Below are 63085 nucleotides of genomic sequence, written 5' to 3'. Positions count from 1 at the left end.
GGGACTGAATTCTTTAGAAATCTCAGATGTAGTATGACAATGCAATGAGTTTGTGTGGAATGTGTTTATTTTCTCCTGTAGGGTACTAAAAAAATCACAGAATGAAGGCAGTGTCACATACCCTACAACCGTTAGGACTATGTACTGGTAGTCTCCTGCCACTGTAAGTCATGGTTTGAAAATGTGACTCTTTAACCTTTAAACTTTTTTGCATTACTTAATGTTGGTCATTTCATGTTTATCTTTCCAAGTTCAGAAAACATTAATGAACTAATTTGAGGAATGACTTGAGCCCCAAGTCAGAAAACATACTACTGTATCCTAATAACCTGAATGAAAAAGTGAACAGCAAGTCAGAAAACATACTACTGTATCCTAATAACCTGAATGAAAAAGTGAACAGCAAGTCAGAAAACATACTACTGTATCCTAATAACCTGAATGAAAAAGTGAACAGCAAGTCAGAAAACATACTACTGTATCCTAATAACCTGAATGAAAAAGTGAACAGCAAGTCAGAAAACATACTACTGTATCCTAATAACCTGAATGAAAAAGTGAACAGCAAGTCAGAAAACATACTACTGTATCCTAATAACCTGAATGAAAAAGTGAACAGCAAGTCAGAAAACATACTACTGTATCCTAATAACCTGAATGAAAAAGTGAACAGCAAGTCAGAAAACATACTACTGTATCCTAATAACCTGAATGAAAAAGTGAACAGCAAGCTAAATAAAAATACATTTGACGGTGGATCGTCAAGATATTCTCTTTGCAACTGTGCATCTAAAATACTGTAAGTGATTTATTGATTAATAGAGTGGCAAATCATTGGGTATTGATTGACTTTCCTGCTAATAAATTATTTTGTGATCATGTGACTGCATGAATGAGCATTAGAGTGAGAGTTTCTAAGTAGAGCTTTCCTCTCACAACATTCAGACTTGCGTTTTTCTTTGTTTTCAGTACATATCAGAGGAACATACGTTGACAAATGAAGAAAATAACTTAACCGTCTTAAAGGGGAATCTGCAATTGCTACATCCATTTTTGGACTTATAAAGAAATGATGTATACCCATTGATTCTTGAAGACTATAATTTATAAATGCCTCGTGAGCTTAGTTTTGTCAGATCCCACCAGGACTGGAAAATATAAGCTTGTTTTACTTCAATATTTGTAAACATTAGCCTCAAAACATGGATACAATTATAATATTCCCATAATGTACACTATATATACAAAAGTATGTGGACACCCCTACAAATGAGTGGATTTGTCTTTTTCAGCCCAACCGTTGTTGACAGGTGTATGAAATCGAGCATACCGCCATGCGATTTCCATAGACAAACATTGACAGTAGAATGGCGTTACGGAAGAGGTCAATGACATTCAACGTGGCACCGTCATAGGATGCCACCTTTCCAACAAGTAATTTTGTCAACTTTCTGCCATGCTAGAACTGCCACGGTCAACTGTGAAGTGGAAACTCTAGGAGCAACAATGGCTCAGCCACGAAGTGGTAGGCCACACAAGCTCACAGAAAGGGACCGCTAAAGCGTGTAGCACGTAAAAATCTTCTGTCCTCGGTTGCAACACTCACTACCGAGTTCCAAACTGCCTCTGGAAGCAACATCAGCACAAAAACTGTTAATCAGAAATGGGTTTCCATGACTGAACAGCTGCACACAAGCCTAAGATCACCATGCACAATGCCGAGCGTCGCTGGAATGGTGTAAAGCTCGCCGTCATTGGACTCTGGGGCAGTTGAAACGCATTCTCTGGAGTGATGAATCATGCTTCACTATCTTGCAGTCCGACGGACTAATCTGGGTTTGGTGGATGCCAGGAGAACACTACCTGCCCCAATGCATAGTGCCAACCGTAAAGTTTGGTGGAGGAGGCATAATGATCTGGGGCTGTTTTTCATGGTTCGGGCTAGGCCCCTTAGTTCCAGTGAAGGGAAATCTTAAAGCTACAGCATACAATGACATTCTAAACAATTGTGCTTCCAACTTTGTGGCAATAGTTTGGGGAAGGCCCTTTCCAGTTTCAGCATGACAGTGCCCCCGTGCACAAAGCGAGGGCCATACAGAAATAGTTTGTCGAGATCGGTATAGAACTTGGCTGGCCGGCACAAAGCCCTGACCTCAACTCCATCAAACACCTTTGGGATGAATTGGAATGCCGACTGCGAGCCAGGCCTAATCGCCCAACATTAGTGCCCGACCTCACTAATGCTTTTGTGGCTGAATGGAAGCAAGTCCCCACAGCAATGTTCCAACATCTAGTGGAAAGTCTTCCCATAAGAGTGACAAAGGCTGTGACAGCAACAAAGGGGGACCAACCCTATATTAATGCCCTTGATTTTGGAACGAGAAGTTCGACAAGCAGCAAGCTTCTGGTTTTGTAGCGTAAATTTGTTCATTACAATGGCCAGAACAAGAATGTTTGTGCGTCACATCCGGTGGAATATTCTAGCGGATTCGTCTGTGGGGCTTTAAAAGCAGGCGCGCTCAGACTCAAAGTGAGATACTTTGGACAGGAGAATCATTATTTGAATGCGATAAGCAGCCACTTTGTACACATGAAGAAGTAACTATTACAGAAGAGAGATTTATTTAATACGATTATTTAGTTCCATTCAAGACGTGTCAATCATTTGCACTATTTCAGCAGCATCTTTAGGTCATTCCAGGTAAGTACAACTGTTTAAACTAACCGCATATCAGCTTACATAGTGTGCATAAAACCGATTGTTGTCTCCCATATGCAATTTCTATGAGCATTTCAGTAAATTTTATTTAGAGAGGCTATGGATCGACGACTTTGTTCTCAATGTGTGACGCACTTTGTATAAAATAAAATTGCAGCAACCATTTTGTTTTTGTATTTTGAAAATCATTTCAGATTTAAAAATAATATTATCTACAGTGAGAATTATGCGTTTAGCGCCCAACTTTACCCACTGTATAGACTATTGAACGTAGTAAACCACCGAGGAATGTATGAAGATGCGCGTGGCTCTGGTGCTGAAGAAACTGCGTAGTGTGCGCACACCCACCGGATCAACCTATAGGCTACTGCCGAGCCCACTGTCGACTTGTTATCTGTTGTAACTAGATACTCTAGTACTTTGACTGTGTTTAGGAACTTGCAGTAGTTCATATTTTGAAAATGTACAATAAATATTGCTTTTGAAATAGATTTTCCTTTGAAAATGAAATTGATAGTATTATTTTTGAGCGTTTTTGACTATAATAGATGAGGCTGCTATGGCTTGGTACATGGTGAGCCTGTTTTTTTGTGTGAATGAATTGTATTTTTTTTATTTCACCTTTATTTAACCAGATTGGCAAGTTGAGGACAAGTTCTCATTTACAACTGCGACCTGGCCAAGATAAAGCAAAGCAGTGCGACACAAACAACAACACAGAGTTACACATGGAATAAACAAACACACAGTCAATAATACAATAGAAAAAGTCTATATACAGTGTGTGCAAATGAGGTAGGTTAAGGGAGGTAAGGCAATAAATAGGCCATAGTGGCGAAATAATTACAACATAGCAATTAAACACTGGAGTGATAGATGTGCAGAAGATGAATGTGAAAGTAGAGATACTGGGGTGCAAAGGAGCAAAATAAATAACAGTATTTTACCTTTATGTAACTAGGCAAGGCAGTTAAGAACAAATTCTTATTTTCAATGACGGCCTAGGATCAGTGGGTTAACTGCCTGTTCAGGGGCAGAACAACAGATTTGTACCTGGTCAGCTCAGGGATATGAACTTGCAACCTTTCGGTTACTAGTCCAACAACAACCCAGCCGCCCCAAGTATGGCGACGAGGTAGTTGGATGAGCTATTACAGATGGACTATGTACAGGTGCAGTGATCTGTGTTTCCAGGGTCCCATATGGCAGCACACAATTACGTTTCCTACAGATTCATTTGATATATAATTATCCGAGAGATTGGTGGTTGATTGAGTTTCTTTAGGCATAGGCCTACAGTGTTTTTATGCCTAGATCAGAGTCCCTAAAATAATAATTAGATGGCTCAGTCAATTATCAACTGCAGGGGATTTAGCGAAATTGTCTTGTGGCCTACCATAATGGACAAATACAGACCTCAAACCTGGAGTTCTGAATATAGCACGATTATGTGCACCATTGTTATAGCAGTTATTGTAATGTAATATGTCATGAAGTTGACTATACATTAGGACAGATAATACAAATGAATATAAAGTCAAATCAAAATGCAGCAAAGTGTTCTCTTAGTCGACTGGGTTATCACACTATGGGACACACCCTCTTGCGGGTCATTGGTTGAAGACTTATTCAACCACTCCTATTTGCCATATCTTCAATTTTAGCTTACTGGAAAGTGTGTGCTCTCAGGCTTGGAGGGAAGCAATGGTAATTCTGCTACCTAAGAATAGTAAAGCCCCCTTTACTGGCTCAAATAGCCGACCAAACAGCATGTTACCAACCCTCAGTAAACTTTTGGGAAATATTGTGTTTGACCAGATACAATGCTATTTTACAGTAAACAAATTGACAAACTTTCAGCATGCCTATATCGGACATTCAACAAGCACAGCACTTCTTTTTTTTATTTTTTTACCTTTTATTTAACTAGGCAATTCTTATTTTCAATGACGGCCTAGGAACAGTGGGTTAACTGCCTTGTTCAGCGGCAGAATGACAGATTTTTACCTTGTCAGCTCAGGGATTCGATTTTGTAAACGTTTGGTTACAACGCTCTAACCACTAGGCTACCTGCCACCACTTACACGAATGACTGATGATTGGCTGAGAGAAATTGTTGATAAAAAGATTGTGGGGGCTGTTTTGTTAGACTTCAGTGCGGCTTTTGACATTTTCCTTGGCCCAAAAAAACGATACAGCAAAAAAAATATGTGCAGCCTTTTAAGCATTCTAATACAGTTACATAGTTAACACACACGGACGAAGCGGTCAAAGGCACTGCATCTCAGTGCAAGTGGCATCATTACAGAGTCTGGTTCAAATCCAGGCTGCATCACATCCGGCTGTGATTGGGAGTCCCATAGGTCAGCACACAATTGGCCCAGCATCGTCCGAAGAATTTGTTCTTAACTGACTTGGCTAGTTAAAGGTTGCACACACACCACACTAGCCAAAAAGTTATTTTGTTGGCATTTACGTATGTCCCCGTTACCAGTAAAACATAATCAAAACCTATTTATTTCACTTACTTGCCGTGCTGTTCAATCATTTCATTCCAAACCAGGATTTCATCATGCATGTCAAGCAGTGAAGTTTCAGCGCTGTCTGTCCATGGCCTCGGTGCTGTGTCCGTCTCCATCTTGTCCAGCTGTGTATGTAACATTTCACGTTAACCCTGTTTGTCTGCATCGAAGTAGCGGTCCTTGTACCTAGCATCGAGCATGGTAAAGAGGCTCAGAGAGAATACCACCGAATCGCTTGTTCACAGCCTCAAGTTTTAACCCCACGGTATGTGTCAAAGTTTTGTTGAGCAGGCGTTTCATTGCCATGACAGACGGTATGGTATCACTGCTGCAGATGTCTGTCTGCTGCAGATGCAGTTGATGAGCTTATTTCCTGAGTCAGTTGTTCGAATGGAGCCAGTAGTGTGTTCATGTTCTCAAATGCCATTGAAATTGCAGCAGCGTTATGAGAACCAGCACATTCTTGAGCATGCAATACGGTTTTCCTCAGTATGAAATCCTCGTCGACCCACTGTGCTGTCAGACTCATAATGCTCATGGGGCTGACATCGCTGGACCAAATGTCAGCAGTGAAGCTCATGGATGTGAGTTTCAACAATACTGTGTAACTCCAGTAGGGCAACATTTGAAAAATAGTGTGTACCAGGGCTCGACCAGTCGGCGAAAGCCAACATAATCCACGACAGAGCATGATTGATTGTCAAGGGCCATTAATTCCATTATCTTGGCGTTAATGGATTTCGCCTTTGAGTTGTCTCGCTAAAAAGGTCTTACTCTTTCAAATGACTGCTTGACTTGAACTTGTTTAGTTGTTGGAAGTGTGCGCTTAGCATTTTTCTGCTTTTGTCTGTGTAGCGCTGTCTTTTTCATTACGTAATCTACTTACGTTATATAGGTATGCACGTCAGCTTTGACATCGGTTTTGCACATCTGGGTTAAACTAGACATCGTACCGATGTTGACATTTTTGGCTAATATCGTCCGATTCCGATATATCGTGCATCCCTATGTGTTATGGCTTTACACCCCCTGCTATATTGGGATAATGAGTTACCTGTCTAACAGAACACAGAGGGTGTTGTTTAATGGAAGCCTCTCCAACATAATCCAGGAAGAATCAGGAATTCTCCAAGGCAGCTGTCTAGGCCCATTCATTTTTTTCAATCTTTACTAATGAATTGCCACTGGCTTTGAGGAAAGCCAGAGTGTCTATGTATGCGGATGACTCAACAGCTACTACAGAGACTGAACTGTCTGCAACACTTAACAAAGAGTTCCAGTTAGTGACAGGGTGGCTGGCAAGGAATAAGTTAGTCCTAAATATTTCTAAAGCATCGTATTTGGGACAAATCATTCACTAAACCCTAAACCTTGAATAAATCTTGTAATTAATAATGTGGAAATTGAGCAAGTTGAGATGACTAAAATGCTTGGAGTAACCCTAGATTGTACTGTCATGGTCAAAACATATTGATACAACAGTAGCTAAACTGAGGAGAAGTATGTCCATGATAAGGCGCTGCTGTACCTTCTTGACAGCAGTGTCAACAAGGCAGGTCCTACAGGCCCTACACCTACTAATTCAAGGGATTTTCTTTTCTTTTTACTATATTCTACATTGTAGAATAATGGTGACGACATCAAAACTATGAAGTAACACCAAAAAAAGTGTTAAACAAATTTTAAAAATATGAGATTCTTCAAAGTAGCCACCCTTTGCCTTGACAGCATTGCACAAGATTGTCATTCTCTCAACCAGATTCATGAGGTAGTCACATGGAATTCATTTAAATTAACAGGTGTGCCTTCTTAATTTGTGGAATTTCTTTCCTTCTTCATGCATTTGAGCCAATCAGTTGTGTTGTGACAAGGTAGGGTTGTTATACAGAAGATATCCCTATTTGGTAAAAAACCAAGTCCACATTGAGGCAAGAACAGCTCAAAGCAAAGAGAAACAACAGTCTGTCTGTAACGATTGTCGTCGGGAGAAGGAGAAGAGGACCCAAGTGCAGCGTGGTACGTATTCATAATGATTTTAATAAAGATGACTACTGGAACAAAAACAACAAACCGACAAACGAACAGTTCTGCAAGGTGCAACAAAAACACTAAACAAAAAAGAATCACTAACAACTCAAAATGGGAAAACAGGCTACGTAAGTATGGCTCTCAATCAGAGACAACAATAGACAGCTGCCTCTGATTGAGAACCATACCAGGACAAACACATAGAAAAACAATAACTTAGACCTACAACATAGAATACCCACCCACATCACCCCCTGACCAAACTAAAAATAGAAACATACAAAGCAATCTACAGCGTGACACTATCAATACTTTAAGACATGAAGGTCAGTCAATTCTGAAATTTGCAGTCGCAAAAACCATTAAGCGCTATGATGAAAATGGCTCTCATGAGGACCACCACAAGAAAGGAAGACCCAGAGATACCTCTGCTGCAGAGGATAAGTTCATTAGTATTACCAGCCTCAGGAGTTGCAGCCCAAATAAATGCTTCAGTTCAATTAACAGACATATCTCACCATCAACTGTTCAGAGGAGACTGCGTGAATCAAGCCTTCATGGTTGAATTTCTGCAAAATAAACATTGCTAAAGGACACCAATAAAAAGAGACTTGCTTGTGCCAAGAAACACTAGCAATGGACATCAGACCAGTGGAAATCTGTCCTTTGATCTGATGAGTCCAAATTTTAGATTTTTGGTTCCAACTGCCGTGTCTTTGTGAAACACAGAGTAGGTGAACGGATGATCTCCGCATGTGTGGTTCCCACCGTGAAGCATGGAGGAGGAGGTGTGATAGTGTCACCAGCAAATCACTGTCTGATTTATTTAGAATTCAAGGCACACTTAACCAGCATGGCTATTACAGCATTCTGCAGCGATACGCCATCCCATCTCGTTTGGGCTTAGTGGGACTATCATTTGTTTTTCAACAAGACAATGACCCAAAACACACCTCCAGGCTGTGTAAGGGCTATTTGACCAAGAAGGAGAGTGATGGAGCGTTGCATCAGATGACCTGGCCTCCACAATCCCCTGACCTCAACCCAGTTTGGGATGAGTTGAACCGCAGAGTGAAGGAAAAGCAGCCAACAAGTGCTCAGCATATGTGGGAACTCCTTCAAGACTGTTGGAAAGCATTCCAGGTGACTACCTCATAAATCTGGTTGAGAGTGTGCAAAGCTGTCATCATGGCAAAGGGTGGCTTCTTTGAAGAATCTAAAAATATATTTTGATTTGTTTAACAATTTTTGGGGGGGTTACTAAATGATTCCATGTGTTATTTAATAGTTTTGATGTCTTTACTATTATTCTACAATGTAGAAAATAGTAAAAATACAGAAAAAAACTGAAAGGGTAGGTGTGTCCAATCCTTTCACTGGTTTTGTATAAAGATGGCATTTATTTTCCACCACCCTGGTAAATAAAGCTTTCTGTTTCTGGCTAGCTAACCCCCCGGTAATTCCATTTGCTTTCATCCGTCTGGTCGAAACGAGGTGTTGACATGCTCACCAGCTAAGTCGTCAGGGAAGGGGAGAAAAAGAAGAGCAAAGCTTACTCTTCCAAAGTGTGGGCATTACATGTCTGGGACGGATTCCCATCCACTCTGTACTACTTGCCTCACCACTGAACACTCTATGGAGGCTCTCGTCGATCAGGTAGCACCCTCTCTGACCAGAAAATGGATTACTCCCCTGAAGAATTTCTACCTTCTGCTTAGTTTGTGCTACCCGACTAGACTAAAGAGGTAGTGCAGGAATCAATGACTGACCGCCCCTTGACGTTGAGTTTCCCACGCCTCCCCCACCTTCCAAGAAGACTAGGATGGATGGAATCTCCTCTGAGTGATTCTACATCCGTCTGACAGTGTTTACCAGCATTCTCAGACTATCTGGTGTTTTTGTTGGAGTCTTCCTGGGCAGAGCCACTCAAGTCAACTTTTCCTGACTTCCGCCACTTGGATATGCACAGCATGTAGTCGTCAGGATGGCTCAGCCCGTTTCCTTTGGAGCCTTCCCTGGCTGAGCACCTTGACCCAACAGCTTTGAGCTCCTCTTCCTCTGCCCCCAAGCTCGCTCAACCCAATGACCGCTTCACTGCATCCGTGTATGAAAGGATTTCTGATCTGCAGCTCAGACGGGGCACTCTGTGAAACCATCCGCCCTCCTTTCTGTCTACATGGTGGTGCAGGCTGTGGGACTCCCTGGTGAATGCTGGCACCGTCGACCGGGAGAAGCAAAGTCCCCTTATCGGCCATACCACTCAAGTATACGCTGAGGCTTTTGGGAGGATCATGGTGCATTCGATCGTTGGCCAGAGAGCCCTCTGGATGTCTGAGAGGGAGAAGGAAAAGATCCTGAATGGACAGCTCGATCCCACCAGACTGTTTGGACCATCCGACATATCGGAGATCCAGACCAGGTTCGAGTCTAAACTAAAGGAGACGTGGGCTCCCTGTTATCACGGAATCAAGCCCCAGAAGCCCACATTCACCCAGGTCGTCACCATGAGGCCTCCCTCCCAGAACTGGAGGATTCTTAAGAAGCCTCAGTAGCCTTCTCCGGCAGCTCCGTCCCAGGGACACGGACCGTCTGCTCACCAGCAACGTGTTGCCTCAGGGCACAGGCATCACTCCAAGCAATGAGCAGCGGAGACCACCTCAGCTCCATTTGGAGGGACATGGAAGAAGCGGCACACCTAGTGTAATGTGTGGGGGCTCGAGGAGCCAGCAGAGCTCCTCCGACCTCGCCGACCAGAGTCTTCTTAGGTGTCCTGCGTCAGGTCACAAGCTCGTTTACACACGGCAGAGGTGTAGCACAGGTGCCCCCATCTCAAGACCCAGAAGTTGAGTCAGGTCGACACTGTTCCCCAAGTTCAGTTCTCAAATGGTTCCCATTTACATACAGGCCGATAGGCCAAGGTGATGGTTCAGAATATTCCCATGCAAAACAATGAACCTTTCGAGGGCGTCATTGTCTGGCCTGGCTGGTCCCACATCCCTTCCACAGGACAGGTTGCCCACATGCGGAGTCGCCCCAGGGGAGCAACTGCCACAAATAAAAAGAGACGTGACTTGGCCCCCCGTCATTGTTCCATCACTGCCGTTCTTTCCTTCCTACAGGAATGGCTCAAAAAGGGCACAGCCTTTTCCACCTTTAAGGTATACTTGGTGGCGATCTCAGCCTGCCATGTAGGACTAGGTGAGACGACAATCGGGTCTGACCCCCTGGTTTGTCGTTTTATCAAAGGGAGTCTCCGTCCGGTCTCCAAGCCACTTGCCCCATCATGGGCCTTGGCACTGGTTCAGGATGCAATTATATGCGATCACTTTGAACCTCTGGAGACAGTGGCTCTTAAGACTCTTGTCTTATAAGATGGCCTTGTTGCTCTCCTTGGCTACAGCCAAGCGCTTTAACGACCTTCATGCGCTCTGTTTATTTGTGCGGTGGCTAGTTGGGCTTCCCCTCACACCTTTTGAGGTTCTATTGCCTGGATGTAACCGCGCCCTCCCTGGTGCACACAGTCCTTGGTGCTGAGTAGGATGGATCAGGTACATTACCATACATTGTAATATCGTGTGTGTGTCTCTTCACTGCCTGTGTTGTTCCATAAGGTGTAGTTGTTACTGCTTACTTGAGTTACTTGATGTGGAATAGAGTTCCATGTAGTCATGTCTCTATGTAATACTGTGCATTTCCCAGAGTCTGTTCTGGACTTGGACTGTGAAGAAACTCATGGTGGCATGTCTTGTGAGGTGTCTGAGCTGTTTGCTAGTTGTTTTAAGTTGATGGGTCATTTATAACAAACCCTTTTGATATAGCCAATCATTTCAATGGCTGTTTCTCTGGTAAAGTGGACAAACAGAAGTTTAATAACATTGAACAGTGAACCATCATATTTGTGTATTGAAGATCTAATAATGAAAGAGAAGGATTTCTGTTTTGAATTTGGTCATGTTCGTGTGGAGGAGGTGGAAAAACAATTGTTATGCATCAATAATGATGAGCCACCAGGTATAGAGGACTTAGATGGTAAACTATTGGGAATGGTAGCAGACTTTATTGCCGCCCTTATTTGCCATGTTTCTAACCAAAGCCTAAAGAAGTGTTTGTGTGTCCACAGGCATGCAAGGAAGTAATTACACTACCTTTGCTGTCCTTAACAGCCACCCAATCAGTTTGCTGCCTGTTCTTAGTAAACTGAGTCATTTTTTAACAAAAAATTGTTCTTTGAAAAATAACATTATAAACTACTGACTTTCAGCATGCATTTAGGGAAGGGCACCCAACTTGTACTGTATTGACTCGGATGACTGATTGGCTAAGCTGCTTCTCTAGCATCAGATCTGTACAGTGCGGTATCTCTCAGGGCAGTAGCCTTGGTCCGTTACTCTTCTCTATTTTTACAAATTATGTACCACAAATGATTAGCCAAGCTAAAATGATTATGTATGCTGATGTTTGCACTTTCTACACACCAGCACCTAAAGCCAGTGTTTTCACTAAGACTCTTAGCAAGGTGTTTGTGTCAGAATGGGTAATTAACAATAAACTGGTCTTAAACACATCTAAAAACAAAAACATTTTTTGGTTCAAACCATTCTTAGACCTAAACCTCAACTGGAGTTGTGCATAAAGGGTGTGACCGTTTAAAAAGCTGAACTCCTAGGAGGATATCCTAGTCAAGTCATATTGACAAAGTTCTTGTGAAGATGGGGAGAGGGATGTCTGTGAAAAAATATATATGTTCTGTGTTTTTGACACATCTACTGTACTAGTTATTCAGGCTCTGATCTTGTCCCATCTTTACTACTGTTCGATAGTATGGTCAGGTGCAGCTGGCTCAACTTTAGCAGCACGCTTTGCCCTTAACACATAACTAACATCAACAACATGCATGATAGTGTTTAATGGTTGAGGAGAAATTGACCACTTTTTAAGAAACGTGTGTGACAATGCCTAACCACTTGTATAATCTGTTTGCATACACTTCAAACAGACGTACATACCCCATCAGACATGTGACGATGGATTTCGTCACGATACCCAAACAAAAAAAACACTAAATGCGTCGCTCAGTTATGTATCAAGTCATTGTGGAAAGCTCAGCCACCAGAGTTTACTCTGGCAAAAAGTAAGTTTAATTTACAATATGTTGTTGATGTTTTTTTATTTTTTATCACAGTGCCTCACCTCTCTAAAGATCTAATTTAACTTTACTGTATATATGAATAGTGTGTAAATAGCATTTTTGTTGTCTGTCTTTCCAATAACTTTTTTACATTTAATATCTTATGATGTTTTTGTCTTACTGTTCTGTTCTGTACTTTGTCATGTATTTGTACATTTCCTCTGGACCCCAGGAAGAGTAGCTGCTGCATGTTCAGCAGCTAATGGGGATCCTAATAAACTAAACTTAACTGAAAATGCTATTTCCTTTTAAGTATGATTTTCAGTCCAGAACTAGGCTTAATCTGTTTCTTGGAAACAGTCCCTAAATGCTGTCTTTTTTCCAGCTGCTGTGCTGTGGGCAGACTGACGCAGAGAGAACCATGATTCTGCTGACTCCATCCTCTGGTAAGTGCTTGTTTTTGGGTGCCCCTCGGCAAACGTGCATGACAAGGTTTTGATTATCTGTGTCAACACTGGAGGTCCTGGTAAGAATCATGCAAAACTTGTATCCTGTTTTATAAGTGTGGTGGTAAGGTACTGTAGTATGCAGTATTTGAGGGTAGATACAGTAGATGGAAATAGTCAAGCCCAAAGGGTCAAGTCAAAGACAGCCACGCATGTGAAGAGCTGGGTTGAGGACAGCTATGAGCCACTAGGCATAATGATGATGATAATAATTGTGTTTAGGTGCTGTAGCTAACATGGAATTGAGTGTTGTTTTTTCACATCTGAGAACACGTTTTTCCTTAATAATTGTACTAGATTAGAGTTATAGCAGGTTGTCCACTTTCAAATTATACAGTGGATAATACATATTGTTACTCATCAATATATGTGACTATGTAGATTTTAATTTAATGCTACAGCAATATCCTTTATTTCTATTTTTTTGATGTACTGTTGCACCTTTTTTTCTAAGAGTGTAGGATCAGGTCCCCCCTTTCTTATTCATTATAATCTAAAAGGCAAAACTGGTCCTAGATCAGCACTTCTACTCTGAGACACTGAATATGGGCCCAGAAATACTAACTTAAAAGTGTGAATGTGTCTGGCTTGATACTTGGATGGTATTTATCAGTGGTGAGACAGTATTGCCTGGCTGGATTAGGGATCAGACCTGGTGTATCCTTTCCACTGAGTTGTGAAACACAAGATGGCTATTTAGATTTTTCCGGAAGAGTAAGAAGTGTATTTCTGTCATAACTGGGTTATTTCAAATTTTTTAAATATTTGCTGTTACTCTAGGCTAAACAGACTAAATATATCTGGTTATTGATTCAGCATAGTTGACCATTTGGGGTTTTCTGGTTAGGTTGTCGAAAGACAGGTAATGTAAATGGGTAATGAGAAGCATGCTTGTCAAGTGAACGTAACTTCTTCTTGGAAGTTGTTGTTGGCTTGTGCTTTGTCTCATACACTGTTTTCTTTCAGATGAAGAGTCTGTTGAACTCGACTGGCTTTGGAATCACACGAAGTTCTGTGTGCAAAACAGAATAGTAGGAACATGACTTTAACCCTTTTTCACGTACAGACGTTAGTTTGTTAGACTGTTGTTTTGTTAAGTTGCTATGGTAAGCTTTTTAATTTATGTTTATTTTATTTAGTGCTATGTGTGTCTTTTGTCTGCGAAGACAACCTCTTTGCTACTTTTATCACTTCAGTTTATTAACTTCTGTGTGAAATCTAAACTCCCTAGCAGAGCCACAGACACTCAAGAACAAATATCCCTTTGTTTGCCTTAATTAAAAACCCTCACAGCATTGCAAGGAACAAAAACAGTTCTGGCCATAGTGAAGCAGCTTGCATGATTAGACCTTCCAGCTTGCTAAGTAAGATGACCTATACATAACGCCTTTCAATATGTTTCAAGATTCTGTCATTATTATTTCAATGAGAGTCAAATGAAATTGCCCTTACATTCATTCTTTGATTACATTAATAACTGTGATGGAATTACTCAGTATTATACAGTTACTTCTGATAGGAGCTTTGTTATAATAATACTTGGTTTCCACATAACAAATGTATAAGGAAACTGTATTTTCAAGTAATTACTATGCCATTTCTACAAACTATGACAAAGACAGACAACAGACAAACTGTTAAATATTGATAATTTTTTTAATAGCTTCCCATCCATGTGAAAGTTGCTGCCATGTGTTTGTCATTGTTCCAGGTCACTGGTTTTGCCAGTCAACCAGCTTAATGAATCAGCAGCCTGGTAGAGTCAATGTCTCAGGGTTGCACTATAGCAGTATGTGTGGAGGATAGTCCAGTACTATAGTATAGTACTATGTGTGGACAGTCCATTACTAAATCATAGTAGTATGTATGCACAGTCCCTTACTCCCTCCCCACCAGTCTGTCTCCGCTATAAATGTACTATACACTGCCGGTCAAAGTTGTAGAACACCTACTCATTCAAGGGTTTTCTTTATTTTTACTATTTTCTACATTGTAGAATAATAGTGAAGACATCAAAACTATGAAATAACCCATATGGAATAATGTAGTAACCAAAAAAGTATTAAACAAATCTAAATATATTTGAGATTCTTCAAATAGCCACCCTTTGCCTTGATGACAGCTTGGCATTCTCTCAACCAGCTTCACCTGGAATGATTTTCCAGCAGTCTTAAAGGAGTTCCCACATATGCTGATCACTTGTTGGCTGCTTTTCCTTCCCTCTGCGGTCCGACTCATCCCAAACCATCTCAATTTAGTTGAGGTCGGCTGATTGTGGAGGCCAGGTCATCTGATTCAGCACTCCATCACTCTCCTTCTTGGTCAAATAGCCCTTACACAGCCTGGAGGTGTGTTGGGTCATTGTCCTGTTGAAAAACAAGTGATAGTCCCACTAAGCCCAAACCAGATGGAATGATGTATCGCTGCAGAATGCTGTGGTAGCCATGCTGGTTAAGTGTGCCTTGAATTATAAATAAATCACAGACAGTGTCACCAGCAAAGCACCCCCACACCATAACACCTCCTCCTCCATGCTTTATGGTGGGAAATACACATGCGGAGATCATTCGTTCACCCACACCACATCTCACAAACACACGGTTGGATCCAAAAATCTCAAATTTGGACTCCAGTCCAAAGGACAAATGTCTGCCGGTCTAATGTTCATTGCTCGTGTTTCTTGGCCCAAGCAGTCTCTTCTTATTGGTGTCCTTTAGTAGTGGTTTCTTTGCAGTAATTTGACCATAAAGGCCTGATTCACACAGTCTCCTCTGAACAGTTGATGTTGAGATGTCTGTTACTTGAACTCTGAAGCATTTATTTAGGCTGCAATTTCTGAGGCTGGTAACTCGAATGAACTTATCCTCTGCAGCAGAGGTAACTCTGGGTCTTCCATTCCTGTTGTGGTCCTTATGAGGGCCAGTTTCGTCATAGCGCTTGATGGTTTTTGCGACTGCACTTGAAGAAACTTTCAAAGTTCTTGATATTTTCCGTATTGACTGACTTTCATGTCTTCAAGTAATGATGGACTGTAATTTCTCTTTGCTTATTTGAGCTGTTCTTGCCATAATATGGACTTGGCCTTTTACCAAATAGTATCCCCTCCTACCTGGTCACAACACAACTGATATGCTCAAACGCATTCAGAAGGAAAGAAATTCCACAAATTAACTTTTAAGAAGGCACACCTGTTAATTGAAATGCATTCCAGGTGACTACCTCATGAAGCTGGTTGAGAGAATGCCAAGAGTGAAAAGCTGTCATCAAGGCAAAGGGTGGCTACTTTGAAGAATCTGATTTGTTTAAAACTTTATTTTGGCTACTACATGATTCCATATGTGTTATTTCATAGTGTTGATGTCTTCACTATTATACAATGTATAAAATAGTACAATGTAGGAAATAGTAAAATACAATGTAGAAAATAGTAAAATAAAGAAACCCTTGAATGAGTTTTGACAGGTAGTGTATATTTGCAAAATAAGTATTACGTGAGTCAATATGACTATGACAATATTGACACTATCAAATGGTGTTTACTGTACATACTGAGACAGCCCCCTCATTTGAATGTTTTATTCTGAAAAGTGGAATAGTCTATTGAATGGTGGGTCTCCAATAAACGTACATACTACTTGGTAAGTGCTACTACTTTTTATTAGTTACATGAATCAGTTTTGTATAGGTTTGTAAATAATGTACAATTTGTATATTAAAAATTATGTTTCTTTGCAAATGTTCATTCTTTGATAACGAAATACATGATTTTAATACTGTGCTTCAAAAAATTATAATTGTTACAATCTTAACCACATATATGTATTTAGGTAATACCATATACTCAATATACTGTTTACAAGTACTACTGTAGGTTGAATGCTGTAGGGTGGGTGCATGGGACTTTACTTTGGCCCTCATCTTTTTTCCATATCTTGGTACAACTGCTGATTGCTGTTCTGGTGTTGAGGGGCCACATAAGTAGCAAGTCATATGAACCAAATGAGCCAAACAAGTTAAACTTGATCATTTGCAAAACGAAATTGTTATAGCAATGATTATTTTGCGTGTTTGGTTTGTTTGACATCTGTTTTAACAGGATAGCACTTTTGGCATACTGTACAGCAGTATAAGTATGGCATTCAGATATGATATGGTCCTATCATATCTGTAGTGTTTTAGCAACAATCCTCTTCAGAGCAGCTAAGTGAACCTAAAATAGACCACTAGCTAATAGCAATCACTGTCCTCACTGTTCTCAGGTTTCTTCCAGCAAACCAATAAGCTCTTTCTGAGCGAGCAGGCCACTGGTGTCCAGCTCAAGGAGTTTGTACGCAAAAATGCAGCCAATGCTCTGTCTATGGCCAACATGCTTATGGGCATGGCCTCTATTCTCTGCAGCCTGAACGGGTGAGTGAACATACATTTCAGTGTCTGATTTAAGAAACTATAGTATGGATTGAATGTTTCTACTAGTAAATGGATTTGTAAGTGGCAGTATTATGTTACAGTAGCGTACATCTGTGTTAATCTGTGAGGCATATTTTTTTTCTAAACAAATTTGATTGCCATATTGACAGTTAACACACACATGTCCTGCCAAACAAGCTGAGCTGTTGAGGGAAGACCAAGATTAATACAAGCAGCTTAACAAGGTCAGGTCATCTGGCCTTTAGCTCTAAAACATAATACAGCACACTTCAAACACCACCCTTAAAGCGTTATTGAAGTTAAATAATATACACTCGTGGCCAGTTTTTATTAGGTATACCCATCTAGTACCAGGTCAGACCCCCCGTTGCCTCCAGAACAGCCTAAATTCTTCAGGGCATGGCTTCTACAAGGTGTAGCATTCAAACATTGCTCAATTATCAAGGGACCTAAGGTGTGCCACGAAACAATTCCCCACACCACTGCACCCAACCTGTACCGTTGTCACCAGGCAGGATGGGGCCATGGACTCATGCTGCTTATGCCAAATCCTGACTCTGCCATCAGTATGACATAACAGGAACTGGGATTTGTTGGACCAGGCAATGTTTTTCCACTCCTCAAATGTCCAGTGTTTGTGTTCGCTTGCCCACTGGAGCCCTTCCTTGTTGTTTTTAGCTGATAGGAGTGGAACCTGGTGTGGTCGTCTGATGCAATAGCCCATTTGTGACAAGGACCAATGAGTTGTACGTTCCCGAGATGCCGTTCTGCACACCACTTTTGTACTGCGCTGTTATTTTCCGGTTTGTGGCCCGCCTGTTAACTTGCAACTTGCTATTCTCCTTGGACCTCTCATCAACAAGCTGTTTTTACCCACAGGACTGCCTCTGACTGTATGTTTTTTGTTTGTTGCACCATTCTCGGTTAACCTTAGACCAGGGGTCTCCAACCTTTTCCAGCAGGAAAGCTACTTCAATTTTTTCAAACATGTCATGAGCAACTTTGTTTTCCCCAAATAGGCACATTCTTCTCTCCCCTGCAACTCTTCCCTGAGTTCTTAGTGTACAAGATAAAATAGTGCACTGTTCTCTGTCAATATACATGGTTAATAAACAACTTTAAGGGGGCACTATAAAATCAACAGTTTTTTTTTCTCTCCCAAATTATGTTCAAGTTATTTTTTTGCGGTTTTAGATTGACTTTTTTCTCACTCAATTACAATTGTTCATAGAAAAATAATTAAATGGGATGTTCTGAGTTCATGTCAGTGGTTAAATAACATTAGAATCCATTTTGTTTTTAGGTCCGGAAGAACACTTTTTTGTTGTTGGTGTAATTCCCCTTTTTAATTGTATCTCGCTCTTTAATTGCATCTACAGTGGCTTGTGAAAGTATTTTTTGTTCTTATTTTTTTGCCTCACAACCTGGAATTAAAATGTATTCTTTGGGGAGGTTGTATCATTTGATTTAAACAACATGCCTACCACTTTGAAGATGCAAAATGTTTTTTACTGTGAACAACATAAGAAACAGAACTTGATCGTGCATAACTATTCACCCCCCCCCCCAAAGTCAACACTTTGTAGAGCGACCTTTTGCAGCAATTACAGCTGCAAGTCTCTTGGGGTATGTCTCTATAAGCTTGGCACATCTAGCCACTGGGATTTTTGCCCAATCTTCAAGGCAAAACTGCTCCAGCTCCTTCAAGTTGGATGGGTTCCGCTGGTGTACAGCAATCTTTGGGGAGTCTCCCGCATGCCTTTTGGTGAATACCAAATGTGTTTGCTTATTTTTTCTTTAAGCAATGGCTTTTTTCTGGCCACTCTTCTGTAAAGCCCAGCTCTGTGGCGTGTACAGCTTAGTGGTCCTATGGACAGATATTCCAATCTCCGCTGTTTGCAGCTCCTTCAGGGTTATCTCTGTTCTCTTTATTGCCTCTGATTAATGTCCTCCTTGCCTGGTCTGTGAGTTTTTGTGGGCAGCCCTCTCTTGGCAGGTTTGTTGTGATGCCATATTCTTTCAAATAAATTATAATGGATTGAATGGTGCTCTGTGGGATGTTCAAAGTTTTGGATATTTTTTATAACCCAAACCTGATTTGTACTTCTCCACAACTTTGTCCCTGACCTGTTTGGAGAGCTCCTTGATCTTCATGGTGCTCATTGCTTGGTGGTGTTGCAGACTCTGGGGCCTTTCAGAAAAGGTGTGTGTGTGTATGTATGTATATATATATATATATATATATATATATACATACAGTGGGGAGAACAAGTATTTGATACACTGCTGATTTTGCAGGTTTTCCTACTTACAAAGCATGTAGAGGTCTGTAATTTTTATTATAGGTAGACTTCAACTGTGAGAGATGGAATCTAAAACAAAAATCCAGAAAATCACATTGTATGATTTTTAAGTAGTTAATTTTATTTTATTGCATGACATAAGTATTTGATACATCAGAAAAGCATAACTTAATATTTGGTACAGAAACCTTTGTTTGCAATTAGAGATCATACGTTTCCTGTAGTTCTTGACCAGGTTTGCGCACACTGCAGCAGGGATTTTGGCCCACTCCTCCATACAGACCTTCTCCAGATCCTTCAGGTTTCGGGGCTGTCGCTGGGCAATACGGACTTTCAGCTCCCTCCAAAGATTTTCTATTGGGTTCAGGTCTGGAGACTGGCTAGGCCACTCCAGGACCTTGAGATGCTTCTTACGGAGCCACTCCTTAGTTGCCCTGGCTGTGTGTTTCGGGTCGTTGTCATGCTGGAAGACCCAGTCACGACCCATCTTCAATGCTCTTACTGAGGGAAGGAGGTTGTTGGCCAAGATCTCGCGATACATGGCCCCATCCATCCTCCCCTCAATATGGTGCAGTCGTCCTGTCCCCTTTGCAGAAAAGCAACCCCAAAGAATGATGTTTCCACCTCCATGCTTCACGGTTGGGATGGTGTTCTTGGGGTTGTGCTCATCCTTCTTCTTCCTCCAAACACGGTGAGTGGAGTTTAGACCAAAAAGCTCTATTTTTGTCTCATCAGACCACATGACCTTCTCCCATTCCTCCTCTGGATCATCCAGATGGTCATTGGCAAACTTCAGACGGGCCTGGACATGCGCTGGCTTGAGCAGGGGGACCTTGCGTGCGCTGCAGGATTTTAATCCTTGACGGGGTAGTGTGTTACTCATGGTTTTCTTTGAGACTGTGGTTCCAGCTCTCTTCAGGTCATTGACCAGGTCCTCCCGTGTAGTTCTGGGCTGATCCCTCACCTTCCTCATGATCATTGATGCCCCACAAGGTGAGATCTTGCATGGAGCCCCAGACCGAGGGTGATTGACCGTCATCTTGAACTTCTTCCATTTTCTATTAATTGCGCCAACAGTTATTGCCTTCTCACCAAGCTGCTTGCCTATTGTCCTGTAGCCCATCCCAGCCTTGTGCAGGTCTACAATTTTTATCCCTGATGTCCTTACACAGCTCTCTGGGTCTTGGCCATTGTGGAGAGGTTGGAGTCTGTTTGATTGAGTGTGGACAGGTGTCTTTTATACAAGTAACGAGTTCAAACAGGTGCAGTTAATACAGGTAATGAGTGGAGAACAGGAGGGCTTCTTAAAGAAAAACTAACAGGTCTGTGAGAGCCAGAATTCTTACTGGTTGGTAGGTGAACAAATACTTATGTCAATAAAATGCAAATGAATTACTTAAATCATACAATTGGATTTTCTGGATTTTTGTTTTAGATTCCGTCTCTCACAGTTGAAGTGTACCTATGATAAAAATTACAGACCTCTACATGCTTTGTAAGTAGGAAACACTGCCGATTTTGCAGGTTATCAAATACTTGTTCTCCCCACTGTATATACTGAGATCATGTGACACTTAGATTTCACACAGGTGGACTTTATTTAACTCATTATGTGACTTATGAAGGTAATTGATTGCACCAGATCTTATTTAGAGGCTTCATATCAAAGGGGGTGAATACATGCAGTTGAAGTTTACATACACCATACACCTATTTGGCGTTTACATACGCCAAATACATTTAAACTCAGTTTTTCACAATTCCTGACATAAACATTCCCAGTCTAGGTCAGATCACCACTTTATTTTAAGAATGTGAAATTATTTATTTCAGCTTTTATTTCTTTCATTCCCAGTGGGTCAGAAGTTTACATACACTCAATTAGTATTTGGTAGCATTGCCTTTAAATTGTTTAACTTGGGTCAAATGTTTTGGGTAGCCTTCCACAAGCTTCCCACAATAAGTTGGGTGAATTTTGGCTCATTCCTCCTGACAGAGCTGGTGTAATTGAGTCAGGTTTGTGGGCCTCCATGCTTGCACATGCTTTTTCAGTTCTGCCCACAAATGTTCTATGGGAATGAGGTCAGGGCTTTCTGATGGCCAGTCCAATACCTTGACTTTGTTGTCCTTAAGCCATTTTGCCACAAGTTTGGAAGTATGCTTGGGGTCATTTTCCATTTGGAAGACCCATTTGCGACCAAGCTTTAAATTCCTGACTGATGTCTTGAGATGTTGCTTCAATATATCCACATTATTTTCCTACCTCATGATGCCATCTATTTTGTGAAGTGCACCAGTCCCTCCTGCAGCAAAGCACCCCCACAAGATGATGCTGCGACCCCCATGCTTCACGAATGGGATGGTGTTCTTCGGCTTGCAAGCTTCCCCATTTTTCCTCCAAACATTACGATGGTCATTATGGCCAAACAGTTCTATTTTCGTTTCATCATACCAGAGGACATTTCTCCAAAACGTACGATCTTTGTCCCCATGTGCAGTTGCAATCCGTAGTCTGGCTTTATTATGGTGGTTTTGGAGCAGTGGCTTCTTCCTTGCTGAGCAGCCTTTCAGGTTATGTCAATATAGGACTTGTTTTACTGTGGATATAAATACTTTTGTACCGGTTTCCTCCAGCATCTTTACAAGGTACTTTGCTGTGGTTCTGGGATTAATTAGCATTTTTCACACCAAAGTACGTTCATCTCTAGGAGAAAGAAAGCGTCTCCTTCCTGAGCGGTATGACGACTGCGTGGTCCCATGGTGTTTATACTTGCATACTATTGTTTGTACAGATGAATTTGGTACTTTCAGGCATTTGGAAATTGCTCCCAAAGATGACCCAGACTTGTGTAGGTCTACAAAAAAAATTCTGAGGTCTTTGCTGATTTCTTTACATTTTCCTATGATGTCAAGCAAAGAGGCACTGAGTTTGAAGGTAAGCCTTAAAATGTATCCAAAGGTACACCTCCAATTGACTCAAATTATGTCAATTAGCCTAGCAGAAGCTTCGAACGCCATGACATCATTTTCTGGAATTTTCCAAGCTGTTTAAAGGCACAGTTAACTTGGTCTATGTAAACTTCTGAACCCCTGGAGTTGTGATACAGTGAATTATAATTGAAATAATCTGTCTGTAAACAATTGTTGGAAAAATGACTTGTGTCATGCACAAAGTAGATGTCCTAACTGACTTGCCAAAACTATAGTTTGTTAACAAGAAATTTGAGTATGTGGTTGAAAAACGAGTTTTAATGTCTCCAAGCTAAGTGTATATAAACTTCCCACTTCAACTGTATGCACGCACCACTTTTTATTTTTTTAAACAAGTCATTTCTTTTTTCACTTCACCAATTTCGACTATTTTGTGTGTTTTTTTAAATTTATTTTTAATTTAACCTTTTCAATTTCAGGTTGTAATGCAACAAAATAGGAAAAATGGGGATGAATACTTTTGCAAGGCACTGGAGCGAGTGAGGAATGGGCACTTTTAGTGTGCCGGTCTAGTGACGGTTCTGTACAGCTGCCACTCATTTCATGGCAGTTTGCATATAAGAAAAATAATGGATACAAATGACATATTTATTCATGATATACTTCTGCCAGGTAAGCCTACTTTGCAGTTAACATTCAATTGACAAGGTTTTGGGGAAAGTATCACGTCAACTGGCTACACACAGGGATAGACAAATGTGCACACCACACAGACAGACTGGGCTATATTGCTGGAAATGTGCTTGGCATTTTTAAGCCAATAGTGGCTAACCAGGGGTGGGATAATGTTAATGTTGCGTTTGATTAGATAGTAGCTGGGAGCTTGCAGTGTCTGATACCTGTGATATTTGTTTGACAGTTTGCGGAAGAACACGTGAATTGCATGTACTTTCAGAATTGTTTGGTGAGCTACTCAAAGGTGAGCTGGGCTGTGAACTACTGGTAGCTCGCGATCAACCTGTTGGAGACCCCTGCCTTAGACACTGTCGTGCTAGGAAAAACCCAGGATGCTGGCCGTTTCTGAGATACTGGAACCAGCACGCCTGCCACTGACAATCATACCATGCTCAAGGTCGCTTAGGTCACTTTTTTTTGCCCATTCTAACGTTCAATCAAACAGTAACTGAATGCCTCGACGTCTGCCTGCTTTATGTAGCCAGCCACATGACTCACTGTCTTTAGGAGCGAACTATTTTAATGAACTGGCCACTGAGTGTATATGGTGTGACAAGCCCTAAGTAAGCAGCTAAGTAAGTAGAAGGTACAGTACATCTTCTGCCAACAAGCATCCCTCGTGGTGTGACATTATCCTAAGTAGGTCCAGTGGTAACAAACAAGTAATGCGTAGGTTATAATTGTGTAATTACAGTTATCATGTAATGTCTTAGTAATACCTAGTGATTTCTGTATTGTAAAATAAAATTCTACCCAACATTTGACCCTCATTTTCCAGCCACCAACATGCTGCCTGCTGGCTGGTCCTGATTGGCTACCTGCTGGACTTGGCAGACGGGGCAGTTGCCAGGCGACTGGATGCATGCTCTGCACTAGGTGAGTGGAGTGATGTCCATTACCAGGGTTAAACTTCCACAGACACACTGATGCACTAGCCTGAAACATGTTAGTTTGAAAATGACTATGAGAGGGCAAGACCACACAAACATATGGAACCAGGTTAGTGATGCACACAGCCCAGCCCTCTACTACAGGCACGGGTCATTATAGCTGATGGATCAAAAGGCCTAAAAGGCAACAGTTACTCCTTAAAAGACAGAAAAAGGAGGCATGTATAATGCAGAGAAGTGAATTTACCAATGTATTTACATATTTTACAGAGGTAGAAGCCGATCAGCATACACTCTTAGAAAAATCTACAACCTAAAAAGGTTATTTGGTTGTCTCTATAGGAGAACCCTTTGAAGAACCCTTTTGGTTCCAGGTCAAACCCTTTCTACAGAATTCTACATGGAACCAAAAAGGGTTCTCCTATGGGGACAGCCGAAGAATCCTTTTGGAAGTGTAGATACAGTGCCCTCAGAAAGTATTCGCACCTCTTGATATTTTCCACATTTTGTTGTGATACAGCCTGAGTTTTAAATGGATTAAATGATCACTGGTTTACACACAATACCCCGTAATGTCAAAGTGGGATTATGTTTTTAGACATGTTTCAGATTCAACAACAAAGACCAGGGAGGTTTTCCAATGCGTCGCAAAGAAGGGCACCTATTGGTAGAAAAATAAGTTGAATATTCCTTTGAGCATGAAGTTATTAATTTAACTTTTGATGGTGTATCAATACACCCAGTCACTACATAGATACAGGCGTCCTTCCTAACTCAGTTACCGGAGAGGAAGGAAACCGGTCAGGGATTTCACCAATGGTGACTTTAAAACAGTTTAACGGCTGTGATAAGAGAACTGAGGATGGATCAACAACATTGTAGTTACTCCACAATACAAACCTAATTGACAGTAAAAAGGAAGCCTGTACAGAATACAAGTTTTCTACAACATGCATCCTGTTTGCAATAAGGCACTAAAGTAAAACTGCAAAAAATGTGGCAAAGCATTTAACTTTTTGTCCAGAATGCAACGAATTTGGGGCAAATCCAAAAACGCATGACTGAGTACCACTCTCCTTATTTTCAAGCATAGTGGTGGCTGCATCATGTTATGGATGGACTTATAATCGTTAAGGACTGGGGAGTTTTTCAGGAGAAAGGAATTACGAAATACAGCTAAGCACAGGCAAAATCTTAAAGGAAAACCTGCTTCAGTCTGCTTCCCACCAGACACTGGGAGATGAATTCACCTTTCAGCCGGACAATAACCTAAAACACAAGACCAAATATACATTGGAGTTTCTTACCAAGAGGACATTGAATGTTCCTGAGTGGCCTTCAAAATCTATGGGATGACTTGAAAATAGCTGTATATACCAATGATCAACAACCAACTTGACAGAGCTGGAAAGAAAATATTGTACAATCCAGGTGTGCAAAGCTCTTAGACTTACCCAGAGTCACAGCTGTAATTGCTGCCAAATGGTGGTTCTAACATGTATTGACTCAGTGCTGTGAATACTTATGTTAATGAGATTTATATATTTAATTTTCAATAAATGTGCAAACATTTCTAAAAACATGTTTTCACTGTCATTATGGAGTGTTGGGTGTAAATGGGTGAGAATTAGTTTTAATCCATTTTGAATTCAGGCTGTAACACATTAAGTTGAGTGGTATGATTATTTTCAGAAGGCACTGTGACAGCAAATAAGAACTGGTTTTCCTTCTGAAGACCCCATAAGAAAACCTTCTTAAATGACATGGAGAATCCAAAAGGCACCTAAGTGACAGCAAACCAAACGACTTTGAATTGCATTAAGTGTACTTGCTGTCAATGCTATCCTGATCTGCTTCTATCTTTGTATGTAGTTCAATAAATTCTTCTCTGCATTGCAATGGCTTCATGCTGTTGAATTCCCTCTGCCGTAGGGCTATTTAAAAGACTGTATTATTAGGAAATGGCATAGCTAACGTTTCCATACTCATTGTTCTCGACACAGCACATTCTCAAATGATCACAACATAAAAGTACATACTTTGTACATGACAACCTCCTGTGTGCAGATAGTCACGTCTACACTACCGTGGTCGCCACGGCTGCCTGAAATAGCTCCCAGCAGGTGCACCACAATGCGTCGTCACCCGGACATTTCGGGCTTTGGCTTTGTGTCCCGACAGTATTTTTCTGCATGACTTTGCAGGTGGGTGTTGTTGTACCCCCCCCCCCCCCCCTTTTTTTGTGTCAATTGAACAATCACTTTACGATTAAGCATTCTAATTCGGGGAGATCATGCTCCAATTGTCTGTTTTATCCCAATGCTTTGGGCTCTCAGCATATCTGAAATTGCTAAAATTGTTGACCCCTGTGCTGTGGAATTCCATCTCGTTCATTGGAGCTGGGGTCAAAATCACCTCATGCTCGTCGCTCAGTGAAAACATTCTCCCTGCTCAGGGGGGACAAATAGACTGTGGCATTTGGGAATGTTGTTTACAGAGGAAAGTGGCAGGCCTGAAAGGTTGACACCGAAATGTCCACTACAGACAAACACACTCACGCATGCACGCACGTGCACATACTCACACACACTGATAAGTAGGCCGTTGGCATAAACAAGATTAGATAAACTTGTTTTGCCTTATGTAAGAAGGCATTAGCAGTGAACTAGCCTCACAGCAGTAACATGTTAATCTGTGATCTGTGTGACTCGAAGTTATGAAACAAATGTATAACTAGTCACTTCCTGTCTTCTGGTTCAGGTGCTAAACTGGATGATTTTGCAGATTTCACAACCTTTGGGATTGCAACTTCATTGCTCCTGAGGACACATGCCTTAATGGACAACATCCTGTGCATGTGCTATGTCCTGTCTGTGATTGTCCGACTCTGCTTCTTCTCCAGCGGTAAGGAACACCATCAAGCAGAAAAAAAAGCATGGTATCCCTTGTGAAATGCTAGGATAATAGCATGATCAATTTCTAGACAGTCTACGAAAACATCTCTTTGTGTATTTGCCACTCAGAAAAAAAACAAATCTTTGGGTATTTCAGATTCAGAAGTCCTGATGTGGGTTCTGTCTCTCTTTCTGTGGCTCTTCTTCTCTAGGCATCCCCTTCATGTACCGTGGCCTGCCATGTATCTACTCTTCTGCCATCCTTGCCTGTCTCTCCCTGCTGACCGGAGGTAACATGGTGATCCTGCGGGTCACTGCTGTGGCCATGATCCTCTTCATGGTCAACCAGGGATTCTACCCTCACGACAGGGTCCTGGAGTCACAGGCCTGGAAGAAGGTGGTCTACGCTGGAGGTAATACTCAAGACCAGTGTTTCTTAATCCTGGTCCAGGGGACCCAAAGGAGTGCACAATTTGGTTTTTGCCCTAGCACTACACATCTTATTCAACTGATCAAATGTTTGAGTTGATTAGTGGAATCAGGTGTGTAGTGCTAGCCTCAAACAACCTGCCTGAACTCACAAGCTTACATAAATGATTTGCTACACGGATCATTTATGTAAGCTCACAAGATCAGGCTGGTTGTGCGTTGCTAGTGTAGAGCTAGGCCCCCATGACCAGCATTAAGAAACATAACCAGTAGAATAGTGTTGTGGAAATTCAGTACTGAGAGAGATTTGGTCATTTCTTTAAACAATCAAGGAGCATCATAAGACACTCTGGCTTCATCCTGTCGTTATCTGCAGTTGGGTTGTTGTCTTAACCCCACGCTGACTTAGTTTCCCAGATGCAAGGATGCATTTGAGACAATGAGGAATTGTTCTACTCCTAAACTATCTCCAGTAAAACACATTCTTGTCTCTGTAATGCAGTCTTTAACCCATTTGTCAGCTCAAGCCATCTTCAGTGACCATACACCCAGACTAGCTGTAGGGAAGTAGAGTGGAGCCCATGAAAACACAGACACTAGCAGGACAGAAATGTCTTACCATTAGTTAAATATCAATTGTTAACCATCAATATCAAATAAACCAGGTAAATATGTCATTTTTCTATCACAAGAGGTAGTAGAGAGGAATTAGCTGTTGAAAAATAAAGGCGAAGGCTTGAACTGTTCCGCCTCTGTCCCACCCCCCTGGACGCCTCTTCCCTTGAGCTAAACAGCCATATCACATTCTGCGCATCATGTGTTACGTAGCTGCTCCCTTCACGTTTCTCACTTTACTCACAGTCAGTCGTGAATGATAATTCTTCAAGTTTTACCGGTGAAACATCCATGCTGCATCTGCATGTCAACCATTAGATCTCAATTAGTTACATGGGAATATGCATTTTAGATATTCCTGAATTATGTACAGTGTTTCGTGATAGAATTTTAAAGCAGGCGGTGCTAAACTGCAGTATTCTTGTGTTTTTGTTTCAATCAAAGCACATGTTATAGTGGCGCATGCTGTGGCGCATGCTGTGTAGTTTTGACCGCATGTGAGAGAAATGCAATCATTCACACAATCATCCTAAAATATCAAGACATTTCTCAAGAAATTAGCTGGCTGTTTTTGTCTTACATTAATATTAGCATATTATATTTGGTTATGTAGAATACTAATGAAACATTATGTTATCTAGCAGACATTGATTCAGCTGATGTAACTTTATTAAACAAGCACCATTCTCCATTTATTGAAACTCACTCGAGTAGCCTATTCTCTCGGGCAGCTGAACATTCTACACGTGATGGCGGGTCGTTCTTGAATTGCAATGTCATTTAGAAAAGAATGTATTTGGGAACATCTTCCCATTTTTTTAAATCAACTAATATGTCAGCTTCATGACTTTAAATCGTTTTGACAATGTTGAACATTGACATCAGTAGGAATAGAAACACCAATGATACATTTTAGGTAAATTAGTATTGTCTTAAATGGAGGCCACAGATGGTCAAATCTAAGGCCATTAAATATTTAAAAAAAGATTGACTTAAGGTATATGATTAATCACAATACGATTTTCCTTCAATTAAATTGAGTAACACCTAGTGACACTTTGGATTTAGGCACACCAAAATTATCAATGGAGTCCTCAAATTTATGACATACTAAAAGGGTGTGATTAGCTAGTAATTTAATATAGACCCCTCCCTAATAACTTTGCCACTTGAGGGAATGCTCAAGGTTCTTGTATGACTGATTTTTCCACACTGCAACACCAATGACCTAAAACCTAGGGAAACATTTGTTAAAAAAAGGTATTTAAATAGTTATTTGTTTTTATTGATCTCTACAATTTTGTTTTATTTTCTAGCATTTAAAATAATAGATAAACCTCTCAATCCCCAAAACATGTCACTACAACTCTACCGGGTTACTACTGGGGCAAGCCAATTTGCCTTCCCTAAGTACTTTAAACAATGCATAAACATCAAGTTTTGCAGTATAAATGGCTCGCTTTATGTTTTAACATTGATAAAAAAGTTCAATATCAACACAAACTTGAAGGATGTGTGGCAATTTGTCGTTTTTAAATAGTTTTTCATGGTTGCAAAGGCAAGGGAGCAAATGCCACCATAATTCAAGAACAACTCAGGCGATAGGCTAACCATGTTTGACAATGACAACATGCCCGGTCAATTCAAGTGATCAGTCTGCCGCAAATAGGTTACAATGTGTGTGGGCACTAAATTCGATTGTTGTTTATAGTTACAACAACTTGCCGAAGTTTGTACACTAGACCAAGATATCCGATCGTGTGAGTGAAAACAGAAAAGAGGGGCAAGTGGCAGCAGGAGCAGCATCTATGGAAACGTTTTTGCGTAGTCTAGAGAAGGCTGGGTTGTTTACCTATCAGGAAGACACGTCCGGAGAATTCGGCCAAGCAGCCACTCCATTAAAATAGAGCCTGGGAAACACTTTTCTGGGAAACATCCAATGTACCATTTTAGTTTAAAGAGGTGTTAAAACAAATGTATGTTTGGTCCTGTAAAATCTATTGGGATGTTGATACCAGGTACTTTACACATGTGAGCAGTAAATAGTCTCTTTCAGAATAAGAGTTCATACTTAAATCTCAAATGAAAGTTTATGAAGTTTATTCATGTTTCAGATCACAAAAATCCAGCAATGAGAAAGGTAGGTTATTCGTTTAGCTAGGCTATTCATCACATTTTTCTGTTTTGTTTTGCAGGAGTTGTCATGGTGTTCTGTTCCTCTTTCCCTCCGGCATGTGTGTACTACCTGTTGTGGTCTGTGTCCTACATTTTGTTCCCAACAACACTATGGAGCTGCAAAGTGTAGTAGGCATTAAAGGCCTTGCTACAAATTCACACTCGCACATGGCTTGTCAACGGGCTGTCCAGTGGGGTTAACTAAAGCACCCAGACTGCTGCTGCCTACAGCGGATCGAAACGGGACGTAAGAGGACGTTGTAATGTTTTTGTAAGATTGAACTGCCTTCATCATGAACACTTAATGGATAATGTACTGTACCTTAGCCATTTTGTTTTTGAATAAGATAGGGTTTGGGTATCTGTAGCTATTATGTTTGTACAATACAACTGCAGAGTCGTACTGTACTGCCTAGTGTGTGTGTGTGTGTGTGTGTGTGTGTGTACTGTATCATCCTTATGCACAAATTGTGCTTGAGGTTACTACAACAATAATACAAAAAAGTATTTTCAGTCATTAATAAAGTCACTGAGTAGCAGTTTTTACTGTAAAGAATAAGAAAATGTCAAGTTTTTGCATTAAAAAAAAACATGGCCCCCCCCTTTTTTTTCTGAACATAGATTCAAACTACATTCAAACATATGGCATGCTCTCAATTTGTAAGATATTTGTAATACAAAAAAAGTTTCATTTATATTGCAGATACAAACGAAGTCCATTAAATCATGTTTTTTTAATTATGGAAGACACTACCATCTCGAGGTCTTGTGTTCTACTGTACTTAAAATAACTACCAAAGTGATTGTACATAAGAATTGTGTGGCTATGGGATTGTTGAGAAATATTGTTTTTTTATTTTCCCATCAACTGCATTCTTTAAATGGAATAGTATTTTTTTCTTCTTTAAAATATTCTAGCCATTTTCAGACAAGATTAGTTTGCTTTTATTGCTAGCAAAATGTAACCGTGCTTTAATTTAAGAGTGTTTACGTTCCCACCAGATATACAGTGCCCTCTGTAATTATTGGGACAATTAAGCATTTTTTCTTCTTTTGGCTCTATACTTGGTTTGGATTTGAACTCAAACAATGACTATGAGGTTAAAGTGCAGACTGTCAGCTTTAATGTGAAGGTATTTCATCCATACTGGGTGAACTGTTTAGAAATTACATCACTTTTTCAACAACAAAAACAAGAAATTCCTGTGTGTAGTAAAACATTACATTTTTGGTCCCATATTTGTAGCACGCAATAATTACATCAAGCTTTTGACTCTAAAAAATGTTGGATGCATTTGCTGTTTTGTTTTGGTTGTTTCATATGGTTTTGTGCCCAATAGAAATTAATGGTTCATTATGTATTGTGTCATTGGAGTCACTTTTCCTGTGAATAGAGATGTTTTTAAGCACTTGGTAGAACACATTGTAGCACAGATAATCCTGAATGAGTCGTGAATAAAAATGATAACCGCCCCTGTTATTGTAATGGTGAAAGGTTAGCATGTCTTGTGGGGTCTGATACTTTTTCACTCATTATTCATGGTTCATTTGGGATTATCTGTAATCGTGGTAGCATCCACATTGATATAGAAGTGTTTAGAAACATATTATTTTCAATAAAAGTCAAACAAATTACACAATACATTATTTACCGTTCATTTCTATTGGGCAGAAAATAATCTGAACACAACTAAAACAAAGAGCAAATGCATCCAACAAAGTTGTAGAGTCACAAGCTTGACGTAGTCATGGTGTGCTATGAATATGGGACCAAATAGTACTTTTTACTACTTTAATACACAAGTGAATTTTGTCCCTCTCATTTTAGGGGAGCAATGTACAAAAAGTCCTGTCATTTCTAAACGGTGAACCTGCTATGGATTAAATACCCTCAAGTTAAAGCTGAGGGTCTGCACTTTAACCTCAAAGTCATTGTTTGATTTCAAATCAAACTTTTGGAGTATAGAGTCAATAGTCGAAAATGCTTCACTGTTCCAATAATTACAGAAGGCACTGTATATTAAAATGATCATAGGCTAGCTTTGGTGAATACAATAATGGGCATTCATATAAAATGACTGGGTTCTCAGTTCTCTTATTAAATGCCCACACCAGTAGAAATCCACTTTTTTCTAGCTGAAAGACGATGGCCAGAGTTTACCCATGAAGTTTCACAATGATTTAAGTCCAAGTATATTTGGGCTTGAAGTGACATCTGAAATGCCCACTTTTCCCAAATCCGTGTGAATGCGGTGTCTTTTCCTAAGACGTACACATTATTTTCAGCCTCCGTTTTGTTTCAGGGCTGGGTTTTATTTGAATGTTACCACCCACCACCAGCATGACTTTGTTAATGATTTAGAAACCGCTGCAAAAGTATTCATCTTGGACCATGTTGAGCCGAACAGTCCTCTGTCCACTTGACTGCCTGAACCATGGAGCATATTAAAATACTTGTTTTTATTTTACCATAAAATTATCATAAGCCATTGGATAATTTTGTCGATTTTCGCTGTAATATATATATATATATATATATATATATATATATATATATATATATATATGTGGCATATTGCGTGATATGTTAGCATTTCGCAAACCCGCTACCACTGTCACCTCAAGATGAACGGTTTTGCTTCACTACACGCGCCACTGCTTTGATTGGTGTAATGTTGGCAAGAAACCACAAATGTCTATACAGATAATGAAAATGGACCCGCAAAAAAATTATTTTAGGAACTTCTAGACGAATTGGTTATTTAGCCACAAAAACCGCCGCGTGCGCAACTATGGGGTATAATAGACGGGGTTAGCTTAGATTGTTGACAACAAAACTATATTTCATCTCCAATGTTTATTGAAAACAAATACATTTGCACAATGAACACGTGTCTCTCATACATCGTTGTTGGTTAGCTAACAAGCGACTTTTAGCCAAATTAGCATGATATGAAATCAGTCGAAACACTTCAAAACAAGGCACGGTATCAAGAACAAAAAACTAGCTGAAACGAGCCATTTACGATTCCCCACACACACATGGTAGTCTCATTGATGCTAGCTATCTGCCCATCCAGAATCACGACACACGGACTTCTGCCCCATTGAAGCGTGCATTGTTGTCGCGACGTCAGTTAACCCATCTAAAGTTACATGTAATGTGTGTCGTGTCATTTCCCTTCCACTGTGAGAACCATGAGCACGGACAGACTTGGTTTTGCAGTGCCGCAGCTGAAACCTGCCAGCAGACTACCTAACAAAGTTTGCACCGTGTCCATTACAATGTAGACAAACGCATATCACCTATCTTTCAATAGTTATCCATATTTAACGGAGCTTCACCTTATTCATTCGAACTATTTCAATGGCGGATTCGCAGACGCAATTTATGGCCGATCCCAAAACTTGAGATAACATATGGCGAAGTCAAAGATAAGCCAGTGGTTTCCATCTGTGGCAAAGTTGTCCCTAAACCAATGCCTATGACAAATCCAGCTCCAGAACGAGCTATAGAGCCAGCTGGCTAATCTTTTGAATAAGGTGTAGTAAAAAACACGAGGTTAGAAAGACACAGCTGTCAGTGTCCTTATTCGTTGATGTTTATCAACTCCACATCGACAGTCCCACCCTCAATTTGCGAATATGTATGTATATGTATCCTTCGTCATTCTTTGGTGGTCGACCCTAAATGTGCATTTCCTCTTTAGGATGGGAAATTACGTTGAAATACTGGCGGAAACTTCCTCTGGGGGGGGGGGCTCCTTTAAAGCAGGGGTTACCAAACCTTTTCACTCAGGGGGGGGGAACACCCTGCGCCCTGTATATTTCTATGGGCACAAGCACTATTCATTACATAAACTGTTCACACCCCTCTTGTTAGCAGAGAGAATGACATGTCTATGTATTCATGTGATATTTGAAAGATTCAAACATTACAAAATCTATGGGCAAAGAAACCTAACGTTAGCTGACATGGGCTAGTTGATCTGGACATTCCCGACAAGTTATAAATAGCTCACTAAGCAAGGTATTCAATGACACATGAAAACTGATGATGCATTTCGACATTTCACCTCGTGCATTCTACTAATACTCTTGAAATTTGTAAGTTGAAAGCCGGACTGCGTTCCCCCTTGGGTGAGCCTCACAGTTTGGGAATCACTGCTTTAAAGGCCCAGTGCAGTAAAAAACATGAATTTTCTGTGTGATATATGTCCACACTACAAGGTTGGAGTAATACAGTGAAATTGTGAAAATTATAATCGCCTTTTAGTGTGAGAGCTGTTTGAAAAGAGCCTGTTTTGGTGGGATGGAGTTTTGGCCTGCCTGGTGACATCACCAGACAGTAAATTAGTTAATTGACCAATAAGAAAGAGTTCCAATTCTCTCTGCCAATAACAGCTAGTTTCCCTCTCCCCACTCTGACAGTCCTTTTAATTTGACTTACACATGACATTGTGGTCAGACTTGTGAACATAGCTTTATATTTGGTGTTTGCGCACCTCTGCTTCTGTTTTAGAAGGCTTTACATCATTTAAAAAATGCTTTACCATCCCAATGCTTTTATTAACCTAAGGTACAGTGAATAGTTAAACATTTTTTTTGGTTCAGTTGATAACCTGTACCCTTTCACACTATAGTGCCAGCCCGAACCATTCTGTGCTGGCTTAGATGTATTCCTTTCCCGCTGTCATTTCCACTACGATTTCAACAACTATAGTGGGTGTGTAACCAGTCCTGCACAGATCATCTTGGCTTGGTTCGGCTCACCTCAGCTCAGTAGTGTGAAAAAGCTTTGCGGTTACTTTTAAGCGTGAGTCATGAGGACAAAATGTTGTCCGGAATATTCCTGTTCTTGATCCATTTCCGCATGCCTCGGTGTGTTATTCTGAAAATGGTGGTTTGTACCTCTCTTTAGAATTTTAGATATGAGTGTGCGATGGAGACAATGTGATGATGGGTTTGTTTTGAATTGGCTTAAGAGACAATAGCAACAGGACAGTAAAACTATAAATGTCACCTCCACGCCATCCAAACGGCTTGTTTGTTGGCATCGCGGTCAATGATAAGCAATGTTATGAAAATCAACAGTGTTGAGTGTGTGCAGTACACTTTTACATATCGTGATCACAGTGACTTCAAGACAGTCTCATTGTGGGCATTAACTGTATGGCTACAATATTACATGTCTCATTACTAATGTTAAAGGCACAGGAGTGATCCTCACCAAATTATAAACTAGTAAAACATCTTATGAAGATCTCTATTTTAAATTCTGTAAATGTTTTGACAATTAAAGTGGTGATATAATGACTTGCCTGGTTTCATGACACTGGGGACAATATGACATCAAGAACACTATTCTTACATTTGTACAATTTCTTAAAATATGTTTACTTGTGATGGCCTAAAAATTTGAGTAGACAATAACAATATAGTGGCAGATCTTTTTCTCCTGACATCCATTTATGTGCTAAAAGGGACACATTCAAATATGCAATCTTACAATAAGGCTTTGTTGCATCCTCCATACAATACTTCCACACCCTCATGCACCCTCATTATGTCAACCCATTTACAACATTTCATTTCAGCATCATAAAATAATCTCTCTGAAAGTTTATAACACATTTGATACCACAGTACAGTACACATCAACCTAAAATCAACTACAGCCATGCTTTGTCATGGACTCACCCCTTGCTTCTAGCTTCTTCATTCATGAATGTGATGCCTTGGACTATATATTTAGGGCAGCACACCTGCCCTCTTGATGTAGTCAGTGATGTCCATGTCCTCTGGGATGTAGATATCTTTAGTGCCAGCAAGGTATGTGTAAGACCCCAGAAGCTTGATGATGGCGGAGAACACAGGCCGGTCCTTGAAGCTCCACATCCAGCAGTACTTCATCAGGTCATACCTGGAGAGAGAGAGAGACCGGTGAATAGAATAGAATGAGAGAGCGTAATTAGATTTAATATCAGCTACAACATGGAGGCATTACACAGCTAATAATGGGCTTTACATTGGCTATGGCATAATTACATGTATATTCTTATGGTTTAATGTGAATATTTATAGACAGAATGTTTTTGGCCAGGGACGGCACAGACTTACAAGGGTCCCCCACAGTTGTCTGGCCTCTTCATCCTGTATGATTTCTGTAGGTGGAGGAACACACGCTCCGGCTCCAGATCAGGGTAGGGGGGAGAGCCTGAGGGAGCGATATGAAAAATAAATTAAATATTGAAGACTACTGAAACAAAAACAAACAAAAAACCTAATTGAAAATATTGTTGTCTTATTGTAGAGGTAGGCCTACATTTCCAAATGACTTGAATCAGATATCAGCAAAGTAACAGTTACCCAATGTGATCAATTCATACAGAAAGATTCCAAAAGACCATCTGAGGGGGAGAGAACACAAGTTATCAAGCATGTTGAGATGTTACAAAAAACAACTGAAAGTCATGTAGAAATATTATGTCAGAACGTTAATAAAATCAAACAAACATTTGGTTAATGTACACTCTACACTATGGGCCAGATTCCCAAGCACAGGTTAAGTTTAGTCCTGGGCTTAATCTGTGTCCGGGAAAGGGGCCTAAATGACCCAAAACTCACACATCACTCCTGTCAGTGGTTGGGTGCTTCATCATCCTCTCTGGAGCCTGCCATTTGAGAGGGACCTCAGCTGTTCTCCGATTGGCCAGTTTGTCATTCTGGCACCTGCGATAGGCCAGTTTGTCAGTCTGGTGCTGGCGGATCTCGAAGGCCAGGCCCAATCCAGATACCCTCACAGAGAACCCTGGACCAATCAGGATGTTCTGTGCAGCAACATTACCATGTACAAGCCTGTGCTCTGACAACAGATAGTCCTGAAAGAAGATTGTAGAAAAAAAGAGATCGTAATAATAATGATGTGCTTGAATGCAGAAACCTGGATAGAATTGATGTGATACTTTAAATTGCTTGGATTACATGCTCAAAGTCATTGTATTCTAGCAACTGACTGCAGTACCAATATTCTCCATGAGGTGTCGTTTATTGACGATGAAACTGTTGTAAATCACATTGGTATCCTATATGCACCTAGGACAATACACTGTATTCACTGCAAAGAGCTTGTTGTGGTACTGTATTTTGGCCTTCCATTGGATATTAGATCTCTCCAAATGCTACATAAAATCACTTACCAGGCCTGCTGCCACCTGCTTTGCCACCAAAAACACTGATCTCTCTGAAAAGTGTTGCAGTGGATCCAAGGGCTCCGAATCACTCTGGAGAACAGGGAAATTAGTTATTATTCCGTCAACTCAGGGGGATGCTCAGTATTCAATTTCTGAAATTAAAGTGACCAATTATTTATCTGTAGACCATTCAATTAATGACTTCAATTTGAATTAAATGTAACTGAAAAATGGAATAATGAATTATTATCATATTGGGAATAGAAATACAGTATTATTCATATTCAACATGCTTGATTCGTGAGGGCTCTGGTGAGTATGATTTCCAATGTATTTGTTACAGCAAATAAACTTGAACTTAAAGTCCCACCCATTGTTGTCTTACATTTCTCAGGGTCCAGAGGTAGTGCAGAAGGTTGCCAGGACTACAGGCCTCCAGTACCAGGTACATAGGTAGTCTCTGTGTCTGACAGTACAGCATCCGGACCAGGTTCTGGTGTTTACACACGGTACCATGGAAAAGAATCCAGTCAACAAACTTCTTTGCCTCAGGCTGATTTATGCCTCCTGAAAGGAGATTTTGTATTTATTTTTTTACATTTATTCAACTAGGCAAGTCAGTTGAGAACAAATGATTATTTACAATAACGGACTACCCTGGCCAAACTCTAACCCGAACGACCCTGGGCCAATTGTGCGCCGCCCTATGGGACTTCCAATCACGGCCGGTTGTGATATAGCCTGGAATCGAACCAGGGTCTGTAGTGATGCCTTTAGTACTGAGATGCAGTGCCTTAGACCCCTGCACCACTTGGACCAAAGTTTTTAACTTCTTAAAGAAGGAACAAAATCATAAAAATCCTAATCCATTGCAGTGGGATCCTCTAGGAGTAAAATGTAAAAATTCTGTATGTTTTTATCTGCGAGGTACACACAACTCTCCCATAACTCAAACTTGCTTGGTTCAATATCTCCAAAAACATGCAGCAATGTCCCACACACAGCCTGTATAAAACTGTACAAGCATATACCTCGGAGTGTCTTGACCACTACAGCACTGGGTATATCCTTTCTTCTTATTGTGCCTCTGCAGATAGGACCATAGTGGCCAGTCTGCCAGAACTCCAGCCCCTCCAGAGTACATTCTCCTGGGATCTCCCACAGACTCACTGGGCTACTGGACACGCACTCCTGACCTGCTGGACGCAACGCAGTACTGTGCTAAACATTTGTGATGACATGCATTTGAATTTCAACTTGAAGTTGTTTCTTGAGGTTGATATTTTAATGTTTTTACAATGTCCTGTGCCTTGCTTGGCAGTAGAGGGCTCATGTTAGTCATGGATCAGAGTGTGCATACTGATGCAGTGTTGGTATGAACAGGAACAGATTTCATTAACAATTATTTTTACATCATAATTCACTGTGGTGAATTCACTAGACAATATTACAGATCTAACACAGGTTGATGTTTCCAATAGGTTTAAGTTTACCACGATTGGTGTAATGGGCAGGGGTGGAGGTCCTCTCTGGTGCTGCTCTTCTTCTATGGAAGAGACTGCACAGTATGCTGGTCACAACAACCACTGTGCTGAGAGCCAGGAGAGTGGGGATAATGATCACAGCTAATGTGCCTGATCCTTCCTCATCTGAATACATACACACAGTTCAGATGGTATGAGGGGAACACAACACAATCACTGTAACTGGTGCAGTCAGACAGACAACTGGTGCGTTAAACTTGGCTCTTGTTGCACATCTAATATTTTATCTGAGCTGGTGTTGATGAGAGACTGTTGTAGTTTACACATGGGAACATAAAAGACTTACAGCACAGAGGGTCTGAGGTGTTGTTGCATGGAGACGCCTGCACATCCATAGATTACAGGTGGTTCTTACCATTTCTCACATCTTCAGGAAGAGAGATTGATCCAACATAAGGCCTATGAATGGAAGAATATAATCAACATAGTATTCTTTTGGTCTATAAACACTTTTATGATGGGAGCATCCATTCAGAGCAAGTCAGGTAAAAGCTATAATGGTTGACCAGCAAAAAAATCATAATAATGCTAGTAATATACAATAATTGCACCACATCAATACAGGATGATAAATCAGGTGTAGTTAGTTGACTTTAACAATATGCCTACTAATTGGTCTTCCAAGCAAGACAGAGAACTGTAAGAACAGCGTGTCCTCACAGATACCAAATGAAATGGAAGTTATGGACGCCGGCAACTTACCAGGGAGATATCAAGGAAATGTGTCTCCATATGCCTACCTGTAATATTTGAGTGAGCTCTCGTGACAACAGCTTTTAGAAAATACACACTTTTCTAACGTCGAATGCCCTCTGCTCTGGCTGAGCGGCCATAGCCATGAAGGTGACCGCGGTAAGTTGACTGACTGTTAATTATTAACACGAGGACATTTTGTGACTAACTATTTATTTAACTACTGAGATAATACTGAGTAAACGTGATGTTATATTTGTCTAGTACGCCTTTTCTGCTTTTCGTATGTGTCCTCCATTCACAGGTGTCCCCATCATAGACTTCGATAGTATCTATCATGTCGTTTGTGAGAGCATGGATAGCACGATTGAGGCCATCTCCATAGTGGTGGCGTGGAGTCCCATGCCGAAAAAATTTGAACATTTTCAAATACTTGTGAATATAAATTATTTGCCAAATATATTTTCATACAAATGTATGTATTCCAAATACTGTACATTTACAAATGTATGTCACGCATTTAAATACATTTCAAAATGCGTACAAAATGTTTTATTTTTTGGGGATATATTTATTAACATGTATCCTAATTCCCAAAATATTTTTTCCGTATGGGGTCTACCGTTTCCGGAAACAATATCACCATTAATTTTGTGGACTCGGTTCATTCAAACATCGTTTTAAGCTTTGTTTTACTATTGACAGTTACAGCAGATTTTTGGGGGATTGGTTATCGATTTGCTTTACTTGAATATTAGTGATGGGCATTCTGGGTCTTTTCAGTGAGCCGGCTCCTTCGGCTCAGCTCACCAAAAAGAGCTCTATTGGCTCCCAAAAGGCTCTTTAGAAAATGTTTTGTATTTTTTCAAGTCAAACAATTTGCGATAGTTTGACTATGATTGGTTTTAAAACAATTCTTATTAAATGAAATCATACTCTATCTTAACCACAATGTATTTAAAAATGCTTTGGTTTGTTATGAAAAATAATGCTATTAAACATTTGTATTTAAAGTATAACTTTTTAATGTATATAAACAAAGTGCATATAAATCGAATAATTAAAAGCGAATACAATCTGAATAATAGAATATTGCACCATATCAAAGAAAAATAAATAACAATGTGCAAAACTGCAGCATCCCACTTAAAACGTTCAACTGGTCCCTTTTTTCTCTCCTTTATTGCCATGTTTATAACCAACAGCACACAGCAATGCTGACCAGATTTTTCTTTTGAGAGAATTGCATTCAGAAACGCAAGCTGCCTCACTTTCGAGGGGCCGATGCGGTTTCTTATCTCAGTAATTATTTGTCCCGTTTTCGAGAAGACCCTCTGAGGGAACGGATGTGGCCACTATGCAGAGTCTCCCTGTCATGACTTTAGTAAGTCGTGGGTAGACAGAGGCCTTGTTCTTCCACCAGCTCAGAGGATCTGCAGATCTTGGGAGGGGCTCCTCCAAATAGGATCGGATCTCCATTATGGCATATGCTGAGGGATTCCTTCGTGCTGCATCCCCAGTTGCTCTCTCGTCAAACAGCAGACGTTTGTGGCATTATTGCTGGGGCTTCTGCTCCATCTGATCCCTCTTCTTCCTGTTGCCCTGGTGCCTGAGCCAGCTGACTGCTGGGGCTGTCCCTCCCTGCTGCTGAGGTTATTCTTGAAGAGCCTCATCAATCGCTCTGGCATCACTGAAGGCTAACTTCTTAAACCTGGGTCAAGTGCAGCGGTTTCTGATAGCACGTTATTATATTCCATTCTGCGGAACTTTCTGTTCATTGATGAACATAGGGTGTCCATCAACTCTCACATGTCCTGTGGTTACATTTGCTTTTCTCTGGCGGCTGGCTGTGATTCGCTGCAGACCCTTACACAGGAGTCTGCAGCTGAAAAGAGTGAACAGTAACTTATTAGTTCAGGTTCATGTTTTGTCTACTGATACTAAAATATAATTTCAAAATCAAATGTATTTATATAGCCCTTCTTACATCAGCTGATATATCAAAGTGCTGTACAGAAACCCAGCCTAAAACCCCAAAAAGCAAGCAATGCAGGTGTAGAAGCACGGTGGCTAGGAAAAACTCCCTAGAAAGTCCCAAACCTAGGACGAAACCTAGAGAGGAACCAGGCTATGAGGGATGGCCAGTCCTCTTCTGGCTGTGCCGAGTGGAGATTATAACAGAACATGGCCAAGATGTTCAAATGTTCATAAATGACCAGCATGGTCAAATAATAATAATAATAATCCCAGTAGTTGATTACTGAGGTGCAACAAGTCAGCACCGCAGGAGTAAATGTCAGTTGGCTTTTCATAGCCGATCATTGAGAGTATCTCTACCGCTCCTGCTGTCTCTAGAGAGTTGAAAACAGCAGGTCTGGGACAGGTAGCACTTCCAGTGAACAGGTCAGAGTTCCATAGCCGCAGGCAGAACAGTTAAAACTGGAGCAGCAGCACGGCCAGGTGGACTGGGGACAGCAATGAGTCATCATGCAAGGTAGTCCTGAGGCATGGTCCTAGGGCTCAGGTCCTCCGAGAGAGAAAGAGAGAATTAGAGAGAGCATACTTAAATTCACACCAGATAAGACAGGAGAAATACTCCAGATATAACAGACTGACCTTAGCCCACAAACTACTGCAGCATAAGTACTGGAGGCTGAGACAGGAGGGGTCAGGAGACACTGTGGCCCCATCCGAAGATACCACCGGACAGGGCCAAACAGGCAGGATATAACCCCACCCATTTTGCCAAAGCACAGCCCTCACACCACTAGAGGGATATCTTCAACCACCAACTTACCATCCTGAGACAAGGCCGAGTATAGCCCACAAAGATCTCTGCCATGGCACAATCCAAGGGGGGGGGGGGGGGGGACGCCAACCCAGACAGGAAGACCACGTCAGCGACTCAACCCACTCAAGTGACGCACCCCTCCTAGGGATGGCATGGAAGAGCACCAGTGACTCAGCGCCTGTAATAGAGTTAGAGGCAGAGAATCCCAGTGGAGAGAGTGGAACCAGCCAGGCAGAGACAGTAAGGGTGGTTCATTGCTCCAGAGCCTTTCCGTTCACCTTCACACTCCTGGGCCAGACTACACTCAATTATATGACCTACTGAAGAGATGAGTCTTCAGTAAAGACTTAAAGGTTGTGACCGAGTCTGCGTCTCTCACATGGGTAGGCAGACCATTCCATAAAAATGGAGCTCTATAGGAGAAAGCCCTGCCTACATTCTCATCTACTGCTCATATACATATATAATACTGTATTAAATAATGTAGTAATAACTGCTTACTGTACCTCTCCACAGTGACCTGCTCAAAGGGTTCCAGGACTCTGCACACCTCCTCCACCATCTCCCATTCCTCTTGGGTCAGAGCATCAACAGGTGCATTGACAATGGCCAGGGTAGAGATGATGGCATACTTTGACTCAAGAAACCGCTTCAACATATAATATGTTGAATTCCACCTTGTAGTGCAATCTTGTTTTAGGCCTCAGCTCAGGCATCCCCATCTGGCGTTGTGTAAACTTTCATTTTTCAGCACCTACTGTGCTCCTGTGGAAGTATTTCACAGCTGCTTTCACTTTGTCCACAGTGGGCTTCATCACCTTCAGAGCATCTCTTACAATCAGGTTGATTGTGTGGGCAAGACATGGATGATGGGTCCATTTAAACATTTTCATGGCTTTGGTTATGTTAGCTGCATTGTCGCTAACACAACAGACCACTTTTCCATCTACTTGCCTTTCTCTGGCCACTCTCAACAGTTCCTCTGCCAAGTTCTCTGAGGTGTCTGTTGCTGAACTCAAAGCAGTCCAGAAGACAGCTAGACATCGAAAAATCTTCAATGAAGTGAAATGTAAGAACTGGTTACCCTTGATGTCCAGCAGTCAGTTGTAAGGCAAGCTGCAGTAGCTTTTTGGACTCTTTCCTGCGCTGAAGCCTGTGTAATTTCTAAAACCTCTGTCCTCCACGATTGAAAATGGCTGCAAAATGGTGTCAATCATTTTAGCCAATGCAATATTAATTTGGCCTTGTTTTGCTACAGACATAAACTGGTCCATAGAAGACTGCGTTGCTGTGGGTCATGGAGTAGGCCTAATTGACTGTCTCCCACTATCACCAGCAGGCCCACTAGCTAGCTTCACAGTTGGGTGCACAGTTCGCATATGCCGGTGTAGGTTGTGCGTAGAACCGGCTTGATATGATATTTTGTTTTGGCAAATGCTACACTGTGCTCTAACATTGTCTACATTATTAAAATGCATCCAAATGCTACACTGTGCTCTAACATTGTCTACATTATTAAAATGCATCCAAATGCTACTGTGCTTCCGACTCATTTCCCAGCTGTTGTTTTCATAGCAGCCGAGGAGAGAGAGGAAGGACAGCTAAGTGTGTGACTGTGAGTGAGTTGGCTCGTCCCTCCCTCATGCATCACTTGACACTGTGTGTCTGACAGGAACAACAGGTGAGGCTGTTAGTCTGAGCAGATAGTCAGAACAAATGTGTGTGCTTGAGCATTTAGGCCTATATTATTTAATACATGTTTTTGTTCTTTGGATTAGTTAATTACATTAATTTAAATATTTTGATTTATTCATATCTTTATTGTTTTTATAAATAGATTTGTCTCTTCTGATATGCGAGCCGGCTTCCAATGTTCACCTACAAGAGCCTTAGAGCCGACTCGTTCGCGAACGACCCATCACTATTAGTCATCTGATTTATTCGTTTTGGTCTCTGAACCTTACGCCGCCAGCTCCTGATATCAGGGCATAAAAAAATGATAATATGATTCCTTAATTAGCCAAGTTGCATGTGCACCCAGCTATATATTTTTAGGTTTTCATTGTAAATAAGAATTTGTTCTTAAATGACTTGTCTAGTTAAATAAAATAAATACAAATAGTTTTCCCTGGCTAAATTAGCTGGCTAGCTGAACTATGCCACTTTTCATAAATACTGCACCCTCCTCTTCAAAACTTATTTGTTAGTTATACAATCATGTAACTAAGAATGTTGCTGGAAAGAAAATTGAAAATGATTAATTGTTTTGTTCCATTGTCATGACTGTATTGAGCTATCTGTCGTAAGACAAGGGCGATGAAGGATATCAATGCTACTTAACAAGGATCCAAGTTCATTTTGTGTTAACGGGCAACCTCTCCCTGCTTGGCTCGATGGGATATGTAGTGATTTTGCCAACACAGCTAGATATGTACAGTCTTGTACCCTTAACCTTTTTATTAAACTGACTATCGTATTTGTTGATTTAAATCAAGCTTTATTCATATAATGAGTAATCCAGGAATGTCACTAGTTAATTGAGATGAGAAACCTCAAAAAAGCAACTCTACAGAGCGCCAAGGACTACAATGAATGGCAAAATTACTTCCGGACACGAAGGGTCCAAGCTCCCCCTCCTCCTCACCACCCTATTTTGAACTAGTCAGAGATCTGTGGTATATAATGACGATAACCTGCAGTTATGGAATGTTTGCTCACAAGTATGATTAATTGGCTGATCCCTCCTGGTGACCTGGATGGAATTTTGTGATCCTTCCTTAACCCATAGGATGTCCCACCCAGTCGACTACTTCAAAAAGGTACAAGTCTGTTGACAATGGGGTCATTACACCTTGATTGACTTGTGAGGATGATAACACAATTTATTTTCATCATTAGCCAAGTCTGTTGGTGTTCTACCCAAAGTTGCAAAGGAAATGTTGTGATCTACACTGAACATATTTCAAAGATTTTACAGTTCAGTTCATATAAGGAAATAAGTCAATGGAAAAAATTCACTAGGCCCTAATGTATGGATTTCACATGACTGGGCATACAGTTGGTCAGATACCAGAACCAGTCAGTATCTGGTGTGGCCATTTACCTCAGACAGCGCAACACATCTCCTTCGCATACAGTTGATCTGGCTGTTGATTTTGGCCTGTGGAATGTTGTCCCATTCCTCTTCAATGGCTGTGCGAAGTTGCTGGATATTGGCAGGAACTGGAACACTATCGTACATGTCGATCCAGAGCATCCCAAACATGCTCATTGGGTGACATGTCTGGTGTGCAGGCCATGGAAGAACTGGGACATTTTCAGCTTCCAGGAAATGTGTACAGATCCTTGAGACATGGGGCCGTGCATTATCACGCTGAAACTTCAGATGGTGGTGGATGAATGGCATGACAATGGGCCTCAGGATCTCGTCACAGTATCTCTGTGCATTCAATTTGCCATCGATAAAATGCAATTCTGTCCATAGCTCATGTCTGCCCACACCATTATCCCAGCTCCACCATGGGGTACTCGGTTCATAGCATTGACATCAGCAAGCCACTCTCCCACACGATGCCATCTGGCCGGTACAGCTGAAACCGGGATTCATTCGTGAAGAGTACACTTCGATGGCCACTGGCATGCTGGAGAAGGTGAGCACTTGCCCACTGAAGTTTGTTACGACACCAAACTGCAGTCAGGTCAAAACCCTGGTGAGGACGACGAGCACGCAGATGAGTTTCCCTGAGACGCTTTCTGAATTGTTTGCAGATATTTTTTTGGTTGTGCAAACCCACAGTTTGTCTGTGGCTGTTTCAGACGATCCGCAGGTGAAGAAGCCGGATGTGGAGGTCCTGGGCGGGCGTGGTTAAACGTGGTCTGCAATGTTAAGGCAGTTTGGATTTACTGCCAAATTCTCTAAAACAACGTTGGATGCTGCTTATGGTAGAGAAATTAACATTCAATACTCTGGCAACAGCTCTGGTGGACATTCCTGCAGTCAGCATGCCAATTGCACGCTCCCTCAACTTGAGACATCTTGTGGTGTTTTATTTCAGTTCCACAAAGTTGGGACCAACATTTTACATATTGTGTTTTTATATTTTTGTTCAGTTTATTCACCAAACACGAGACTAACAAAATGGATAAAAGGTTGACGGTATAGCAGAAACAGCCGCATCTAGTGGTCAACCTGGTACTTTCACACTACTTTATGGTAAACTAGGGATTTTAATTACTCATTTCTCTGAACCATCACTGGATTCACAGGAAATACATTACATGGCATGGAGAAGCAATACTCCAAGCCATAGCGTCATACTACTTGCCAAGCATAGAGCACTGATACTGTATACTGGTTGGATTGGCATGGGATGTGGGTGGCTTGAAATAAAATGTCAAAAAGATTCCTCATGTCTTATTGGTAGGAAGAAGTCAAAATCAGATGTTGAATACTATAGTTATTGAACATCTGAATCATTAAAATGAAAATTGCCAATTTGGGTGATATCAATTGGCTTACTTTCTCAGATCAATTACATTTCAACAAAATCAAATGTATTTGTCACATGCTCTGAATACAATAATACCTTACTTACAATGCAGTTTTAAGAAAATATTTACTAAAACTAAAAAGTAACACTAAAATAACAATGAGGCTATATACAGGGGGTACCGGGACTGAGTCAATGTGTGGGGAACAGGTTAGTTGAGGTAATTTGTACATGTAGGTAGGGGTAAGGTGACTATGCATGGATAATAAACAGCAAGTAGCAGCAGTGTAAAAACAAATGGAAATAGTCTGGGTGTCCATTTGATTAATTGTTCAGTCTTAGGGCTTGGGGGTAGAAACTGTTAAGGAGCCTTTTGGTCTTAGACTTGGCGCTCCTGTACCTCTTGCTTGGGTGACTGGAATCTTTGACAATTGTTTTTTTATTTTATTTTTGCCTTCCTCTGACACCGCCTAGTGTATATAGGTCCTGGATGGCAGAAGGCTTGCCCCCAGTGATCTACTGGGCTGTACGCACTACCCTCTGTAGCGCCTTATGGTCGGATGCCGAGCAGTTGCCATACCAGGCGCTGATGCAACCTGTCAGGATGGTGCAGTTGTAGAACTTCGAGGAGCTGGGGTTCCATGCCAAATCTTTTCAGTTTCCTGTTTCCACTTTTCAGTGCCCTCTTTACAACTTTCTTGGTGTGTTCCAGGAATTCTGAAATTCCAATGTTACCTGTTTCTATCTAAAGAAACGATTTCAGAACAATCTGAGAAGGTTTCATGGCTCGCTGAAATGACATAGAATGACAAGTGGTCTTCCCAAATGCAGTGGCAATTTTAACATGTAAATCTTGGTGGGGCAAACAAAAACAATGTGGGATGCATGCCAACAAAGCCCCTACACTACACTAAACAATACATTAACTATAATGGTGACAAATGGTGCCCACAAACTGTTAGTGCCTACCTAAAGCTGTCCCAACACCTTACCACTGCTACACCTGGCTTTTAGTGGAGCCTTGTCTGGCAGCGAAACAGTTCATTTAGCCTCATTTACTGCCTTTAAAAACAAAAAACAAAGCTGACTTGCTTAAACGAATGTGCATCCTACTGACAATTGAGATGGACAAACTGGCATAAGAGGACGACAAGTGCTTCTACACCTGCATTGCTTGCTGTTTGGGGTTTTAGGTTGGGTTTCTGTACAGCACTATGATAGATCAGCTGATGTAAGAAGGGCTATATAAATACATTTGATAAGAGGCAGTCCGTAATTTCGATTGACATTTATTGAGTTAGCGACAACTATTTGTTCAGCATTTTTGAAATGTACAGCAAAAGAATTCTGAACATGGGCCATTCTTAGTGTACTCCCTGTACACCAAGTCAGAATAAATAAAGGGGCATATAAACAGAACATGAAAGCTCTTACAATATTCTGTGATTACATTTCTCTAAAACAGGTTATAGGCAACGTGTGCACCACCAAGGTAGAACAGTAGGCGAAGTTAAGAGGTGAAAATAGACCAAATGATTAGGGTGAAGCACATTGAACGCCGTTTGGGTCTTTGCGTGTCAAAAAAGATACACGTATAACACTATCAGATGTTAAATAAGCTTTTAATTTGACACGTCAAATAACACAATTCTATTATAGAATGTTGTGTGTGTGCTGAATTTTTGTACGTGCAAGTCAAGCGCCACCACTAAAAAAAAACACAGCCACTCCATTGAATAGCAGGCTAACATTAGTGGTTGCTTTGCAATGCTTGCAGTTAGCCACTGATTCCTTCCAAACGACTCATTGTTGAATTTGTAATTTCCTACTTGTTGTGCAATCTTTATGTCCAATAGCCGATGAGCACCAGTACATTTTATCGATAATTTCTCTTCGATATTTCTCTTCATATAAAAAGGATTTGCCAGTAGATTGTCGACTTGATTCATGAGGACTGCTAGCTAAGACTTTGAAAGTAAGATGTTGACACGATTAGTCCAATCAAAGCTACTGTACATATAATGTGATTTGATGTCCTTTTATCTGTGGCCAATGACCTTGAGCCTTCTTGGAAGGGCACTTCTTGGAAGGGCACTATGGCAGGACCCAAAGGGCTGAAATGTTGGATGTCTACCCTTACTAAACACTTAAACTTGGCGATGACGTACTGTCCCCAAGAGTGAACACTGAGCCAATCACGACGCAATTCTCCTATTTTCTGCTGGCTCACCCCACCACCACAGAAAGCACTGAGCTAGGCTGAAACACCTGCATTTTGGAGCTGCCTTAAGAAAACAAAAAAGAGACTGTATGCAGCTTTATTAACTGAATGATATATATTTTTTACATTGTTTGCAAACTGATATGTGACACGTATTATTGTCAAAATAACATGCAAAACAGGCAAACCCAAAAATGTGGAGCTCAATGTGTGGCTCCACTGCCCCAATAACATCACATCAACCTAGGCTATCAAGAACACAGATACGAAATAGACAGTTTAATATTCAGACATTAATGTTTTAGTCCATGATTAGGGAAATTCATGGAGGAGAAGCGCATTTGTAAACTGGTTCACACAGGTTGCGATGCATCTGGAACTAAAGGGCTTTTCAATCATACTAATGTGTGATGGCTTAGCCAATTTGTCCCCCTGTCCAGATGCATCACAAGGTACATGAAGGAAGTTAAGCAGTTGAAGATCCTGCTCCACATCCTTTCCAAACACTCCACTAAAATTGCCTCGCACTCACAGGGTAAAACAAAGTGCAGCTCCATTTCATTATAATCACAATTTAATCAACACCTATCTATTTGTTATTTGTGACATCCTGGACCTACCATTTGGTTTTGAGTTACTGAAATCAAACCTTATGATTTGAATGAAAAGTATTTGAATGAACATGAAAAGGTGAATGTAAGAAGCACACATCATTTATCATATTTTCAAATAGGCTACATGTCATTAAACAGCATATAAAAACTCTAAATAGGTCAGGAGCCAGACGGGGAGCCTAAGAAGGAACAAAAATGTATTATTTTGGCTACATTATTTAAAGGTTTTAGCCTATACAAAGATATACATTGTGGAGCATGTACGAGGGCAACACAATAGGCTGGTAGGGACATAAAGCATTCAGCATTTAAACAACATTTTGTTGTATTAAATTATTACAGACTATAAATTGCGCATATAGGCTGAATTCCATTTTAAAAAAAATGTATTTCATTTGAAGTCAAATTACTTTTAGTTATTTTCTTTTTTTGAGAGGGCGGCGGCTGCAGTCTGTGGCTTCAGGCTCATGGGGTGGTGCTTAGAGAGCAGGCCAGCAGCAGAGAATATCCTCTCCACACTTGCAGAGCCACTGGGGATGCTAAACACCCTTTTGGTCACTCTTGCCAGGGTGGGCAGAGATGCAGTTGTATTTTTCTAGGGGAAGGTCTAAATGTTTTTAGGCAAAATAACCCAATCAAAACGGAAAGATCCTTGAACATGGGAATATGCCAGGCCTTCTGGGCCAAAGTCAATTATGGCCTATTGTATAGATAAAATAACAAAAATGAAGGAAACGTTTTAAGAGATCTGATTTTTAGTTTCTAACTGATTGTCTTATCATAGCAAAGTATTTATCTCCCCACGTCGTTCCTTTTAGCATGTACACAGCATGCTTTCGGGATACGTGTCTTTTTGAATAGCACAATGATTCTTTAGTTGTGGACACTACATCACCTCTCTTGGTCCCCATCTTTGTAAGTCACCTTTATTTTGCATCTGTGTGTTTTATCAGTTTCTTTATGAAAATATTTATTCCATTCTCATCGACAGGGCTGTAGTGGAGCAGGTTGAGAGCTTCAAGTTCCTTGTTGTCCACATCAATAACAAACTAGAGTGGTCCAAACACACCAAGACAGTCGTGAAGAGGGCACAACAATGCCTATTCCCCCTCAGGAAACTATAGAATTGGCATAGGTCCTGAGATCCTCAAAAGGTTCTACAGCTGCAACATCGAGAGCATCCTGACTGGTTGCATCACTGCCTGGTACGGCAATTGCTCAGCCTCTGACCGCAAGCCACTACAGAGGGCATTGCGTACCGCCCAGTACATCACTGGGGCTAAGCTGCCTGCCATCCAGGACCTCTACACCAGGTGGTGTCAGAGGAAGGCCCTAAAAATTGTCAAAGACCCCAGCCACCCCAGTCATAGACTGTTCTCTCTACTACCGCATGGCAAGCAGCACCGGAGTGCCAAGTCTAGGACAAAAAGGCTTTTCAACAGTTTTTACCCCCAAGCCATAAGACTCCTCAACAGGTAATCAAATGGCTACCCGGACTATTAGCACTGTGTGCCCCATGCTGCTGCTACTCTGTTTATCATATATGCATAGTCACTTTAACTATACACTCATGTACATACTACCTCAATTGGGCCGACCAACCAGTGCTCCCGCACATTGGCCACCCTCCAACCCTCTCCCTCACTAACTTTAAGCACCAGCTGTCCGAGCAGCTCACAGATCACTGCATCTGTAAATAGCCCATCCAACTACCTCATCCCCATACTGTATTTATTTATTTTGCACCCCAGTATCTCTAATTGCACATTCTTCTTCTGCACATCTATCACTCCAGTGTTTAATTGCTATTCTAATTATTTCGCCACTATGGCCAATTGCCTTACCTCCCTTATCCTACCTCATTTGCACACACTGTATATCAACTTTTTCTATTGTATTATTGACTGTATGTTTGTTTATTCCATGTTTATTCCATGTGTAACTGTTGTTTGTGTCACTTTGCTTTATCTTGGCCAGGTCGCAGTTGTAAATGAGAACTTGTTCTCAATTTGCCTACCTGGTTAAATAAATGTGAAATACAAAAAAACAAGTAGGCATGCTTTAAGCTCATGACGTGAGCGCTATTAGAGCGTCCAACATGTGGGAACCGCGCTCCAGTGAAATTGGGCATGCTCCGTTCACATATTCTGATCAGAACTAGGTTTACTGTTCGTCAATATAGGCCTCGTGCATTAACACATTTTCAGGATCTACATGATTTAACCACAAGATGGCACAGTCACGCAATAATTGACCCAATGAGTATGACTGGACATCCCTTTATAGACGACTAGAGAAAATAGATAGGCTTTTTCTGTTGGCCCTAAAGTATTAAAACCGTGATTAGTCCACGTGGAATTACCTTCAGCGAATGCATTTGTAATTGCACTGACTTGTTTAATTTATTACTGCTAATTTGTACCATTCAATTACAAACCAGTAACATAACTATCTACCGAGGAGTGTGTAGTTACAGGTATAAGGGCAATTTAGTTGCGCGCATCTGCAGGCTACAAGAAGAATGTGATATTGTTGCAATAGTTCACCTACTGGGCGCTCTCGATTACCTGCTTTGCGTGCCGGGTCCCAAAACGTTCCCAAAGAACGACTGAGAACTCTGTCTATCCGCACGCTTGGCGACGTAAATTAACCGCGTCCATGGAAAGGGGACTGTGAGGAGGCCCCGCCCAATTATTTTCCATTGGTTGATTTACAATATTTTACTATTGTCCCATGATCTGATTGGAGTTGGAGCCAATCCCCGGCTGTCATTTGAGGCTGGATGGGCTTTTCTGCAATAAATCAACATGTTAAGAAGGAGCAAAAAAAAAGTTTAGGTCATTTCCCAGTGTATGGTTGGTTTCACTGACTGTTGCGCCTTTAGCAATATACCTCGCTATGTGAGCCACTGGGCTGAATCGGAGACGAGACTACAAGAGGCGTCACAACTGCCGAGACCGCGCGCTTCTGAGCTGGGTTTACGAGGGTTGAAGAATAAGGAGCAAGTTGCCAGCAGTAGACTACACAACGCGAGTTCTGCGAATCTATTCGCTGCTTGGGGCCAGGTATGTTTGTCAGTTTCTAAGGATGAGGATTGCGTCGCTGATATCAAGGTTGAGGATGTAGAACAGGTGCGCGGAACTAAGCTGGGACCTGGCTAATTTTGGAAAAATAATTGTAGGCTATATTCGGGCAACAGTTGTTTGTGCTCAATTCAACGATATAGTAGTTCGAGGATATGTTCATCAAATTGATACATCGACTCAGCCTAAACTCCACTTGAGACAATGTGAGTAGCGTATCATAGGCTCAACTACGGATCAGTACAACATTTACTTATTGGCTATTGTGCACAATAGACTATTAGACAACTGTTTCAGACCGATTCACTGAAAGTGAAGTAGGTTACTGATTCAGAAGTAGAGCTTCATTGCCCAACCACTCAAGAATTTAACGCGAGTTAGAACCCAAGCTACCCCGCGATTGATCTCGCCCCCTGCGATAACACTGACGCAGATACTCGTGCGCTAGTCTATTGAATTGCAGACACTCGGGTGACGTTCCAGTCATTCAATGTACGGGATGTTCATACGGATAATGCTTTGAAATGACAGCTGCTCAAGGAATGGAATACAACCACAGTGAGCAGATTGTCTCATCTCCGTGCAAAAATAATATTTTGAGTGATAGCGTTTTAGGAGAATAGCTGCTTGTCTCGTCTCTCAAACAACCAGTGTCTGGGACTCTCAAGGATTACACGAGGGGTTAAACATGTCCAAAACGCTGAAGAAGAAGAAGCACTGGTCAGGCAAAGTCCAGGAGTGCGCGGTGTCATGGGGGAACGCCGGGGAGTTCGGCTCGGTTGTGGAGGTACTAGGGGGAGCGGAGCTAGGCTACTTCCCGAACCTGGGACAGGTGATTACCGAGGCGATGGTCTGTCACGTCGGGAGGTTACCGAACAGCGGGGACGTGCTTCTGGAAGTGAACGGCACCCCTGTCAGTGGCCTGACCAACCGAGACACCCTTGCTGTCATCCGCCACTTTCGGGAGCCCATCCGTATCAAGACCGTCAAACCAGGTACGTCAAGTGTTTGCGCTCTTACCGTTGAGGTTTTGTAGCCTGCTATACTTTCCAATGTTAAGCATTTTATCATGAGAGGTCAGTTTCATACTATGGCCTACTGAATTCATAATCCAAGCGTGGTCTGGTCTGAGAAGGCAGGGGACATTGGTTATCATACAAAACCAAATGGATTCCACAGGTCACATACATGAGCACTGCAGTGACAACATGCGTTTTATTTAACCCTGACCCCTTATAGTCACCCACATAATTCCCAGAAGCCTCTCTTAATGTCACTCCCTCCCTCTCTGTGCTGTACTTTAGGTGTAGGCCTTATGTGCCATGGGCAGTGAATGGCCTGGGTCACGGCTGTGAGGTTGACTGGGCTCAGAAACACAGCACACTGATGTCTGTGGTTGGAATGCCATAAATAAGACAAGCTTGTAGATGGCTGCATCATTGCAGCTGAGACCCAGGCCCCCTAGGGTAGTGAGAGGATCAGGTGTGTGGGGGGGTTGTGGATTGTGACTGTCTCCGACTCGCCCATGACGACTTATGCCAGTGTCTCCAAGCTAATAACAAAATTGAAGTACAGCAGGGGATTTATAGGCTGCTATAGAATAGTTGTGCTAAGATTTTTGTAGTTCAACATAACTTGTACATTCCTTTAGCTTGAATCGTCTCTATCAAGTCTGTGTGTAATGTAATCCTTTGTTTTGGATTGTCCATCTTTCTCCCTCAACCTTCGTCTGTCCTGTTCTTGATACACAGCGTCCTTGCATTCTCTTCAATAGCCTACATCTTCTCCATGTCGTGTAGTTACTGATTTAGTCAAATCTCATTATTCTGCTCCCTCATCTAACCTGTTTTCATGCATAGACTTTATTTTTCTTCCTTAAAGTCATTCCATGACGGGAGGGCCTAATGTCTGCTATAATTTTTATTTTTTTATCCTTTCAGTTAAGACCTAGGCAACCAGGTGATGGGAGTTTGGTGCCTTAACTGGGGAGAATTGGCTTATGATAATGACTGGAGCGGAATGGGTGGAATGGTATTAAATGCACATAACACATTGTTTACAGGTGTTTGATGCCATTCCATTTACAACGTTCCAGACATTATGAGCCGTCCTCCCCTCAGCAGCCTCCTGTGGTGCCTTAAGTCATCTCATCTCTGCTCAGGCAATAGCAACCAGCCAGACAATGTTCTCTGTGCTCCCCATACTGTGCTCCTCATCCCATTTAGCAAGGCTAGCCTGCCTAAATATGCTACACAGCTGTCTGATGAAATCATTTTACAAGTTCTTCAAAGTAGATAAAGCATACTTTCACGTCCCACTCTCTCATTGTGTACATTTTTCTCTCATGCAATCTGTGTATCTAACGTAGCAGGCGTAAAAGGTATTCATCTCTGTGCAAGCCGTAAAGAAAAAGCGTTATGGATTATGGTCATTGTATTTAATTAGCACAGTTTCTGTGCTGAACTAGGTTGACTATTTGCTCACAACTCCCTTCAGCTCAGCCTTCCACATAGTTCTTGACTTAATTTCTCTGGTGAATTATTTAATTTCTCACTAGAAAAAACACTTGTTGGGCTCACCAAAAAAGCTCTGGTCAGAAGTTAAGTTTTATTAGTCGTATGTACGGGATACACATGGTGTACATCGTCACACAAAATGCTTACTTGCAGGTTCCTTCTTGACAAAGCAACAACAATAAAAGATAAGAATACGAACACAAAAAGTAAATTACTCAGTAGAATAGAATACATATTTTAGCATAAGTATAATACAGTACACCACAATTTATAGTCCAATATTTACATGTGTATGGGGAGATTGGTGGGGCAGTGTATAAACTGAGCAATATAAAAGATTGTGTAGTATGCATGTGTGCTAATGTGCAGGTGGTCAGTCCAGTTCAATTGTTCAGCAGTTTGATGTCTCGTAGATACTGACAGGCTCGGAGACAGTTTCTATCAAACCTCATGCTCCAATACCGTCTGCTCGACGGTAAGGGAGAGAACAGCTTGTGTATGGGGTCCTTGATGATGCGGTGTGTTAAGGTACCGTTTTGAGTCCTGGATGTTTGGGAGCATGGTCACTAATGTACTGGGCCATCTTCACCACCTGCAGGAGGGCCTTGCGGTTGTGGATGGAGCTATTCCGTACCAGGCCTTGATGCAACCGGTCAGGACACTCTTGATGGTTGTATTTTGAGAGGACCTGGGCCGGCATGCCAGATTTCTTCAGCCGCCATAGGAAGTAGAGGCGCTGTTGCGCCCTTTTGACCAGAGTGGTGTTGGTGGTGGTTGTCCATGACAAGTCCTTGGTGATGTGGACACCAAGGAACTTAACCCGGGACTCGCTCTACTGCAGTCCTGTTGATGTGGATCTGGGCATGTTCCAGTGTTTTCCACAAGTATGTAGAGTAGCCAGCCCAATAGAAAAAGTAGCCAGCCAGGCGGCCCTCAATGTTTGGCCGAAGGAGCTCTATTTTGGTGGCCTCTGGTACATTCTAATGCCTTGATTCCATCAGGACTGCACAGTGACATGATTGAAAACTTTATCAAGTTCATCTCCCAGAATCAAAACATTTTGTGATACTGTGTAGAAGGACACTACCTTAAGTGACTTCAAGTGCATGAATTCAGTGTAATGTTAGTAGTTCTGTATATTTTATTGTCCTGTATGTTTAGGACTATTGTGTAAGAACATTAAACCTTTAGATTAGACTTATTTTAAAGTTTAACTGCAAGATATGGATGGCCACTGTTGAAATTATGCATTTTATTAAAACAAAAACATTACAAATAGCCTACATTATTTTTAAATAAATGGAAAGTTTTTTTCAGGTTTTCACTGTCAATAAAAAAAGAAATGGAACATCCACATTTTCTAAGTCCACAACACATCAGGAGACTACTTATGAGGTCAATTCAAGTGCGAGGCTAATTACATGTGCAATTAAAAAAACAAACAATGATGGAGTGAGCAGAAACTGGTGGACACATGCACAGATGGGGCATTCTTGCCGCTGAAGGTTACAGGAAATATAATCAGTGTTGCATTCTGCTCATGTCTTATGAAAAACTTGGGCTTGATACATTTAGTTGGTTCCCTAAGGTCAATAGATTTTTTTTTTAAATTGTTGAATTCTGTTTTACTTTTTGGATTCCGTGAGGGCCCTAATTATTATTTGTACCAGAATGAGGCTCTCCAATGCTAATATTGTTCCTGCAGCGATCTTCATTGAATGTTTTCATAATTTATCTGCATATGGTTGTCAAAAAGCCTAGGCCTACCAGTAGTCTATGCAAATTAGGGAGCCAAATGAACGTCTCTCTCACCGATGCGATTCGGTAGGCTACACTGACTGACGAGACAAGGCACTCATTTTAGCACCACTGTCTGGCAAGCCCGACATCCTAGAAAATCCTTTGGTTTACTTGTCCCAATGCGATACCATGGACATTACCACATTGCATGATTTAGGAATGGCAAAGGGATTTAAGAGCTCAACTTTATTGTCAGTTTGACACCTTTTTATAAACTAGACAACACATGGTGTTCAGGTGTAAATCAATGTACAGTAAATAGCCTACTATGCGCCACAACGCCATGTGGCTTGCTATACGAAAGAAAATAGATTTAATGTGTCAGAACAATAATTGGACTAAATTGTGGATTTTGACTCATTGTTACCACTTACAGTACATTACATGGGACATTGCAAATTCACTAGCATCATGCTCTCTCCCTCCATGTAAAAAAAATAAAAATAGACCGCAACCAATCACAGGGCACACAAACTGTACCGGGACATGGTACAGACAGCAGACTGCGTTTCCCTGTCATTGCTCTCTTTGTGACTGACAGGTGCCTGTCCTATCAATAAATATCTAGAAGTTGTATATTGTTCATTCTCGCGAGAGGCAGACTAGCAAATTTAAACTTTTAAATGAACAGTAGCCTATGAGGTGGAAAAGTAGCTGGTTTTAAATGGTCTGGAACTGATTAGCCTACAGCCTGCGCGAATGGGAAAACACCATGTTCCCTCTGCTTCCTGACGTCAACAATCAACTCCTTTGTTTTGCTGATGTTGCAGGAGAGGTTGTTCTCATGACACCACAATGCCAGTTCACATACCTCATCCCTTTAGGCTGATTCGTCATAGTTGGTTATCAGGCCTAAAACCATGGTGTCCTTAGCAAACTTGTCAGTGTTGTGCAAAGTCGGTAATGAGGCGTATTGGATTCGCCCCAAACATAACACTTTTTTATTGAGGACAAAAAGTTTTATTGCGTGGTATCCAAGTCTCATCGCTACAACTCCCGTACGGGCTCGGGAGAGACGAAGGTCGAAAGCCATGCGTCCTCCGAAACACAACCCTTTGGCACTGGGACGATGGTGGTCTTCTTTAAAGCAGGTGGGGACTACAAAGACACCTGGGACAAAGGCGGGCTGAAGACGCCCGCTAGCTGGTCAACACACACTCTGAGGACGTGGCCAGGGATGCCTTCTATGCCAGCCACTTTGTGATTATTCACACTTTTTTTGTAGGGCACTATGTAAGGATTAGGCTGCCATCTGGGATGCCGCCATGGTCTGAGTGAAGGAGCATTTTGAAGTAACACTTAGCTGGAGTTTGTTAATGGTGCCAGAGCGGAGCCAGGCCTGCAGCCTTGAAGTGAGTCCAAGTCTAATGGATTCAATCACAGCCTTAAATCCCCAATCTGCTGTGCTGGTGTTACTACTGTAATCTATAGTCCTGAGAGGCCAGGGTAGACCTATAAGGCTATAGGCTACAATCAACAGGTGTTTGCTTCAGGGGCTGTCATTCTGTAGTGTGGTGAGTGGTAACCATGGCAACACAGTCCATTTGTTGGCAGGCAGTATGTAACGAGACACCTGAAACTTAAGTGTTCTCTAATGGCAGGTGAGTTGTCGTGGTTCCTCTCTAGGTTTCTTCCTAGGTTTCTGCCTTTCTAGCCACAGTGCTTCTACATCTAGCTGTTTGGGGTTTTTGTGCTGGGTCTCTGTATAGCACTTTGTGACATCGGCTGATGTAAAAAGGGCTTTATAAATCCATTTGATTGAATTTGATGGATTGCATGTGTTTGTGCCTACAATGAGTGACTGCAGTATTGCACAAAGGATTTTGATATACTCCATCTCTGATTTTGATTTTAAATGTTCTGTAGTTAGAAACGGATTAGATTAGTATTCCTTAAACACTTTTGTTTAAATATAATTTGATCTCTGAGAAATTAGGCTAATTGATTTCACCCAAATTGGCCATATTTTTATTTATTTATAGGGTTCATATAATCGTCAATAAATATAGTAATTAACATTCAATTTGGACCTTAATTCTTCCTAACAATGGGTAAGACATGAGGAATCCAACAAAATGATCCATAGCCACCCGTGGACCTCCCACACCAACAAACAGTATTCAGTATCAGTTCTCAACCTTGGTAGAAGACTACCTTGAAGCAAGGGTACGCTGTAGAAGGATATGGTATGGTGTTAAATCCCCTGTGAAGCTTAGATAATGGAGTGGGTGTGCCATTGATTACTGATGTTGTCTTCGGTGATCTGTTCTGTGCTTGTTGTGGCCTCGTTAGGCTGTAGTTAATGGATAGCAGTTTAGTCGCCCTCAGCTCGCCCTGCTAAGGTAGAATGGTAACATAGCACTCAGTTTTTAGGCTGGGGAAATTCCTAATACAGTAAATGTAGGTGGTCTGGAAATGTGTAATTTTGTACAACCAAAATTGAGACAAAGTGGGCAATAAAAGTAAATTCAATTCACCGTTTTAATGTCTTCTGTCCATTTAAAGGAAGTAAGTTATGGAATCAGCTGGTTACCTCAGATTGAAGTGGGCTAGAAAGCTATGTTTATTTATCTTAGTATTTTACAGTTAGGCACGTGTATTAAACAGCACTGCCTTGTCTTGATATGATAGAACTGTTAATGAGAGAACCAATTCAAAATGGTTTTACCATCTCCTGCCTAGCAGAGTACTGCTGCTGCATATGGTGTTTTAATGTGGTCTGTCTCGCAGTGCTACACTTTTATGATATTTGTATTTTATTAGGATCCCCATTAGCTGTTGCAAAAGCAGCAGCTATTCTTCCTGGGATCCACACATGACATAATACAGAACATTAATAGACAAGGACAGAACTACATCAAATGGGGGTGGATGTTTTAACTAGCTGAAGGTATAACAACCTCTATAGCTTCTGTCCAATGCTCTTATGAACACATTTCTGCATCGTTGGACAAAGTCGTCTCTCTGAATTCTAAGCGATATTCTCTGTACACTGGAAAGAAATTCATTTTTCACCAAACATTTCAGCATGTGTTTTTGGGTAGAACGGTACCCCAGCCCACACAATTTCACTGAACTAGACCACCACTACCAGATAAAGTTGCAATAAACTTCACTTACAAATCGAATTGTATTTCTCACATGCGCCAAATACAACAGTATCACGACAACAATACAACAGTGAAATGCTTACTTACAAGCTTTTAACCAACAATGCAGTTTTAAGAAAAATAACTAAAGTAGAAAATAATAATTAAAGAGCAGCAGTAAAATAACAGTAGCGAGGCTATATACAGGGGGTACTGGTACAGAGTCAATGTGCGGGGACACCGGTTAGTCGAGGTAATATGTTCATGTAGTTATTAAAGTAACTATGCATAGATAATAGAATAGCAGCAGTGTAAGAGGGGTCTGGGTAGCCCTTTGATTAGCTGTTCAGGAGTCTTATGGCTTGGGGTTAGAAGTTTAGAAGCTACCTGGACCTAGAATTGGCACTCTGGTACTGCTTGCCATGCGGTAGCTGAGAGAACAGTCTATGACTAGGGTGCCTGGAGTTGCACTACCCTCTAGTGCCTTGCGGTCGGAGGCCGAGCAGTTGCCATACCATGCCATGCTCTCCATAATGCAGCTGTAGAACCTTTTGAGGATCTGAGGAACCATGCCAAATCTTTTCAGTCTCCTGAGGGGGAATAGGCTTTGTCTTGCCCTCTTCACGACTGTCTTGTTGTGCTTGGGCCTTGATAGTTTGGTGATGTGGACACCAAGGAGCTTGAAGAGAACTTGAAGAATTGGGACATGCTCTGTCTTCTTCCTGTAGTCCACAATCATCTCCTTTTGTCTTGATCACGTTGAGGGTGAGGTTGTTGTCCTGGCACCACACGGCCAGGTCTCTGACCTCCTCCCTATAGGCTGTCTCGTTGTTGTCAGGGATCAGGCCTACCACTGTGTCATCTGCAAACTTGATCATGGTGTTGGAGTCGTGCCTGGTCATGCGTGAACAGAGTACAGGAGGGGACTGAGCACACATCCCTGAGGGGCCCCCCTGTGTTGAGGATCAGTGTGGTGGATGTGTTGTTACCTACCCTTACCACCTGGGGGCGGTCTGTCAGGAAGTCCAGTATACAGAAGGTCCAACTCAGTAAATTTACTAGTATTTTTTTTTCAATGACAACTGACCTGTCACATAGAGGGGGGGCTTATCTCTAAACCCTGTTGACTTGTGACAACATTCTGATGATTTATAGCTCATCATGATTATAGACCATGGACTGCAATTGTTAAAGGAATTTTAATGGCATTTTTAGATTCTCCCTGGCCTGCTTATAAGGGAAATAAGCCTCCCCAACTTCCTTTCATTGGTTACACACTGCATTCAAAATATAGATGGAACACCTTGAGTTCTCTTGTCTTTGTTTGTGTGTGTGTGCGTGAGAGTATCACATACCTGACCCCAACCCTATCACCCTCTATCCCGCCCGCCAGCAAGGCCGTCAGTGGGGAAGGAGTGGAAGAGGGAGGGAGGGAGTGAGCGGATGGGTGCGCTGAGGCCCCAGACAGAAGCAGCTGCTGTGAATACTAAAGTGTCTGTCTTCTCCTCTCCGCCTCTCTCCTTCTCTCACCCCTGGCACGGCCCACTCCTGCAGCAGCTCTCACTCAGCACTAAGGTGGTTATATGGGCTGACTTCCAGATTGTCTTTATTGCAATTGCTTTCCCAGGTTCACTATATTGCAGTCAAGCTTTGCAGATGATCAGTTCTCACAATGCCTAGAGAAATGCTTAACTTCACAAACATCTCTGAAGATGGCTTAAACTTTTTTGTGGTTACTGAAGTTTTTAAACATTCTCCAGAGATCTGATTTGCAGCACCACTCCTTTGTTCCCACACTGCGGAGCGTGAAGGAGACAAACACTCTACTCCTCCTGTCTTCCCGAGAGAGTGGTTGAGGGAACCAGGGAAGACTTCAAGAGGTGGTGCCAGTCTCTGTTTGGCCAACACTTGTCGATCCCATCACAGCTGTGAGTGTTTGAAATGAGTTGCACTGCTGCCTGTTTGTCTGACAGAGAGCGGACTCTTAATAATGACTAGTGACGACCCGCCAACTGGAGAGTGCCTGGCGCTGGTTATTTATCCCTGTTTTATTGTTGTGCTCTGGCTGTCACGGCCGAGACAGTCTGCCTGGTAATGAATACGGCCTGCAACAATGATGACTGATCTCTTCTCATTGCGTCATTATCTAAGGGAAGGAGATGCATCACGTTTTTAGACAGGTGTGTGTGCTGCTTTCACTCCTGCACCCTCTGACAGTGGTTGTTTGACAGTGGTTGTTTGACAGTGTAGTGTCGGCCTCGGCGGCAGCGTGTCGGCCTCGGCAGTAGAAGCTATGTCTCAAGCAGTGGAGGCTGCTGAGGGAAGGACGGAATGGCATCAAACACATGGAACCCATTTTTGACATATTTCATACAATTCCGCTCCAGCCATTACCACAGACCATTCCTCCCCATTTAAGGTGCCACCAACCTCCTGTGGTCTCTAAGTACATAGATGCCTGTGGAAGTGCTGTACTGTTCAATTCGGTGGTGTACCACCAGGCAGAGACAGCATGGCTATTGTTTATTCCCCTAGAGATAAGATGTTGTCAGTATAAATAACATCACGCACTAGTGTTGCACAGTATACTGAAACGTTGGTACTTAAAATTAAAAACTGTTTGGTACTAGAATTTTACTTTCTGTACTTCTGTCAAATGTGATTGAAAGGATCAAGTCTGTATCAGCTCACTCCCTTCCAGCACAAAGTGCCTGCTTCACTTACTCATTCATTGTAGCTGTTTGGGCT

At 41.5% G+C, this 63085-nt stretch overlaps 3 protein-coding genes across 14 annotated transcripts in view; 2 read left to right on the top strand and 1 right to left on the bottom strand.

The window, feature by feature from the left end:
• The first annotated feature begins 2371 nt into the window (after positions 1-2371).
• tmem269 (transmembrane protein 269) lies at positions 2372-35616 on the top strand. 6 transcript variants are annotated; one of them, XM_021616595.3, is made up of 8 exons: positions 2464-2701; positions 12783-12843; positions 13870-13934; positions 17163-17310; positions 24079-24176; positions 26951-27094; positions 27297-27497; positions 30324-35616. In XM_021616595.3, the coding sequence occupies exons 4-8, from the start codon at positions 17261-17263 to the stop codon at positions 30431-30433; spliced, it is 603 nt and encodes a 200-aa protein (XP_021472270.1). In that variant the 5' UTR covers positions 2464-2701; positions 12783-12843; positions 13870-13934; positions 17163-17260; the 3' UTR covers positions 30434-35616. The 6 variants fall into 6 exon arrangements, with proteins under 6 accessions (XP_021472268.1, XP_021472270.1, XP_021472269.1 ...); XM_021616597.3 differs by lacking the exon at positions 2464-2701 and adding an exon at positions 12266-12400; XM_021616593.3 differs by lacking the exon at positions 13870-13934 and having other exon boundaries at positions 2372-2701.
• Positions 35617-35675: 59 nt separating this feature from the next.
• On the bottom strand, positions 35676-39907 carry si:ch73-206d17.1 (tyrosine-protein kinase STYK1). 4 transcript variants are annotated; one of them, XM_021616591.3, is made up of 10 exons: positions 39781-39907; positions 39327-39439; positions 38990-39145; positions 38528-38692; positions 37882-38063; positions 37503-37586; positions 36931-37184; positions 36673-36713; positions 36424-36520; positions 35676-36226 (listed from the first exon to the last, which is right to left on the bottom strand). In XM_021616591.3, the coding sequence occupies exons 2-10, from the start codon at positions 39373-39375 to the stop codon at positions 36055-36057; spliced, it is 1200 nt and encodes a 399-aa protein (XP_021472266.3). In that variant the 5' UTR covers positions 39376-39439; positions 39781-39907; the 3' UTR covers positions 35676-36054. The 4 variants fall into 4 exon arrangements, with proteins under 4 accessions (XP_021472266.3, XP_021472264.3, XP_021472267.3 ...); XM_021616589.3 differs by having other exon boundaries at positions 38528-38695; positions 39781-39903; XM_021616592.3 differs by having other exon boundaries at positions 39743-39899.
• A 12749-nt stretch (positions 39908-52656) lies between these two features.
• The window catches only part of LOC110531231 (membrane-associated guanylate kinase, WW and PDZ domain-containing protein 3), a 259379-nt gene continuing 248950 nt past the window's right edge, over positions 52657-63085 (top strand). For 2 of the 4 annotated variants that reach the window (XM_036988576.2, XM_036988577.2), the window contains exon 1: positions 52674-53927. In XM_036988576.2, coding sequence (XP_036844471.2) covers positions 53621-53927 — 307 coding nt within the window. In that variant the 5' untranslated portion in view covers positions 52674-53620. Of the gene's footprint in view, positions 53928-63085 lie in introns of all 4 variants that reach the window. The other 2 variants (XM_090185057.1, XM_090185056.1) reach the window with 2 other exon arrangements.

This window comes from Oncorhynchus mykiss, chromosome 9 (assembly GCF_057628025.1).
Source record: "Oncorhynchus mykiss isolate SJ-2025 chromosome 9, ASM5762802v1, whole genome shotgun sequence".
NCBI lineage: Eukaryota > Metazoa > Chordata > Actinopteri > Salmoniformes > Salmonidae > Oncorhynchus > Oncorhynchus mykiss.
This window is presented reverse-complemented; position numbering and strand designations above follow the sequence as displayed.

Bases quoted from the DNA above. Each gene is read 5' to 3' on its own strand.
- tmem269 (XM_021616593.3), top strand. From the start codon at position 12,819: ATGATTCTGCTGACTCCATCCTCTG. The intron at 12,844-17,162 runs GTAAGTGCTTGT...CACTGTTCTCAG, and splicing joins TCTGCTGACTCCATCCTCTG to GTTTCTTCCAGCAAACCAAT. The intron at 17,311-24,078 runs GTGAGTGAACAT...CTCATTTTCCAG, and splicing joins ATTCTCTGCAGCCTGAACGG to CCACCAACATGCTGCCTGCT.
- si:ch73-206d17.1 (XM_021616589.3), bottom strand. From the start codon at position 39,375: ATGGATGTGCAGGCGTCTCCATGCAACAACACCTCAGACCCTCTGTGC. The intron at 38,696-38,989 runs GTAAACTTAAAC...CGTTGCGTCCAG, and splicing joins TGCCCATTACACCAATCGTG to CAGGTCAGGAGTGCGTGTCC. The intron at 38,064-38,527 runs GTATATGCTTGT...ATCTCCTTTCAG, and splicing joins AGTGGTCAAGACACTCCGAG to GAGGCATAAATCAGCCTGAG.